Raw genomic sequence first — 72,089 nt, 5'->3', positions numbered from 1 at the left:
AAATAAATTAATTAAAAGGTAATATTGAAAATAATATAAACTATATTTTTTTGGGACAAAAATAATTTTATATATTATATGGTTCTATGTTGCTACTAAATGTTTTCTTTTAGGCTGTCACAACAACTCACAAGTGTAGAGAACAAAAACAACTCTTATGCCTTGCTTGGTTGTGAGAAAAGATAAATTTAGTAAAATAAAAAAAAATTTTAATCAATTCATAACTCATCTATAATATAAAACAAAATAGATTTAGTACTCTGGACATTACCTATTTGTGTAAGGCTGGTTTTTACATATGATCTTTTTTTCTAACCAAAGTGTTTTTCCAAAAATTAATCAAACTTCCCTTGCTTTTGAAGTACAAAGACTATCAAATCAAACTTCTTTTCAAATAGTGGTTCCTTTCAAAATCTTTTATCCTCCATCCATTCTAAACACTTCTTTTGACTTCTTCTTTTCAAGTTTATTCTTCCAACTTTTCACCACTATAGCTGTAAAGTTTCTTCTTTCATGTTTCTTTGACAACATCAATGATATGATGTGTCTTAAAAGTTTTTTTTCCAAGTTTTTTCAACTTTATAGTAGTCATTTTTACTATATATTCGCACAAATTTTTTATCAAGATTTTAGTTGATTTGTGTTTCCTACAATTAACATGGGGAGATACCATATGTTAAGATTAATGAATTATTCAATTGAGACTTTCAAAGTGATTAATCCGGTAGCTTAAATAACCATCCAAAAAAACTATTTTGGTCAACTTTTACATGTATTAGAGATTAGGTTTATTCATAACTAAGATAAGCTTATAATTAATGACCATTTTTATTTCTATAGTTTATGAGTTTGTTGCTATTTTAAATAATTTAGTTGTAACTAAGTAATTGGGTTCGAGTGGTAAACGAGTTTTTACTAAGGAGGAAGTTCGAGAAATATCGAGTTCGATTCATGGTGGAAATAATAATTGGCCAGTGTCATGACCTCTCGGCACGAACTCCTAATTATTAGGGAACCTTTCCTCTAGGAATCAGAGTGCATAAAGCAAAAGAAAAATATCAACTTATGGATCAACAGATTTTTCAAGTTGGGAGAAAGCTGATTCAATGGCGATGGCATGAACAATCAATGTCATAGATCCAAATCTTCAATGAGAGGAATCACGTTTTGCAATTGAAAAAGATAGAAGCATCAATATTGATTCAGGTTTAGCCTTTTACTCATCAAGAAACAAAAAAATCAAGGTGGCGCGATAACTAAAGATTCAAATGCTACCATTGTGGCAAGATTGGCCATATAACAGAAAAATGCTTTGAACTTGTTGGATACCCTACAAATTGGGAATTTAGAAGAACTTAGGGGTGGCAATAAAATCCATCAAATCCATCCACTAAATTATCCATCCAATCCATCCATTATAAAAAAGAATAGTTAATGGATTGAATCCAATCCATCCATTTAAAGTTATGGATGGATCCAATCCATCCAACAAAGTTTAAAAATCCATTGGATTATCTAATGTTTTATTTTAAAACTAATTGATAGTTTTTATTGTTAAATAATAAATATGTGTTTTTTAAAAATTTATAAATCTCTCTTTTTATATATATATATATATATATATATATATATATATATATATATATATATATATATATATATATATATATATATATATATATATATATATATATATAACCTCAGTTAAAATTAAAACAGTAGTAAATATATTCACTACTTTTTGTTTTGTTGGATTCCCTATAAGAAGATGAATGAGCAACAAAACCAAATCTTATTTTAAAGAGAAATGAGTTATATCATATGGTGCTGGTTCAGTATTTTAATATAATAACATCACAATTCATTTTAAAAAGAACATCATAATTTGAATATAATTACCGTATATATATGTTGAATTTTGTTACTTTTACAAAATATCTTTGATCTTAGCCACCTTATCACGTGTTTTGCAAAATATAAAATCTGAAGATATCAAATATGTATTTTTTTTTATAATTTCATGCAATAGAATTTTAAGTTTAAAATATTTAAATCAATACCAAAACACAAATCAGTGTAATTACGTTAAAACGTGGACCCCGATAAACTCAACTACAAGCAAATATTTTTAAGTTTCTTATGACAAATCTCTTTTTATTTGCAAACGAAATAAAAATATAATTAATAAAAAGCAACATTTTCAAGATATTTTAATTTAGTCAATACAGTACAATTTATAGTTTAAGTATTAAATGTGCCAGACCCTGATTCAATTTAAACTGTGAGCAGTGGGCAGTGGGGCAGAAAAAAAGATTTTATCAATCCATGTTTTAGTGATTAAAGAAGGTGCATTGTAAAATTAATAAAAAGTGTATTGAAAGATTAATTAAAAAATATGCAGTTAAAAAAAACTATTTTAAAGAAATTAAAAAAAAAAAGATTTTCTAAAATTTATAAAATAATTAAAATATTTTAATTAGCTTAGTGGATGGATGGATATCCATCCATTAAAAAGATGTTAATGGATGGATTGGATTGGGTTTTATCCTTAATGAATGGATTAGATTGGATTTTTTTAAAGGTTATGTTAGTGGATTGTTAATGGATTAATGGATTGTTTTGATCCATCCATTAACAATCCAATCCATCCATTTTGCCACCCCTAGAAGAACTCAAAAAATAGATTACAACAAGCAGGGTTCACAATAGGGCATGCTCTCCATGAAACTTGAACTAGAAATCAAGCAAATCATTTCGATAAACAAGCAAATCATACTTGGATACTTGATAGTGGTGCATCATATCACATTACTCATTTGCCATCTGTTTTGCAAATCATCAAGAAAATGGCAAAACCTTTTAAAATAATTACTCCCACTGAAACATAAACACTTGTTGACAATATGGGAAATGTTTATTTCTCCAATAATTTGATGTTGCATAGCGTGTTTCTTGTTCCTTTATTCAAGTGCAATTTGATTTTAATTCATATATTGACTTGTGATTTACATTGTAGTCTGACTTATGATGAAAATTGTTGCATAATCCAATAGCAAATATGTTAGGAGTGAATTAATGGTAAATTCATGTGTTAATATCAGTAATTTCTTTTCTAAATTAATGCAAATTGTGATAGATCCATAGGTTTTTAGTAAGAATTGAACTGAATAAGTTTAGTTCATGTGTAAAGCAAATCGAATCACTTGTGGGTACTATTGATGCAGGTTTGAAGCTGAAGAGGAGTTTTATAAGAACAAGAAGAGGAAAGAAAGCTAGAAGTCTCAAAGGCAAAGCAAAAAGAAGAAGTTTAACAAGGGCGCGCCGCGGGAATTCTAGACGGCGCCGCGAAAAAGTCTCTGTTTCTGACCGTGCCGCGCTCATCCGATGCCGCGCCGCGGCCGCGACGTTTCAGGCCCAAAACTTATAAATAAAAGCCCTAGCTTCCAAAACCAGGGGCAGATCTTTTGTGAGCGAAATTAGGAGAGCATTCTGAGTTTGAAGCCGAGAACAACAATCGAAGGTCAAATCTTTACCAATTGAAGACATTCCGTTGATGAAGATGAATCCCTCTATTCATTCTTGTGTGTTCTTCATGTCTATATAGAGCTAAATTCCCCTTGTTGATTTTAAGGTAGTAGTTAACCTATGAATATACAATACCATCGATTCTTTCCTATGAACAATTGTTTGAATTTATTATCAATAAGAAACCTTGTTTTTATTTTAAATCATTGTGGAGTCTTTGATCGAAAGAAAAGATTCTAACTTTTGCCCTAGGTTAGTATATTAATTCAATCTCAATTTGCAGAGATGGAATTGTGATTGGGTTTTCATAATTATCGTTCCTTATTACTATTATCGATATTGATATTTGGAGAGATCGAATTTCGTACCGGTAAAAGTTTATCTAATTTGATTTGCAGACATGGAATCATATTTGAGGATAAGTGAAGATAATAATTCGAATGATTGTTCAATTGTAAATTAATTAACCAATTGTATAGGAATAGATTGATGAACCCTAAAGCTCAACATATCTCTTTAATCGTTAACAAACTTTCAGCATTTGCATTTAAATTATTGTTTAGATTTGATAGCATTATAATTATAAAACAAATTCAACTACTTGTTCTCACTCAAAATAACTAACTGTAGAACGGCAGTGATATTAAACCAATCCCTGTGGATACGATATATACCGAAAATATTTACCCACAAATACTTTCAACAAAATTGCCGCCGTTGTCGGGGATTGGTGTCAATATTGCACGCATTGCAATAGTTTTATTTTGAGTTTTTGTTACTATTTTATTGAGTTGGTTGTTTCACTCGTGTGTTAGTTTTTGCAGAAATTCGTGTATGCACAGCAAAGTTCCCAGTGATCAACTTCTTTTTGATCCCGAGATCGAAAGGACCGCTAGGAGGTTAAACAACAAAACACGAAAAAGAGCAAACATAGCAAGAGCCAGAGACAACGCAACCGCGACATCGTCACAACAACTTGAAACAATTGACGAGTCGCAAGAAGGATTTTTCTTTCACGAACTATTTGCTGAAGAAGAACAGGAAGTTATTATACAACCAACTGTTGTCAACATGGCTGCTACTGGTCCATGTGCAAATAGTCCAAGACTCAACCCGCAGTTCGCTAGAACTGCCGCCAACGGGCGACCGACAGAATTGAAGACCGGTATCATACAATTGATTTGTGCAAGACCTTTCGCCGGATTGGACCACGAAGATCCGTACACGCATCTTACTCGGTTCTATGAGTTAGCGGGTACAACTGGTGTAGCTCAAGCTGATGAAGAGACACTATTCAAGAGGTTGTTCCCACATTCTTTGTTATCTAAGGCAAAGGATTGGTACTTGGATCAACCCGAAACAGTGATGACCGACTGGAACACCTTAGAAGAAAAGTTTTTAGAAAGCTTTTACTCTCAAAACCGATTCTTTGAAGCAAAAACAGCAATAGCCGTATTCTCTCAAGGAAGTAATGAATCATTGAATGAAGCATGGGAAAGGTATAAAGCTATGTTGAGAAAGTGCAAAGGACACGGTTTTGCAGAAGTCGATTAAATCCACATGTTCCGTAATGGTCTCACACCTACAAACAAGACACTCTTGGATGCCACAGCTGGTGGTTCACTTATGTCCAAGACACCTGCTGAAGCTACTCAGATAATAGAGCGAATGGTTCTGAATGATCGTCAAGGGAATCATGATCGAACTGTCAGAGAGAAGAAAGTCAGAATTTTGGAATTGAATAACAGTGATGCTCTGCTGGCCCAAAATAAGTTACTAACATCGCAAGTGGAACTTTTGACACAACAAATGTCTAAACTACCACAACAACTCAAGGAGCTGAATGGTGTATCTAATTCTTATCAAGTTGCGAAGTGTGAGTTATGCAAGGGAGAGCATCAGACGGGATTTTGCCCGCCGGTGTTGGAAGAAGAAGTGAATTACATGAACAATAATCAAGGACAAAGTCAGAATCAATATCAGAATCCTCCGTATCAACAAGGTTATCCACCAAGGAATAACAATCAAAGTTATCAACAAAGACCACATAATCAAGGATATCAACAACAATCCTTTCAACCTTACACTCAACCGTCGCCCCAACAACAAGGAGGACAATCTAAGTTGGAAGAGACCATGAATCAGTTCATACAAATGTCAATGACAAATCACAAGAATCAAGAGGCAGCTATAAAGAATTTGGAAACTCAAGTGGGCCAACTGGCTAAACAAATTGCGGCTAATCAATCAAATACAACATTCTCAGCCAACACTCAAGAGAATCCAAAAGAGCATTGCAAAGTAGTGGTGACAAGGACTGGGCAAAAAGGAAGTAACAATGAAGTTGAAAAGAATGATGTTGAAGATGAGAGGGAGGAGACAGCTGAAAAACATGATGGAGAAGATGAAGAATATGAGATTATTGATACTAATGCTGAAGAAGAAAACGTGAATAAAGAATTTAAAAAAAAAAGAAAAGCTAAAAAGAAAGAGTAGTAGAGAAAAGATGGCAAGCAACGTGATACCAAGTCAACATTTTCCATATCCCCATGCTCCATCAAAGAAGGGCAATGCGAGGCAATATGCAAGGTTTATGGAAATTTTTAAACAACTACAAATTAATATTTCATTCTCCGAAGCAATTGCTCAAATGCCAAAATATGCGAAATTCATGAAAGATATTTTGACAAAGAAGAAAAGACCGGAAGAAGAAGAAGTTGTTATACTTGATGCACAATGTAGTGCTATAATATCACGCCTTCCTTAAAAGGCAAGAGATCCTGGAAGAGTCACATTGCCGGTTACAATTGTCAATCAAAATATTGGGAATGGATTGATTGATTTAGGATCAAGCATCAATTTAATTCCTCTATCAATAGTGAAGCGGTTGGGAAATATTGAGATGAAGTCAACAAGAATGACTTTACAATTAGCAGATAAGTCAACCACTCTTCCTTATGGAGTTGCACAAGGCATGTTAGTAAAAGTTGACAAATTTTTGTTTCCGGTAGATTTCGTTGTGATTGACATGGAAGAAGATAGGGAGTCAACTATCATACTTGGAAGACCATTCATGAAAACAGCCCGGATGATGATCGATATTGATGATGGTATAATGAAGTTAAGAGTTCAAGATGAAGAGATATGCTTTAATCTCTTCGATGCCATGAAGCAACCAAAAGACAAGAATGACTGTTTTCGCATGGATGTTACTGAAGAGAGTGTAGTTGAAGTGGCAAACCAAATTCATCTATCTAGCCCTTTGGAGAGATCTCTTGTTGAATCTTTTAATGTACTTACTCAAGAAGAAGAAAAAGAAATTGAGTTGTTTTTAAAAGAACTAGAGAAAGGTGGCAACACGATCATGAAAGAGGACAAGGTAGAAGATTTGGAGCTAATAAAGGGAGTTAAAGAGTCAAAGATAGAATTAAAGCTACTCCCACCTCATTTGAAGTATGTCTTTCTAGATGAAGAGGGAAATAAACCAGTCGTTATCAGTTCTAAGTTGACTACAAATGAAGAGGCAAGACTCATTCAAATTCTCCAAAAGAATAAAGCTGCAATTGGATGGGTATTGGCGGATCTGAAAGGTATAAGTCCTGCATATTGCATGCACAAGATCATGTTAGAGGAAGGATTCAAACCGGTGGCTCAACCGCAAAGAAGACTAAATCCAACAATGAAAGAGGTAGTAAGGAAAGAGGTGATCAAACTTCTAGAAGCAGGTATGATTTACCCAATTTCGATAGTGCATGGGTCAGCCCAGTACACGTTGTACCAAAGAAGGGAGGCATGACAGTAATCCGGAATGACAAGAATGAACTTATACCAACAAGAACTGTAACCGGGTGGAGAATGTGCATCGATTATCGTAGACTCAACAAAGCTACGAGAAAAGATCACTTCCCTCTACCATTCATGGATCAAATGCTAGAGAGGTTATCGGGGCAGAATTACTATTGCTTCCTAGATGGGTATTCCGGGTACAATCAGATTGTGGTAAACCTAGAAGATCATGAGAAGACAGCTTTTACATGTCCATTTGGAATTTTCGCATATAGGAGGATGCCATTTGGATTATGTAATGCTCCATCTACTTTCCAACGTTGTATGCAAGCCATATTCTCCGACCTCATTGAAAAAAGTATTGAAGTATTCATGGATGACTTCTCAGTATTTGGTAAAACTTTTGATACATGCTTGAACAATTTGGATGTGGCACTTGGAAGATGTATCGAAACCAATTTGATTTTGAATTGGGAGAAGTGCCATTTCATGGTAACTGAAGGAATTGTACTCGGACACAAAGTATCTTCAAGAGGACTTGAAGTGGACCAAGCCAAGGTGGAGGTAATTTCAAAACTTCCACCTCCAGTAAATGTCAAAGGAGTAAGAAGCTTTTTAGGTCATGCAGGATTATATAGAAGATTCGTAAAAGATTTCTCAAAGATTGCCAAGCCCTTGAGTAATTTACTCAACCAAGGTACATGTTTTAATTTTGATAAATCTTGTGTACAAGCTTTCAATGACCTAAAAGAACGGCTAGCCACCGCACCTGTGATCGTAGCACCCGATTGGAAAAACCATTTTGAACTTATGTGTGATGCTAGCGATTATGCCATAGGTGCGGTATTAGGCCAGCGAAAAGGAAAATTTTTTCATGTCATACACTATGCAAGTAAGGTGCTAAATGATGCTCAAGTCAATTATGCCACCACAGAAAAAGAATTGTTAGCTATAGTGTATGCCCTTGAAAAATTCAGATCCTATCTCATTGGGTCAAAGGTGGTGATTTACACAGACCATGCGGCCATTATATATCTGCTTACCAAACCGGATTCGAAGCAAAGACTCATTCGTTGGGTTCTTCTTTTACAAGAATTTGACATAGAAATCCGGGATAAAAAAGGTTCGGAAAATGTGGTAGCAGATCATTTATCCCGTTTGGTCAATGTAAATGTCACCAACCAAGAAGCTGAAATAAATGATGAATTTCTGGATGAACAACTTTTTCAACTCCAAATAAGACCTTGGCTCGCCGATCTTGCTAATTATAAAGCAACCGGTATGATACCGGAGGACTTTGATTGGAACAAAAAGAAAAAGTTGTTAGCCGATGCAAAATACTATGTGTGGGACGATCCATATTTGTTCAAGATAGGTAAGGATGGCATTTTAAGAAGATGTGTTACTGAAGAAGAAGCCCAACAAATCTTGTGGCACTGTCATAATTCGCCTAGTGGTGGGCATTTCAACGGATGGAGGACGGCAACAAAAGTTCTCCAATCCGGGTTTTTCTGGCCTACTATTTTCAAAGACGCTCACCATCATGCAAAGAATTGTGACAAATGTCAAAGAGTTGGTGGGATAAGTAAACGAGATTAGATGCCACTTCAAACCATTATTGAAGTAGAAGTTTTTTATTGTTGGGGCATCGATTTCATGGGGCCATTTATTCCTTCTTTTGCTAATGAATATATTCTAGTTGCAGTGGATTATGTCTCCGAGTGGGTAGAAGCCATCGCTACACCAAAAGCGAATGCCAAAACTGTACTAAAATTTTTAAACCGAAACATATTCACACGTTTTGGCATGCCTAGAGTGATCATAAGCGATGATGGATCTCACTTTGTTAACGAACAGGTGGCGAAAGTGCTGGACAAGTATCATATCAACCACAAGATAACATCACCTTATCATCCCCAAACCAACGGGCAAGCAGAGATTTCAAATAGAGCAATCAAGAGTATTCTCGAGAAGACTGTGTCAGAATCCCGTAAAGACTGGTCGGTAAGGATTGATGATGCCTTGTGGGCATATAGGACAGCATACAAAGCACCGACTGGTGCATCTCCTTTTCAAATGGTTTATGGTAAAGCATGTCATCTACCGGTAGAGGTGGAGCACAAAGCACTATGGGCCTTACGTTTCTTCAATAGAGATGATAGTTTGGCTTATAAGAAAAGGAAGAATCAAATCCATGAGCTTGAGGAATTCAGGTACCTAGCATATGAGTCTAATAAAATGTACAAGGAAAATATGAAGAGGTACCATGATAAGAGAATCAAGAAGAAAGAGTTCAAGGTGGGAGACCTTGTATTACTATTCAATTCTAGGCTAAAGCTCTTCCCAGGAAAGTTAAAGTCTAAGTGGTCAGGACCGTTCGTAATTAAGGAAGTCAAACCATACGGTGCCATTACTATTGAGGATAGTAAGAGTAAAGAAAGTTGGACCGTTAATGGAGAACGGTTAAAAAACTACCTTGGGGGAGAGTTTGATAGAGAAGTGTGCACAATCTCACTTTTGAGCACTTAATAGAAGGAGTTCGACCGTCGAGCCATGCGACGTTAAACGAAGCGCTTGTTGGGAGGCAACCCAACAGAGTAAGTTCTTTTATTTTTCTTTTAGTTTTTATATGTATATCATCAAATCAGTGCAATGAGAGTAAGAAGGAGTATAAATCAAAAATTGAAGTGGGGAAGTTGGAGCAGTTTGAAAACTTCAAAAATTTGCGAGTCCGCGTCGCGAGCATAAGGAGCGCGCCGCGATGCCAAACAGAAACTTTTGCGCGGCGCGGTGGTAAAGGTGCGCGCCGCGGCATTGAAAAAAAATAACTTTTAATTGGAAACTGCTCACTTCCCCCTCATTCTTTGTTTTGAAAACTCTCTCCACTCCCCAGAGCGAAAATCACAAATTTGCAGTTCTCACTCACTAATCTCATTCATTCTCGTTCACTCTCACTTAATCTGCAGCAAGGTATGTATCTCCTCCCTTATTCTTGTGTTCTCACCATTTATATTCAAAGGCAACCCTAAAACCTTAGGTATTAGGAACACATAAAGGAAATTTTGAAAACCCTAGGGTAGATGACATTGATCTGGTGTTCAATTGATACTTTATTGTTTGATTAAGGGGATTGGGAGCCACAAAAAAGGGCCCATTGCAGGTTGTTGCACCCCAAAATTTGCCCATCTATTTTATTTCTAACTGGCTTATGCTTCCCAATTCATCTGCTTATCATGCATGGGTTAAACTCCTAAATTTCATTCGGTCATACTAGGTCATTTTATTTCATTTGCATATGTCTCTATACAACTATTCATTCACATCTTATACATCATGGGGTCATTGGTTTAAAGGTTCTGCAACAAAGTATCCAAATGGTTAATAGGATTGGGCCAGATGATTATTTGGAATCAAGGTCTATTTCCCAAGTTGGTGGTCATAATATCTATTCATAGGAATTGAGGTTTGCTCATGGTGTGCCTTAAGATCCTCTTGAATTACAATTATTAATTCTATCGTGGATCACATATTTTCCTTCTATTGCAAGCCATTGGATTATATTGGTGTTTCTATTACAAGCTATGAAGTTGATTGCTTGGGGAGATTAAAAGTGCAGGTGTGGATTGATTCCCGATTCGACATGGCTCATTCATATAAGTTTGGATCCACTCTTTGCTTTTGATGGAACATTGAATCCCGAAGAGAAAGATCTAAATGTTGAAAAAGGGCATTGGAGAGTATTTTTAAGTGTTTTGGTCTTCATTATATCATGTTCATCTAAAGTTTGGAAAAGGAGACCCAAATTTCAAATTTCAACAATGGATTTATATCATGATGTAGAAGGGCAACAGTACAAAGAATTCAAACTCAAGAATCCATTACATATTCAAAACTTTCATATGCATTTGAAAACCAAACCAAACAATATTTTTATCACTTCATTATTATTTTACATTAATCCTAAGGCTTATATCTTATTCTCTTCAAAGCCTCTTCATTCATCTTCATTTTGACCTCCTTGTATCAATTGAATTAAATGCATCATATAACCATTGTCATCCAAGTGTTGAATAAATGTGTTATACAAGTTGCTATGTGCTAAACCTGCACCATTAGACAAAACAGAAAAGAAAAGCTGCATTAAATAACATTGCACTAATCGACACCATCCCCATATCACACATACATAAGCATTCACCCAATATATGTCCATGTACCAAAGGTCTACACCATACAATCATCAGCCATGGTCCATGTTACTGTCACTCATGCATTCCTGAACAACCTGCACAATCCAAAACAGAGGAACATATCAAAGAGCATTAATAAAAGAGGACCACGTAAATCAGTTCAGCAGTCCTTTCTACCATAATTATTCAAGTCACCCTAACATGTATCTTACATAAAGACATTCAGTGCAAACTCCAAGTTTAAATTAACCATTTTCCTAACAGATTCACTATTTTCCTTTATCATTTGAACTGACCTGCACAATTCAAATCACGACTTTGCTGCAAATTAAAAGGACCCGCAACTCACACTCTGCACACAAAAAAAAACGGTTTGACGAACCGAATGAATCCCAAAGATCAATTTAACAGGTATATTCAGCAAATAAAAAAGGAGTTGAACCATACCATTCCAAAAGAAAAAGCCAAGGAAAACAGTTCCAAGAACATACACAGCCATACATATATCCCTTCATTCAGCATCCCATTGGATTCAAAACCCAAGCAATACATATCATATTCAGAGCCAAAATTCCACAATCAGAAGGCTATTCAAATACGGTTCAAGCAATCAATCATTGGGACTAAAAAAAAGAGAGCAGATACAAAAGGAGCAGTTATACTGCATCAGTGCATATTCAACTGGCAAAATGAGGCAGGAAATTCAATACAAAAACCAACTGCTAGAGCATATTCTAACCAACCTAACTAACTGTCATAACAGTTTGTAACTAACTTCCAGCTCATCAAAAACAGAAATAACAGAATTTCCCAACTGATTCTAACTTCCACAACTGTCCAATCCTCACCCTTAATCTCATAACTAACTTCCTCTAATCCAATGGCTCAGAATCTCAAACTCCTCTCTAACTAACTCTTTCTCCCTCTCAATCTCTATATATTCAAACCTCATCACCTTCATTCAAGGTTGACCACCCCCTCCACCATTTTTGTATACACACGCACCATTCATCTTTCATCCATTTCATCACTCTCTCTCAAATTCTCTCTCTCAATCTTCACCATTGCCTTCATCTCCCTAACCTAACTAAAGCTCAGGAATTCATAACTGTCAGAGCTTCATCAATGGAAGCTCTGAACGGTTGAGCTAAACCTTCAATCCTCAACTCTCCGCTATCTTCATCCTTCAACCCTCAAGCAACAACTTCAACACGCCTTAATCTTTCAATCTCAAGATCGCATAACATCAACAACCACCTCGCAAATCCATTCAGAATTTCAGAAAAAAAGTCGCAAAATTCAAAAAGAAGAAGAGAAGGAAAGAACGAGAAGTAGAAGTACGCAATCGAGAAATTACCTGAAGATCGCGTTTATTTCGCCAAGTAACTGGAGCCGACTCTCTGGTATTCTCTTTTTCTCAAGCGCATTCTTCATTCCAGGTAAACCATTCGAACTTCATCTTTATGCCACTTTTTGCTACTTTTCTTTATGCCACGATACAGAACGAGCATTCCTATTCATAACCCTATGGTCTCGATCTCGGATTCCTCACCATTAACATTCAATTAAGTTTATAGTTAAACCTAGGTTTTTCTATTTGCTTAGATTTAGAGGAATGGAGAAAGAATCGGAAAAATTTAAGGGTGGATTGTTGATCAGAGTGAGAAGGAGAGCGGGGATCGAGGTCTTATTGGGTGAAACCTCAAGCTCCGCCGCCTCCGGTACGGCGGAAGCGATTTCCGGCTGTCGCATGCTCGCGAAAAATGAACAGAGTCGCCACCAATATATTTATCCCATAAGGGAAAGGAATACCAGGAAACCTAACAAAGGAAGGAACAGGGTCTTGCGACCAGAGAATCAAGGTACGGGAGTCGGTTACGCAAGGGGAAGGTGTTAGCACCCCTCACGCCCATCGTACTCGATGGTATCCACCTATGTTTGTTTCTATCTAAAGGGTGTGTACTATGTCCATGTCTATATGCGAATGAATGCAAAATGTAGGGAAAATAAAGAATTATACTCGCACGGGCCCTACCCCGCTGCCTACGTATCCTTTTCAGGAATCAGAGTTACCGTAGCTCGGCTAAAGATTTTCTGTTTGTTTTTATGTTTTTTAGTTGGGCGGAGTTAACGCTCGCGCTCTTGCATAAGGGATCGACCTAGGATGCAATGGAGCGGAGATAACAATGCCCTTAAGAAAAGAGAGAAAGAGAGAGAGTTTGAGTGTTTCGAGGAAATCCCTTAAGCAAGGGAAACTCGAGTTACTCTTTGGTTTGTGTTTTTTAGAAGTTGGGAACTTACGCCTGAATGGGACCCTTAAGCAAGGGAGATCCAAGCACTCGAACATTCCCTTAAGCAAGGGATGTTTCAAGGTTCCATTCCCTTTTTAAGAATTTTCACTTTGATTATTAGTGTTTTAAGTATTTTCTTTGTATTTTTTATGGGGAATTTATTCAAGTATTTTTAGATGTTTTATGGTTGTAAAAGAAAAAGAATGCAAAAAGGGAACTAGTCCTAATTTCTACATCTATGTTATTGTCTAATGATTGTTACCTAAGGTTAGGAGTAAAAGAATATGAAAATAAAGATCACAATTAGAAGTGAAAATGAAGAGTGCTACAATGGTACAAAGTAATACACAAGCATGAAGTAGCAAGTCAAAAACATAGTACAAAATGAATTAAAAATACTACTATTTTTTATATTGATTTTTATGAGAGAAATTGAGTTACAACTCAAGTAAAAGACTAAAACAAAATAGCCTAAAACTACTATTTTTTATGTGGAAAATTATGTACTAAAGTCTAAAAATGATAGTAGAAAAATCAGTATTTTATCACCTAAAAGAAAATAGAAAAAAAGTCTAATTAAACCTAAATTCTAGTGATTAAAAGAAGAGGAAACAGGGGGGTGTAAGTTGAAAATGAAGGTGTAGATAGCAATATGGGCGCAAGGCCCAGTCAGATCAAGGTCCATGAATGTTTGTTTTTTTGTTCAGGTTTTTTACAGCCAAAAAAGAGCATGGGCCAAGGAGGAGGTGAAGATAGCAAATGGCCCAAGGCTGATCCAAGACTTTTCCAGCATTCAGATTTTTTTGACTCAATTAACACCAATTTATTCAAATCAAATGTCATTAATTTTCATTAGTCTCAGTTAATATCAGTTAATTGCAATTGATCTCCTTAATTAATAATTAATAAAATAAATAACAAAAGGGAATTAGGTTACCAATTGAGACGCATCGGCTTCCTTCTTCAAAGAGAATCCCTTCTTTATTCTCAGACGTGAAACGGCCGCATCCCCCTTTTTCCGATGAACTTCGACGACGTTACCATACAATAACCTCCGTCTCCGCCTCCTTCGGCTCTCGCTTTCTCTTAGCCATCGAAACAAACACCTACTCGCGGCCTCTCCACTCACGAATAAGTCACAGCGGCGGCCGGAGATCCTTCTCATTCCACCGTCACCATGAACAGCGACACAGACTCTCCGCTCTCCTCTCACTCGCGTTCTCATTCGATCTCCTTCTTTCCTAATTTGCAATCACATTATTCATGCTTGATTCAGCCGGAGAAGCTTCAGAGACGATGAATGACAAGCGAAATTGTTGATGACGATGCGTTGTCGAAGGCTCTCGGTTGAAGATTGATTGGATACTGATGGTGATGAATGTGACGATTATGTGGAGGTTCGTGATTGTGAGGATTGAGCGATGAAAACCGATTCCGGCGATCGACGAAGAACTCCGATGAAGATTTTGTGGTCAGTTTTCCTTGCTACAACCTTTTCCTTCATATATTTTCTTAAGAATCTCTTCTTCCGCTGAACTGTGCCTCGGTTCCTGTTTTTGAATTCTGAACGATTTGCTACCGTTGTTGTTGCTACATGATGATGATTCTGTTAAGGATTTTCTGGAGATTGGATAGGAGATTGAGGTGCTGTGAAGGTGAGGTATGAAGGTTGTTCTTGCGGTTATGAAGCTGTGTACGGAGATTGAACAGATGAAGATGGCTGCGATTTTGAGAAGGTGATGAAGATGAAGAAATTGAAGAGAGGGATGAAGGTGATGATGATGGATTATGGTGGTGGAAGTGGAGAGAGGAAGTGGAGAGAGGAAGTGAAGAAGTGAAGAAGAATGAAGATGAAGTTGATTGTGGAGAGACTCAATTGAAGACTATGGTTCTGATTTATAGAGGTGAGAACCTGATTCTCTTTTTCTGCTACCAAGTTCTGTTAGTTCTGTTAGAAGTTAGAAGAAAGTTCTGTTAGGGATTGGTTCAGTTAGTTAGAAATTCTGTTATGGATGTTAGGGAAGTTAGGATTCTGTTATGGTTGGTTACAAAGTTGGTTAGTTAAGTAGAGACTACTCTGAGGTTAATAAAAAAAGCTGAAAGTTGAAGATGGCTTGTTAAAATCTGTTAGAGAAAATAGGAAGGGTTATGCAATTCTATTACCCTGGTTAGTTTAGTAACTGATGGATATGTAACTGACTTTTTGTAAATGATTAGTTTTTTTTTGGGGTTATGGTTCCGACTGGGACAATTGAAAGATGGTTAAGGTTTAGGGATTGGATTTGTATTTGATTGCTTGAGATGCAGGGACTGATTTAAACTGAATTTTGTGCTATGAAAAGCTATTAGTTGGTACTGAGTTAGTTATATGGTTCTGTTAATGAGGGCTGTTTTTAATGTTTTCTTCTCTTGAATATGCTTCTATTGCTGCAGGATATTTACATGAATTGAAGAGGGATGCTCATGGTTTTTGTTGTGAATGAAACATGAGGTCAGAGGCTGGCGGTTTGGAGATTTGTGATGCACATGGTGATGACTTCAAGGGAGTGGAATGCAAAGGCTCTAAAGTTCAGAAGTGGAATAGGTCCAGGGTAGGAGTTGACTTTGGTCAACTGTGTGACCAAAAAGTCAACAGTTGACTAAAGTCAACTATAGGTCAAAATATGTAAATTCTTGTAATGGTGTACTGTATTTGGATTTTGCAATGTGAATTGGACTTTTGAATTTTTGTAATGGATATGGACACTTTGTGATGAATTTTGGAATTGGATATTTGAATGGTGATAGATGGACATGGCTTGGCTTTTGTAATGAAATGTAATGAAATGGTTCATTTTTTGTAACAATACTTGATATGATGTGATGGAGTAATGAAATTTTCTTCATTCTTTAAATAGCCTTTGAATATGTTCTTCCCTCCATTTTGCTTTCTTTTTGAATTCAATCGTGCATTTCCCTCCTTTCTTCAGATGAATGAATACACACCCTTTTGGCGAAGTTTCAAACGAATAGCTCGGATTCCAAGTAATCAAAATGAACCATTTTGGATTGAAGAATAAACCAGATGACCCCCTAACAATAAGATGATCATAGGAACAACCCTGAAAATCCACCAGTTGACACAAGCACAACAAAATGAACCTTACTCCACTATTAGCTGAAAGCCTCAATAGAAACAAGCCTGCATAAAGTATGAACTTCAAGCCATGTGAAACCTCAGCTCTATCTACGACCTCGATCCCTTGCCAATTTTATTGATTAATGATGCATGTCATGTTAATGCCCTAGTGAAAAGATGATGCATATGAAATGAGAAGCCTAAGCCAGTTAGAAATAAAGGAGTAGGACAAATTTGGGGTATGACAGCTGCCCCTATTTAATCGTCTTAAACCTGAAGGTGAGATTGGCGTTAGCCTTTCGAACATTCGAGGTAGAAGAAGATTAAATATCAAAGTACCAGAAATTTTGTTTTTCTGGTGGAAATATTTACAGTGAATAATGGATTTGAATGGAGATAGCTTGTAACGTAGCCAAGGTGGCAATACAAGGTTCTCAAAGGGAATGTTTATTGCATGGAAGTGGTCGGAGCAAAAGTATTTTTGGTAAGAAGGTAAGGTAGACAAATGTTTTAAGGGGGATACATACGAGTATCGAAAGAATGACACATACGAGCATCAAAAGGAGATACAGACGAGTATCGAAAGAATGACACATACGAGCATCAAAAGGAGATACAGACGAGTATCGAAGGAATGACACATACGAGCATCAAAAGGAGATACAGACGAGTATCGGAAGAATGACACATACGAGCATCAAAAGGAGATACAGACGAGTATTGAAAGAATGACACATACGAGCATCAAAAGGAGATACAGACGAGTATCGAAGGAATGACACATACGAGCATCAAAAGGAGATACAGACGAGTATCGAAAGAATGACACATACGAGCATCAAAAGGAAATACAGACGAGTATCGAAAGAATGACACATACGAGCATCAAAAGGAGATACAGACGAGTATCGAAAGAATGACACATACGAGCATCAAAAGGAGATACAGACGAGTATCGAAAGAATGACACATACGAGCATCAAAAGGAGATACAGACGAGTATCGAAAGAATGACACATACGAGCATCAAAAGAAGATACAGACGAGTATCGAAAGAATGACACATACGAGCATCAAAAGGAGAGGATACATACGAGTATCGAAAGAATGACACAGACGAGTGTTTGAATCAATACAGACGAGTATCGAAGGAAGATACAGACGAGCATCAAAAGACCAACACGGACGAGTGTTTGAATCAATACAGACGAGTATCGAAGGAAGATACAGACGAGTATCAAAAGACCAACACGGACGAGTGTTTGAATCAATACAGACGAGTATCGAAAGAGGATACAGATGAGTATCAAAAGAATAACACGGACGAGTGTCAAAAGGAGATACAGACGAGTATCTAAAGAAGATACATACGAGTATCAAAAGAAAATACAGATCGAGATGTTGGATTGCTGGACTTACAAGGGATTGAGAATCGGTTTTGAAAATGGTTTGCCAGGACGGAAGGCAAAGGATACACAACACGGGGGTTGGATCTGAAAGATTTTCCCGTACGAGGGAAGGAATCACGGAGACTAGAGACGACTAGACCTGGCAATAAGATGACAGTAATCACGGGGGATTACGGGGATATTGATGCTGACGAAGCATAAGAGTTACATTAATCCCTCAGGCCAAAGGCGGGGTGTAACTCTTCAAGAGTGGCAATCGTTCGAATCGCCACACACCAAGTATGGTTTATTCAAACGATTGAAAAATGAGATGGGTTGAATGCTCATCCTCATTCGCACTCTAATATGCTCGTAGCACACGGGAAATAACCACGACAAGACTAGAGACGACTAGACTCGACAAGAAGGCGATAGTAACCACTGGGGATTACGGGAATATCGATGCTTACGAAGCATAAGAACTACATTAATCCCTCAGGCCAAAAGGCGGGGTGTAGCTCTTCAAGAGTGGCAATCGTTCGAATTGCCACACACCAAGTATGGTTATTCAAACGGTTGAAAAATGAGATGGGTTGAATGCCCACCCTCATTCACACTCTAATATGCACGCAGCACACGGGAAATAACCTCGGAGACAACGATTCTGACGAAGAAAGACACTGTGTCCGATCCATATTGGAGATAGAAGATAAGATTTCTTTTTGGGGATTGAGAAAACCAAGTATCGGCACCGTGGATGGAGGAGATTTGTAATGGAGTAGCAGATATCAGTCAGAGTTTGTAAGGACAATATTTTTTGTGGGGGAGTATCGTCGTCTTGATTGAGGGATGATTTGTATTATCTGGCTTATGCTTTGTATGCATGTTTGGATTTTTTTATGGCGTAATGCTCCATTTTTATGGATATGCTACGCTTTTGAGGATGCAATGTTATATGCAGTGGATTCTATATGCAAAGGGTGCCAAATAAAGGCATTAGTGATGTAAACACCAGGGAGAATCCCCTTAGTGTTAAGGACCATGTGGAGGTGCCAATGGATATTGGACTTTGATTTGTAAGATGCACTTTTCTTTGACTTGAAGAATGATTTCTGACTTCTCACCATGTGCCACTGCTTGAAGGATTTTCAGCTTGAGGAAATTCCCTCGATTCACCATGTTGGGAATGAGAAATCCAGATAAGGAGCCTTGATTAGGGAAGTAGGACAACTCCTAGGAGAAATAAACTCCTATGCTTGAGGAATGGAACAAACTCTCGGGAGAAATAAACTCCATGCTTGGGGAGAGACCAAAGTCCCAGAAGAAATAAACTCCTATTATTAGGGAGAGGACAATGAAACTTAGAAGATCGTGCCCCAAGTTTCATGACCCACAAAGGAAATTGCCCCAGTGGATCCTTGGAGAGATTTTTCAAATCTCGACGTAACTGCCCCAGATTGGTTGAATTTGAGAGAGATTCCTCGACATGATTGCCCCAGATTGATCGAAGCTTGAAGAGATTCATCGACATGATTTCCCCAGATATGCTGAATTTGAGAGGTTAAACCTCGACTTAATTGCCCCTGATTAGGTACATCTTACTAGAATCCCCAAGCTTTCTTTGTTCTGAAGTCAAACAAACATGGAAACAACTTCACCACGCTCAATGGAGTCTTCAAACTCTTCCCCACAGAGTAATCAAATAACGCATCAACTATTCATGCCCAACGGATTTCTCTAGAGAACCTGCCCCTTGATGGTCAACATTTGGAATGATTAGCTTTTACTCCTCGGAGTTCTCAAGTCTCTTGAACTTTGACATAGTCAAGTTACTTACTGATTTTCATCTTGAAATTTCTTTGATGTTTAAGCAGATGTTTGTATGCAAAAGAATGTTAATTCTAATAATGATGATTCTAATGCAAAGCCTATGTTAGTCTTGAAGTTGTAAAACTTTTTTGTGAAATGAGGTTGCGACCTCTTGTGGATGGATCACTAGTTGACACAACCTCGATTTTTGCATATGGAAGATAAAGCAAGCATACGATACCAACATGGATATGAGTCTCGCTTCATTGGGAGTCACTTAAACGCTATCTCATCGGAGTGCGCTTTCAAAATAAACCCTACTTCAATTAGGACTTTTAAGGGTTGTAATTTGGTCGGGTTCACGGTTTTTAGAAAACAAAAGATTTTTAGGCTCAAAATTATTTGTACCCACCCCCTTCATGATGTTCTCCATTCCTATATTCAGTTAACTCGACACGAGTGTTCATCCCTCACAAGGAATTTGAAATGGTTGAGGAATCAATGAGGTTCTTTGGACATGGCGGTCATTCACCTTTTATTCTTCGGATTCATTGTCACACGACTTTGTTCTTGCTTGGCAATTTCATCATCTTTTTTTTTTTGCCATCTTCTTTTCATCTTTTTATTTTTATTTTTATTTTTATATTTTTTTGCCATTTCTTTTTTTGCTATGTATATTTTGAACAAGTCGTGTGACCTCGCATTATCTTTGATTCGTTGGAGGTGATTGCGACCGCCTCATTCCTTTGATTTGATGAAGGATTACCATTGTGGTATCGTCGTCTCTTGATCTCTTGATGAAATAAGGATAATCATTGCGGTTTTGACATTCCCCAACCTTTTGAAGGATAACCATTGCTGTATCCTTAGATGCATACCCCTTTGGTGAGTTTTGAACACTCGATCAAGTCAAATGAATACTACCCTGTCCCAAGGTCAAAATAAGGGTTTTAATGATTTAGAAAAGAACCTCCTACTTCAAGGCTCAAAGGGGTTAACGAGGGTCTATCTCCCTTATGTCTCCGGTGTTTGGGGATTTGAAATAATGCCTGTACATCCTCAGTAGGGTTTTATTCAAAAGCACACAATTGGAGGTTTTACATTTTTGTTTTTCATCATTCTCCCTCAGCTTTTTGCATAAGCGAGCAATTAGTGAAGTCGGTATCGTAATGCCAAAAACCTTTTAGGAGTGAAAACGAATGGATTTCTTCAAGACAAACATAAACAATGTATTATGATTTTCATTCAGAAATTAACAAGTTTTTACATGCTATAAATGCTTAAACAAACAATGAAACGTTACAAATGAGAATGCAATAAAGAAACTAAGTGAATGCCATTGTTGAGGAGACTTGACTCCGTCTGGACTTGTTGATCTTGAATACTTTTTGCAGTTCTTTCCAAACACTTCAGATTACTCCAAAAGAGAACTCCAACGAAGTCACCCATGAGTTGTAAACTTTTGCCTTACTTTAGGGATTCGAGCAATGCGAGTGATGCAATGCTCAAGATAAGAGTACGTCTTGCTTATCCATCAATCGGGAGCCCCAAGAATAGTTGCTAGAGTAGTAATCATCATCCTAAATGGAAAGAATCTTGTATGATCCTCAACTCAAGAGAGCCACTTGTGGTGAAGAAGACCCAATACTAGAATCTTGACCAATTGTGATTCCAACAAACACGGAAACGAATGAGCACAAGGCAATCACATCAATTTGTTTCTCATATTCTTCTTGTCTCTGTTAACTAGCAAGGCCATTGAGAAGGAGATCTTGAGAAAAGGCAACTGATATATGAAGTAGAACCTTGAGAATGAGAAGCATTGTGAAGAACACTCTTGATTATCACACGGAAGAAGATTCTGACGAAGTCACCCAAGAATTTGTAATGCTTTAAGGGATTCGAGCAATGCGAATGATGCAATGCTCAAGACAAGAATACGTCTTGCTTATCCCTCGATCGGGAGCCCCAAGCAACTTCCACACGTGCACAAGAGATGATTACCAACTTAGCTTCAATATCCAAACCATCTGGAGTGAGTAAATGACCCTTGCAGTTTTCTCTTGACATCAAGTATTAGGCTCAAACACACAATGTATAAGTCAATGGAGTCACGACCTTCTGTGACTTTCAACCTTTTCTCCAAGAGGTGGAACCTTTTGTCAATTCCCATACTCGGAAACTTGAATACTTCAATGATGTGAATTCTCCTTACCAAGAATAGGAATCTCAATAATACTTCAAACATTCTGATTCATAAGACCTTCTCATGGATGAGATTAACATTGACATTCGGCCTCTGAGGAACTTGTCTCAATTCTTCTTGTCAAAGAGAAAAGGCTTGAATAACCTCCGTACACTGATTCATGTCAGCCCCTATTTCCGTTCTTATCTCAGTCAAAACCCCACGAAGTTGTTCCATTGTTAACTTTCAAGCACATAGCGGTGAGAAGTCAATTTTGTTGCTGCAGTCAGAATCTGAGTAGAAAGGGCCCCATAAGCTTCTGAGAGAACCATGAAATGTATGATGATATGAATGCAATGTTTCATTTCCGAGGAATCCTAAAGTCTTTTCACACATTCTTTCTTTTATCCTTTTTTGAAACCAAAGGTTTCTTTTTTATAGAATATCTTTTCTTTTCTTTTTTCCTTCTTTTCTATTTCCTTTTTCTTTTTATTTCTTTTTTTTTGGAAATAGACTTTAGAATTCCTCACAAATGAAGTGGATAAAAAAATGATGTTATGCAATGCAAGCATGGGATCAAGGTCCATATGATCTGAGTAACCACCACACAATCCTCTGAATAACTGATGTGACGCTTCTGTACAGGCCAAGTGTCACAGGATCAAAGGTTCGACGCCTTTTTGAATACCAGAATATCAAGCACCATGAGAACGGACCAAATAAAGGTCCGACCTCAACTCTGAAGAAGCAATGGTATGTAGGAGTCAAGGTTTCCTGTCCCACCCCAATCTCACGGGTATGAAATCTAGACACGGACAAGTGGTCCCTAATGGTCACTAGGGTCTACAGTTCCCATGGGGTACAAAGTGTTTGAGGCAACAAGCGTGCCAGACACAGTGTTCCATGAAAGAACCTCGCCCAGTTGTGGTACCCCATGTCAATCTCAGCCATAGCAAGCGCTACGGGAGTTAACATGAGCATCCACGCTAATCCTATGTGTCACTTGGCCTGGGTAGTGGGCCTTTTACCTCATACAAACCCCCCACCTGCAAAACAGAACAGAAGACCCCAAGGAGCGCAAAATATAATCCATATGCATGATGTGCAAACAGAAATAAACATGGTATGCAGGCAAAGAATAAGCATGCAAACATATATACAAGGTATAGACATAAAAACAAGTAAACACCCAGTAAACAAACAAACAAACGCAGGCTAGGATCGACTCACTAAGGATGGACCAGCAACAGGTCTAGCAACATCCCCAGCAGAGTCGCCAGCTGTCGCATGCTCGCGAAAAATGAACAGAGTCGCCACCAATATATTTATCCCATAAGGGAAAGGAATACCAGGAAACCTAACAAAGGAAGGAACAGGGTCTTGCGACCAGAGAATCAAGGTACGGGAGTCGGTTACGCAAGGGGAAGGTGTTAGCACCCCTCGCGCCCATCGTACTCGATGGTATCCACCTATGTTTGTTTCTATCTAAAGGGTGTGTACTATGTCCATGTCTATATGCGAATGAATGCAAAATGTAGGGAAAATAAAGAATTATACTCGCACGGGCCCTACCCCGCTGCCTACGTATCCTTTTCAGGAATCAGAGTTACCGTAGCTCGGCTAAAGATTTTCTGTTTGTTTTTGTGTTTTTTTAGTTGGGCGGAGTTAACGCTCGCGCTCTTGCATAAGGGATCGACCTAGGATGCAATGGAGCGGAGATAACAATGCCCTTAAGAAAAGAGAGAAAGAGAGAGAGTTTGAGTGTTTCGAGGAAATCCCTTAAGCAAGGGATACTCGAGTTACTCTTTGGTTTGTGTTTTTTAGAAGTTGGGAACTTATGCCTGAATGGGACCCTTAAGCAAGGGAGATCCAAGCACTCGAACATTCCCTTAAGCAAGGGATGTTTCAAGGTTCCATTCCCTTTTTAAGAATTTTCACTTTGATTATTAGTGTTTTAAGTATTTTCTTTGTATTTTTTATGGGGAATTTATTCAAGTATTTTTAGATGTTTTATGGTTGTAAAAGAAAAAGAATGCAAAAAGGGAACTAGTCCTAATTTCTACATCTATGTTATTGTCTAATGATTGTTACCTAAGGTTAGGAGTAAAAGAATATGAAAATAAAGATCACAATTAGAAGTGAAAATGAAGAGTGCTACAATGGTACAAAGTAATACACAAGCATGAAGTAGCAAGTCAAAAACATAGTACAAAATGAATTAAAAATACTACTATTTTTTATATTGATTTTTATGAGAGAAATTGAGTTACAACTCAAGTAAAAGACTAAAACAAAATAGCCTAAAACTACTATTTTTTATGTACATTTTTTATGTGGAAAATTATGTACTAAAGTCTAAAAATGATAGTAGAAAAATCAGTATTTTATCACCTAAAAGAAAATAGAAAAAAAGTCTAATTAAACCTAAATTCTAGTGATTAAAAAAAGAGGAAACAGGGGGGTGTAAGTTGAAAATGAAGGTGTAGGTAGCAGTATGGGCGCAAGGCCTAGTCAGATCAAGGTCCATGAATGTTTGTTTTTTTGTTCAGGTTTTTTACAGCCAAAAAAGAGCATGGGCCAAGGAGGAGGTGAAGATAGCAAATGGCCCAAGGCTGATCCAAGACTTTTCCAGCATTCAGATTTTTTTGACTCAATTAACACCAATTTATTCAAATCAAATGTCATTAATTTTCATTAGTCTCAGTTAATATCAGTTAATTGCAATTGATCTCCTTAATTAATAATTAATAAAATAAATAACAAAAGGGAATTAGGTTACCAATTGAGACGCATCGGCTTCCTTCTTCAAAGAGAATCCCTTCTTTATTCTCAGACGTGAAACGGCCGCATCCCCCTTTTTCCGATGAACTTCGACGGCGTTACCATACAATAACCTCCGTCTCCGCCTCCTTCGGCTCTCGCTTTCTCTTAGCCATCGAAACAAACACCTACTCGCGGCCTCTCCACTCACGAATAAGTCACAGCGGCGGCCGGAGATCCTTCTCATTCCACCGTCACCATGAACAGCGACACAGACTCTCCGCTCTCCTCTCACTCGCGTTCTCATTCGATCTCCTTCTTTCCTAATCTGCAATCACATTATTCATGCTTGATTCAGCCGGAGAAGCTTCAGAGACGATGAATGACAAGCGAAATTGTTGATGACGATGCGTTGTCGAAGGCTCTCGGTTGAAGATTGATTGGATACTGATGGTGATGAATGTGACGATTATGTGGAGGTTCGTGATTGTGAAGATTGAGCGATGAAAACCGATTCCGGCGATCGACGAAGAACTCCGATGAAGATTTTGTGGTCAGTTTTCCTTGCTACAACCTTTTCCTTCATATATTTTCTTAAGAATCTCTTCTTCCGCTGAACTGTGCCTCGGTTCCTGTTTTTGAATTCTGAACGATTTGCTACCGTTGTTGTTGCTACATGATGATGATTCTGTTAAGGATTTTCTGGAGATTGGATAGGAGATTGAGGTGCTGTGAAGGTGAGGTATGAAGGTTGTTCTTGCGGTTATGAAGCTGTGTACGGAGATTGAACAGATGAAGATGGCTGCGATTTTGAGAAGGTGATGAAGATGAAGAAATTGAAGAGAGGGATGAAGGTGATGATGATGGATTATGGTGGTGGAAGTGGAGAGAGGAAGTGGAGAGAGGAAGTGAAGAAGTGAAGAAGAATGAAGATGAAGTTGATTGTGGAGAGACTCAATTGAAGACTATGGTTCTGATTTATAGAGGTGAGAACCTGATTCTCTTTTTCTGCTACCAAGTTCTGTTAGTTCTGTTAGAAGTTAGAAGAAAGTTCTGTTAGGGATTGGTTCAGTTAGTTAGAAATTCTGTTATGGATGTTAGGGAAGTTAGGATTCTGTTATGGTTGGTTACAAAGTTGGTTAGTTAAGTAGAGACTACTCTGAGGTTAATAAAAAAAGCTGAAAGTTGAAGATGGCTTGTTAAAATCTGTTAGAGAAAATAGGAAGGGTTATGCAATTCTATTACCCTGGTTAGTTTAGTAACTGATGGATATGTAACTGACTTTTTGTAAATGATTAGTTTTTTTTTGGGGTTATGGTTCCGACTGGGACAATTGAAAGATGGTTAAGGTTTAGGGATTGGATTTGTATTTGATTGCTTGAGATGCAGGGACTGATTTAAACTGAATTTTGTGCTATGAAAAGCTATTAGTTGGTACTGAGTTAGTTATATGGTTCTGTTAATGAGGGCTGTTTTTAATGTTTTCTTCTCTTGAATATGCTTCTATTGCTGCAGGATATTTACATGAATTGAAGAGGGATGCTCATGGTTTTTGTTGTGAATGAAACATGAGGTCAGAGGCTGGCGGTTTGGAGATTTGTGATGCACATGGTGATGACTTCAAGGGAGTGGAATGCAAAGGCTCTAAAGTTCAGAAGTGGAATAGGTCCAGGGTAGGAGTTGACTTTGGTCAACTGTGTGACCAAAAAGTCAACAGTTGACTAAAGTCAACTATAGGTCAAAATATGTAAATTCTTGTAATGGTGTACTGTATTTGGATTTTGCAATGTGAATTGGACTTTTGAATTTTTGTAATGGATATGGACACTTTGTGATGAATTTTGGAATTGGATATTTGAATGGTGATAGATGGACATGGCTTGGCTTTTGTAATGAAATGTAATGAAATGGTTCATTTTTTGTAACAATACTTGATATGATGTGATGGAGTAATGAAATTTTCTTCATTCTTTAAATAGCCTTTGAATATGTTCTTCCCTCCATTTTGCTTTCTTTTTGAATTCAATCGTGCATTTCCCTCCTTTCTTCAGATGAATGAATACACACCCTTTTGGCGAAGTTTCAAACGAATAGCTCGGATTCCAAGTAATCAAAATGAACCATTTTGGATTGAAGAATAAACCAGATGACCCCCTAACAATAAGATGATCATAGGAACAACCCTGAAAATCCACCAGTTGACACAAGCACAACAAAATGAACCTTACTCCACTATTAGCTGAAAGCCTCAATAGAAACAAGCCTGCATAAAGTATGAACTTCAAGCCATGTGAAACCTCAGCTCTATCTACGACCTCGATCCCTTGCCAATTTTATTGATTAATGATGCATGTCATGTTAATGCCCTAGTGAAAAGATGATGCATATGAAATGAGAAGCCTAAGCCAGTTAGAAATAAAGGAGTAGGACAAATTTGGGGTATGACAGCTGCCCCTATTTAATCGTCTTAAACCTGAAGGTGAGATTGGCGTTAGCCTTTCGAACATTCGAGGTAGAAGAAGATTAAATATCAAAGTACCAGAAATTTTGTTTTTCTGGTGGAAATATTTACAGTGAATAATGGATTTGAATGGAGATAGCTTGTAACGTAGCCAAGGTGGCAATACAAGGTTCTCAAAGGGAATGTTTATTGCATGGAAGTGGTCGGAGCAAAAGTATTTTTGGTAAGAAGGTAAGGTAGACAAGTGTTTTAAGGGGGATACATACGAGTATCGAAAGAATGACACATACGAGCATCAAAAGGAGATACAGACGAGTATCGAAAGAATGACACATACGAGCATCAAAAGGAGATACAGACGAGTATCGAAGGAATGACACATACGAGCATCAAAAGGAGATACAGACGAGTATCGGAAGAATGACACATACGAGCATCAAAAGGAGATACAGACGAGTATTGAAAGAATGACACATACGAGCATCAAAAGGAGATACAGACGAGTATCGAAGGAATGACACATACGAGCATCAAAAGGAGATACAGACGAGTATCGAAAGAATGACACATACGAGCATCAAAAGGAAATACAGACGAGTATCGAAAGAATGACACATACGAGCATCAAAAGGAGATACAGACGAGTATCGAAAGAATGACACATACGAGCATCAAAAGGAGATACAGACGAGTATCGAAAGAATGACACATACGAGCATCAAAAGGAGATACAGACGAGTATCGAAAGAATGACACATACGAGCATCAAAAGAAGATACAGACGAGTATCGAAAGAATGACACATACGAGCATCAAAATTGCTAGAATTTTAGGTCTTTTTACTTAGAATTTTTCACACTTTCTTTTAGGCAATAAGATGACTATTTTTCCCTTATTTTTTAGACTTTTAGCACAAGTTTTGACATATAAAAATAATCATAAAAAATATTAGTTTTAGGCTATTTGTTTTTAGTCTCTTTACTTGATTTGAAATTCAATTTCTCCCATAAAAATCAATAAAAAATAGTAGTATTTTTAATTCATTTTTGGTACTATATTTTGACTTGTTACTTCATGCTTGTGTGTAATTTTGTACCATTGTGTCATTCTCAAATTATTGCTTCTAATATGACTTTATTTCCATGTTTCCTTTAATCCTAACCTTAGGTAGAAACCATGATAACATTAGGATCTAGAAATTCCCATGATAACATTAGGCTAGTTAATTCATATTAGGCTAGTTTCCCATTTCTTTTCCTTTTCAACTTTAAAACACTTAACAAATACTTGACTTAATTTCCCTTAAAAAATACCAAGAAAACACTTAAAAAATGACTAATAAATGCTTGACTAATGAAAAAGGGAATGGAAACTCTCGTCCCTCTTGTTTAAGGGGATCACTTGAGTGGAAATTCCCAATCTTAAAAAACACCAACAAGAGTAATTCGAGTCTCCCTTGTTTAAGGGGTACACCCAAAACGCTCGACAAATCTCTCTCTTCTTTATCTCGCCTCCGAGGCATTCTTTCACTTAATCGGACACGTTATTTCCGCTCCATTCCCAGCTTAAGACTCCAGAGGTCGAGCAGCGGAGTGCGAATGTAACTGTTCAACTAAAAAACACAAACAAACAAAAACTAAAGAGCCGAACTACGACGCTCTGATTCCTGAAAAGGATACGTAGGCATTAGGTCGCGGGGCCTAAGCGAGCACAACTATTTATAAACCTTATTTTCCCCGTGTTTCTTTTCTTTCCTTTGCATGCATTCCCTGGGTAATTAAGCTTTAGATTTATGCACCCTTTAGATAGCAACAAACATAGGTGGATACCATCGAGTACGATGGGCGTGAGGGGTGCTAGTACCTTCCCCTCGCGTAACCGACTCCCGTACCCTATCTCTGGTCGAAAGGCCTCGTTCTTATTCATATTAGGTTTTCTGATATTCCTTTCCCTCTTTGGGATAAATATATTAGTGGCGAATCTGTTCACATTTCGCGAGCGTGCGACAATTGGCGACTCTGCTGGGGATGTTGATAGACCTGTGCTGGTCCATTCTTAGCGAGTCGATCCTAGCCTTTGTTTGTTTCTTTTATTGGGTGTTTATTTATTTGTTTATGTGTTTACATTTTGTATATATGTTTGTATATCATGTCTATTTCCTGTTTGCATATCATGTTTACTTTCCGCATGCATCTGGACTATATTATGGGTCCCCGTGGGGGCCACATATTTTTCCTGATTTGTTTTGCAGGTGGGGGGTTTTTGTGAGGTAAAAGGCCCACTACCCAGGCCAGTGACACATAGGATTAGTGTGGATGCTCATGTCAACTCCCGTAGCGTTTGATACGATCGAGCTTGACATGGGGTACCACAACCAGGCGAGGTTCTTTCATGGAACATTGTGTCTGGCACGTTTGTGCCTCAAACATATTGTACCCCATGGGAATCGTTAACCCTGGTGACCATTAGGAACCACTTGTCCGTGTCTAGACTACATACCCGTGAGATTAGGATGGGACAGGAAACTTGACCTTCATCATACACGGATTTCTGCTATTTAATAAAAGGCGTCGAACCTTTGATCCTGGGACATTTGACTTATACAGAAGTTCTACATCAGTTACATATCAGAATCAACGTCGAACCTCTGAATCTGGAGGATTCGAACTTATTTGACTTATGCACAAGCTATTTATCCAGAAAGCAACGTCGAACCTCTGAATCTTGAGGATTCGACCATATCTTATTGACCATGAGAAGCTGTTATCCAAGAGGCCTTGATCCTTGATCCTGATTTATGATACATTTGCATCTTCATTAACATTTTTGCATTCATGCATGTGCATCCATGGTTACCAAGACTCTTACCACTCTTCCTCTCCATCAGATCAGTCCAGACGATTCCTCAACACCGATATCTGACAAGAGCTCACAGAAGAAGAATCATGGAGAACTATGAACAAGATCAAGCTGCTATTTGAGAGGAGATGGACCAAATGAAAGGCAAGGTTGATGCTATTTTAGAAGCCCTCCAAGCTTTGAGAAATGAAAGGATTCCAGTTGCACAAGAGATTCCTGCTGGTGCTAATCAAGCTGCTGCTAGTCAACCTGATGTCATTCCACCTTCTACTAATCTACCTGAGTTCCAACCAAGGACTAATGCTACTCTTGGGATGCCATTTAGATTCATGACTGCTGATACTCTTGGAGCTTCAAACCAAGGAGGACCCATGCCCTTAACTTCTGGAGTGCCAACTATGACTGGGCCTGTTTTCCCATTTCCTGCTCCACCTCCTCATACAGAGATTCCTTATCCTGCTTTCTGTGGTCCTCAATTTGCCAATCCAGAAATGCATCCAATACCAACTACTGAAAGAGCTCAACCCGTTGAGAGATCTGCTGAGAAGTACCAAATCCTTGAGGAAAGGATTCGAGCTATTGAAGGTTTTAGTGCCTATGGAATGGACGCTGAAGAGATGTGCTTAGTTCCTAATCTGGTTATTCCTCCCAAGTTCAAGACTCCCGACTTTCAGAAGTACAAGGGTTTGAGCTGTCCAAAGAGCCATATCATCATGTATTGTCGTAAGATGGCTTCTCACATTCACAATGACTCATTGCTCATCCATTTCTTTCAAGATAGCTTGTCTGGGGCATCTTTGAACTGGTATATGAATCTGGAGCGTAATAGGATCCGATCTTGGAAGGACTTGTCGGATGCCTTTCTCAAACAATATCAATACAACATTAACATGGCACCGACTAGGTTGCAACTACATAATCAATTGCAAAGGACCAATGAGACATTCAAAGAATATGCCCAAAGGTGGAGAGAAATGGCTGCTCAGGTTAATCCACCACTTTCTGAATCCGAACTGGTTGATATGTTCATGAATACTCTTCAAGGACACTATTATGAAAGAATGGTGGGTAGTGTTTCTTCTGGTTTCTCCGATCTAGTCAGGATTGGTGAGAGAATTGAGAATGGCTTGAAAATTGGTAAGATCCAGAATCCCGCCAATGCTGCTGCTGCTAATCAATATGGGTACAAGAAGCCTCAGGGTAATTTCATCAAGAAGAAAGAAGGCGAGACTAGTGTTGTTTCTGCTCAAGATCAAGCTCCCTGCTATCAAGTGACCGCCACCGCTCCTCAAGCTTATGTGGCACCTGTTGGTCAACAACCTTGGGTCCCTTATCAACAACAAGGTTTCTAACAACAAGGTTATCAACAACGACAAGGTCAACAGAGGCAGAATAGGCCAAAAAGGGTGTATGATCGTGTACCAATGTCTTATAGCCAACTTCTTGCTCGCTTGCTCGACCTCAAACTGGTTCAATTAGTGGAAGCTAGGCCTCCTCCTGATCCTCTCCCTCCAAATTACAAAATTAATGCCAAGTGTGAATTCCACTCAGGAGGATCCGGTCACACTACTGAAGAGTACAGAGTTCTAAAAGACAAGGTTCAGGATTTGCTTGACGCAAAAGAGATTGAGTTTGCACCTGCGGCACCTAATGTGATTAATAATCCCATGCCACCTCACAATGGAGCTTCCACCAGTGGACCATGAAGACTTTATGTTTGTCAGAGAACATTTCATTTGCATTAGAATAAGGCCAAGCTGTCCATTGTATAGATTTCTTTAGTATTTTCAATTGTATTACTTTTGTTGTTATCAAGTACTTCTCATTGTAAGAAACTCATTCTGTTTGAATAAATAAAAATAATGCAATATACATGTTTTTCTCAAATCATTTCATCTTTGTCATTATGTTCATTGATATTCAACTCATTTGTCTTAAGCAACTAAAAAAGGAGAATGATGAAAATCAAAAAACACATGAACTACTAATTGTATGCTTTTGGAACAAAAATCCTGCTGACGATGTACAGGCATTGTTTCAATTCCCAAACATTGGAGTTATAAGGGAGTGAAACCCTCGTCAACCCCTTTGAGCCTAAGGAGTAGTAGTTTCTTTTCAAATATACAAAACCCTCAATCTTAACCAGGGGCAGGGTAGTCTTCAGTTAGTGCGACCGAGCACTCAACTTTCAGGTATTCCATCAGAGGATCAATCATATATCATTTCTCACAACAAAGAAGAAGAGCACAATCCACAATGGACGTCTCTCATCTACTGAGATGAAGGCAGTCACAACCTTTTCATCAAGTCAATCACAAAAGTCATACAACTTGTTCCCGAATGAGACAAAAAGAAAAGAATGAAAGAAAGTTATGAATCATGATCAAAAAAAGAAAGAGACAATAGCCCGCTAAGTCAAAGAAAAAGTCAAAAGAAAGAAAAGCTTTGAAGCAAATGACTTAGGCAAAAATTAGGGCATATCCCGCTGGACAATGAAAACAAAAATAAAAAGAAACTTTTTGTCCAGGCAAAAGTTAGGGAAAGCAAAAGAAAAGAACAAGAACAAAAATCCTCCAAGGGACAAGTTGTTGTGACCAACAACAAGAGCACTAAAGGGTGGCTGCCGCCTCCATCAAAGTCATAAAGGATCTTCATCCATCACAATGCTTCCTGAAGGGCGAATACTCGTGTCGAACTAGCTGAACGTAGGACTGGAGAACATCATGAAGAAGGGGTGGGTTAAGTAGAACTTGAGCCTTTATCCTTTGTTTCTCAAATCGTGAACCCGACCACGTTACAACCCTCGAAAGTCCTAATTGAAGCAGGGTTCGTTCTGAAAGCATACAAACTTTAAAATCATGTTAAACTGACTCCTATTGTTGCTGTGTCATTTGTGTTAGTATTAGTACAACATTTTGAAAAACAAAACTTCTCCTTTGAGATTAACATGTGCATTGCATTCTCATTATCTCTTTCAAAACAAAATTGTCTCTAATTTGAAAGCAAGTACTTGATACCAAGGAAAGTTCAACATTGAAATTCCATCGAGTAATCTTACAAGGGCAAAGGTTGAGCACCCATTGAGCAAAATATCTGAAGAATCCATTCGATGGAAGAGTTCCTTTCAATCTGGGGCATTCATTCCTTGATCTACACTGGGGCAGACCATTATAAATCTCCATGATTCAAGCATATTAGAGTTCTTTCTCAAGAGATCCTACAAGCTGGGGCAAGCTAGTAACAATTCACTTCTTCATCTTCAAACAAGTGTCAGATATCAAGATAGGTGTCAAGGAGTCACACCTCACCTTCATCAATACTTTCACAAGCTGTGACCTTTCCGCAAAGGCATTCTCCATCCATCCCTTGTACCTTGGAAACCATCATTCCATTCATGATCATACATTCATCATATATATCATTGCATTCTCATTGGCATATCTCCCTCAATGATCCAATCATCAATAAAGCAGGGGCATCCACCCCACCTTGATCCTCAAACAGAGTTTCAGAACTCTGCCTAATCTATTCCCCACAAAAGCAGAAACCATAATCAATCAGTACACTGCATATAGAATCTATAGCATTGCATCTCTAGAAGTGCACAAATAAATCAAACATTGCATATGAAGCATAAGCCAAGTTACTCATCGGGTGAGGTCCCAACAAAGCATTCAATTGATATTCCACTGGATCACTCAGAGTTACCATTGTGGTGTCATCTCCCATAGTCAATCATGTTCATCTTTCTTCAACCCAGAGATGATGTTCTTGTGTTCAACCCAGAGTTGATTTTCCTTTCACCTTTTAACCCCGAGTTAATTATCTTCTCCCACTCAACCCAGAGTTGAAGGTCATCCTTTATTGATTTCTTTTCTCCCTCTCAGCCTAGAGTTGAAGGTTATCTTTTGTCCTTTCCCACTCAACCCAGAGTTGGCGGTTATCTTTTCTCTTTCCCACTCAACCCAGAGTTGACGGCCATTTCTAGTTAATTTCTTTTTTCCACTCAACCCAGAGTTGACGGTTATCTTTTGTCTCTTCCCACTCAACCCAGAGTTGACGGTTATTTCTTATTGATGTCTTTTCCCACTCAACCCAGAGTTGACGGTTATCTTTTGTCTCTTCCCACTCAACCCAGAGTTGACGGTTATCTTTTGTCTTTTCTCACTCAACCCCGAGTTGACGGTTATCTTCTCTCATTTCCCACTCAACCCAGAGTTGACGGTTATCTCTTGTCTTTCCCACTCAACCCAGAGTTGACGGTTATTTCTAATTGTTCATCTTTCCTCTTTCAACCCATAGTTATTATCCAATCCCTTATCCAACCCAGAGTTAACTTCCCTTCATTCTTCGACCCAGAGTCGACCAAGTTTTCTTCTTCAACCCAGAGTTGAGTTCTATTTCATTTCTAACCCAGAGTTAATCTGTTCAATCCAGAGTTGATACAATCTTCCTCAGTGGATTTGACACCATTTCTTCCCCAGAGGATCTTATCTCTCATCAGGCAAATTTTCAGGTTCTTCTGGTATTTAATCTTCTTCTACCTTAAATGCTCAAAAGGCTAGCGCCAATCTCACTTTCAGGTTTAAGATGATTAAATAGGGGCAGCTGTTGCACCCCAAAATTTGCCCATCTATTTTATTTCTAACTGGCTTATGCTTCCCAATTCATCTGCTTATCATGCATGGGTTAAACTCCTAAATTTCATTCGGTCATACTAGGTCATTTTATTTCATTTGCATATGTCTCTATACAACTATTCATTCACATCTTATACATCATGGGGTCATTGGTTTAAAGGTTCTGCAACGAAGTATCCAAATGGTTAATAGGATTGGGCCAGATGATTATTTGGAATCAAGGTCTATTTCCCAAGTTGGTGGTCATAATATCTATTCATAGGAATTGAGGTTTGCTCATGGTGTGCCTTAAGATCCTCTTGAATTACAATTATTAATTCTATCGTGGATCACATATCTTCCTTCTATTGCAAGCCATTGGATTATATTGGTGTTTCTATTACAAGCTATGAAGTTGATTGCTTGGGGAGATTAAAAGTGCAGGTGTGGATTGATTCCCGATTCGACATGGCTCATTCATATAAGTTTGGATCCACTCTTTTCTTTTGATGGAACATTGAATCCCGAAGAGAAAGATCTAAATGTTGAAAAAGGGCATTGGAGAGTATTTTTAAGTGTTTTGGTCTTCATTATATCATGTTCATCTAAAGTTTGGAAAAGGAGACCCAAATTTCAAATTTCAACAATGGATTTATATCATGATGTAGAAGGGCAACAGTACAAAGAATTCAAACTCAAGAATGTAAGAACAAGCATACACTCACAAATGAGTTTTTGATTCATGGCAAACATCACAAGCAACCAAATACAAAAGCATAAATGAATGACTCAAGACAATGGAAGATTATGAAGCTCAAATCACTCAGAAAATGGTATTACATCTGTTAGGTCGACCAAGCAAAGCCCTAGGTCGACTCAAAACCAGAGCAAACTCAGCAAAACTGACAAGGTCACTGTTAGGTCGACCTACCCACACTCCCAGGTCGACCTAAACTGAAGGGATTTACACATGTCACTGTTAGGTCGACCTACCCACACTCCTAGGTCGACCTAAACTGAAGAAAAGTCACAAAAATGCATTTCAACTGACTTTAGGTCGACCTAAACCTTCAACAGGTCGACCTAACTGGAAATAACTGACTTTAGGTCGACCTAAACCTTCAACAGGTCAACCTAACTGACTTTAGGTCGACCTAAACCTTCAGCAGGTCAACCTAACAGATTTTAGGCCAACCTAACAGGTCAACCTAACTGGGACAATTTCAACTCTGCTTCTGTTAGGTCGACCTAAGCACTAAAGTAGGTCAACCTATTTGCTGAAAACTTCCCAAATTATGTGTTTTCTCTGCTCCAACATACCAGCAACTATATATATTGTCCAAGGTTCATTATTGCTTCACAACACCAAAGACTGAAAGATACACAAAGGCTTCTCATCTTCGTTCTTCGTCATCTCCAACACAATTACACATAATCATTCTTGCGTTGAGGGTTAGTGATCGAGTTCGATAACATCCATGGAACGGAATTGAAGATTCCTAGTGGGTGAAGATTTGTGGGGTTTTTGGTGAATAAAATCCGAGGGTTTTGTCCTCCAAGATAGGTGTTTCTTGGGGGTTTTTATCAAGAGGTTTCATCGAGGATCCATCTGAGTGTGAAGATTCAAGAACAAGGGTTCAAGGCAATTCAAGACACTGCAGAAAAGGGATCAAGTGAAGCTCTTGGATCACCTTGATCTGACTCAAGATTAAGGGGGAAGAAGATTCAAAGGATCGACATAATTGGTTTATGGTTTATCGCTTTGTTATCTTCTTTGTATAAACTGCTTTCAACATTAATGAAAGATTTCCCAATTTCGGTTTGGAATTGGGGGCAGACGTAGTCGTAGCGAGGACGATCGACGAACTGCCTAAACAAATATCGTGTTCTTGTCGCCTTTACCTTTTCATTTACGTTCTGTTCATATTTGGTTATAATAGCAAATTGATCAACGATTCAAGTGTTAAGATTGTGAATTAAGAACTTATATAAACATCACAATCCATCACACATTGAATCACCATCAATTTGATCATTATCACCAAGTGTTTGTGTTTTTGCTTCTCTCACTATTACTGCATTGCAAACGTCGTTCATCATATAAGAAGTTAATTGATTTTCAATAGAGCGACGTATTGATTCTATAGTGTATTCTCTTATCGTTTATCTCAAGCTGGTTAGTGGTTTTAACACATATACAATCGTTTCAATAGTGGTTCGGAATAGACGCGAGTCGATTCAGAATTACTTCCGCTTAAAGTTCAATTAATTCCGCAAAACTGTGAAAGATCTATTCACCCCCCCTCTAGATCCTAAGGCCAGCGTCTAACAAAGAATCCATTACATATTCAAAACTTTCATATGCATTTGAAAACCAAACCAAACAATATTTTTATCACTTCATTATTATTTTACATTAATCCTAAGGCTTATATCTTATTCTCTTCAAAGCCTCTTCATTCATCTTCATTTTGACCTCCTTGTATCAATTGAATTAAATGCATCATATAACCATTGTCATCCAAGTGTTGAATAAATGTGTTATACAAGTTGCTATGTGCTAAACCTGCACCATTAGACAAAACAGAAAAGAAAAGCTGCATTAAATAACATTGCACTAATCGACACCATCCCCATATCACACATACATAAGCATTCACCCAATATATGTCCATGTACCAAAGGTCTACACCATACAATCATCAGCCATGGTCCATGTTACTGTCACTCATGCATTCCTGAACAACCTACACAATCCAAAACAGAGGAACATATCAAAGAGCATTAATAAAAGAGGACCACGTAAATCAGTTCAGCAGTCCTTTCTACCATAATTATTCAAGTCACCCTAACATGTATCTTGCATAAAGACATTCATTGCAAACTCCAAGTTTAAATTAACCATTTTCCTAACAGATTCACTATTTTCCTTTATCATTTGAACTGACCTGCACAATTCAAATCACGACTTTGCTGCAAATTAAAAGGACCCGCAGCTCACACTCTGCACAAAAAAAAAAACGGTTTGACGAACCGAATGAATCCCAAAGATCAATTTAACAGGTATATTCAGCAAATAAAAAAGGAGTTGAACCATACCATTCCAAAAGAAAAAGCCAAGGAAAACAGTTCCAAGAACATACACAGCCATACATATATCCCTTCATTCAGCATCCCATTGGATTCAAAACCCAAGCAATACATATCATATTCAGAGCCAAAATTCCACAATCAGAAGGCTATTCAAATACGGTTCAAGCAATCAATCATTGGGACTAAAAAAAAGAGAGCAGATACAAAAGGAGCAGTTATACTGCATCAGTGCATATTCAACTGGCAAAATGAGGCAGAAAATTCAATACAAAAACCAACTGCTAGAGCATATTCTAACCAACCTAACTAACTGTCATAACAGTTTGTAACTAACTTCCAGCTCATCAAAAACAGAAACAACAGAATTTCCCAACTGATTCTAACTTCCACAACTGTCCAATCCTCACCCTTAATCTCATAACTAACTTCCTCTAATCCAATGGCTCAGAATCTTAAACTCCTCTCTAACTAACTCTTTCTCCCTCTCAATCTCTATATATTCAAACCTCATCACCTTCATTCAAGGTTGACCACCCCCTCCACCATTTTTGTATACACACGCACCATTCATCTTTCATCCATTTCATCACTCTCTCTCAAATTCTCTCTCTCAATCTTCACCATTGCCTTCATCTCCCTAACCTAACTAAAGCTCAGGAATTCATAACTGTCAGAGCTTCATCAATGGAAGCTCTGAACGGTTGAGCTAAACCTTCAATCCTCAACTCTCCGCTATCTTCATCCTTCAACCCTCTAGCAACAACTTCAACACGTCTTAATCTTTCAATCTCAAGCTCGCAGAACATCAACAACCACCTCGCAAATCCATTCAGAATTTCAGAAAAAAAGTCGCAAAATTCAAAAAGAAGAAGAGAAGGAAAGAACGAGAAGTAGAAGTACGCAATCGAGAAATTACCTGAAGATCGTGTTTATTTCGCCAAGTAACTGGAGCCGCCTCTCTGGTATTCTCTTTTTCTCAAGCGCATTCTTCATACCAGGTAAACCATTCGAACTTCATCTTTATGCCACTTTTTGCTACTTTTCTTTATGCCACGATACAGAACGAGCATTACTATTCATAACCCTATGGTCTCGATCTCGGATTCCTCACCATTAACATTCAATTAAGTTTTTAGTTAAACCTAGGTTTTTCTATTTGCTTAGATTTAGAGGAATGGAGAAAGAATCGGACAAATTTAAGGGTGGATTGTTGATCAGAGTGAGAAGGAGAGCGGGGATCGAGGTCTTATTGGGTGAAACCTCAAGCTCCGCCGCCTCCGGTACGGCGGAAGCGATTTCCGGCGACTGTTTTGAGTGAGAGATACGAATAGAGAATGTTTAGTCTGAGAATGTGAAACGGCGCAAACAAACCCTATTCCCCTTTCAATTTTTCCTTTTTAATTAATCTTTAATTTTCTTTTAACTTATTTTTTGGATGATTAAAAAAAATGAGATAAAACAAATTGGATCATAAAATCTGAACAAAACGATTCTTGGGCCTCGCTATTCACCCCATGTGGCCCATGCCAATCCTGAAACTCAGCAACAAAGACAATCCATTCTGGGCCTGTTCGCTATCTACACACCTCCTGAGGGCCCATGTTCTTTTTTATGAATAAAAAAACTGACAATAATTTCTGCCGGGCCTAACTCCCACGGGCCCTGCGCCCATTGCTATTCACCATAATAAAATCAACATACACCCCATGACTCTATTCAAAATTGCTAGAATTTTAGGTCTTTTTACTTAGAATTTTTCACACTTTCTTTTAGGCAATAAGATGACTATTTTTCCCTTATTTTTTAGACTTTTAGCACAAGTTTTGACATATAAAAATAATCATAAAAAATATTAGTTTTAGGCTATTTGTTTTTAGTCTCTTTACTTGATTTGAAATTCAATTTCTCCCATAAAAATCAATAAAAAATAGTAGTATTTTTAATTCATTTTTGGTACTATATTTTGACTTGTTACTTCATGCTTGTGTGTAATTTTGTACCATTGTGTCATTCTCAAATTATTGCTTCTAATATGACTTTATTTCCATGTTTCCTTTTTAATCCTAACCTTAGGTAGAAACCATGATAACATTAGGATCTAGAAATTCCCATGATAACATTAGGCTAGTTAATTCATATTAGGCTAGTTTCTCATTTCTTTTCCTTTTCAACTTTAAAACACTTAACAAATACTTGACTTAATTTCCCTTAAAAAATACCAAGAAAACACTTAAAAAATGACTAATAAATGCTTGACTAATGAAAAAGGGAATGGAAACTCTCGTCCCTCTTGTTTAAGGGGATCACTTGAGTGGAAATTCCCAATCTTAAAAAGCACCAACAAGAGTAATTCGAGTATCCCTTGTTTAAGGGGTACACCCAAAACGCTCGACAAATCTCTCTCTTCTTTATCTCGCCTCCGAGGCATTCTTTCACTTAATCGGACACGTTATTTCCGCTCCATTCCCAGCTTAAGACTCCAGAGGTCGAGCAGCGGAGTGCGAATGTAACTGTTCAACTAAAAAACACAAACAAACAAAAACTAAAGAGCCGAACTACGGCGCTCTGATTCCTGAAAAGGATACGTAGGCATTAGGTCGCGGGGCCTAAGCGAGCACAACTATTTATAAACCTTATTTTCCCCGTGTTTCTTTTCTTTCCTTTGCATGCATTCCCTCAGTAATTAAGCTTTAGATTTATGCACCCTTTAGATAGCAACAAACATAGGTGGATACCATCGAGTACGATGGGCGTGAGGGGTGCTAGTACCTTCCCCTCGCGTAACCGACTCCCGTACCCTATCTCTGGTCGAAAGGCCTCGTTCTTATTCATATTAGGTTTTCTGATATTCCTTTCCCTCTTTGGGATAAATATATTAGTGGCGACTCTGTTCACATTTCGCGAGCGTGCGACAGCTGGCGACTCTGCTGGGGATGTTGATAGACCTGTGCTGGTCCATTCTTAGCGAGTCGATCCTAGCCTTTGTTTGTTTCTTTTATTGGGTGTTTATTTATTTGTTTATGTGTTTACATTTTGTATATATGTTTGTATATCATGTCTATTTCCTGTTTGCATATCATGTTTACTTTCCGCATGCATCTGGACTATATTATGGGTCCCCGTGGGGCCACATATTTTTCCTGATTTGTTTTGCAGGTGGGGGGTTTTTTTGAGGTAAAAGGCCCACTTCCCAGGCCAGTGACACATAGGATTAGTGTGGATGCTCATGTCAACTCCCGTAGCGTTTGATACGATCGAGCTTGACATGGGGTACCACAACCAGGCGAGGTTCTTTCATGGAACATTGTGTCTGGCACGTTTGTGCCTCAAACATATTGTACCCCATGGGAATCGTTAACCCTGGTGACCATTAGGAACCACTTGTCCGTGTCTAGACTACATACCCGTGAGATTAGGATGGGACAGGAAACTTGACCTTCATCATACACGGATTTCTGCTATTTAATAAAAGGCGTCGAACCTTTGATCCTGGGACATTTGACTTATACAAAAGTTCTACATCAGTTACATATCAGAATCAACGTCGAACCTCTGAATCTGGAGGATTCGAACTTATTTGACTTATGCACAAGCTATTTATCCAGAAAGCAACGTCGAACCTCTGAATCTGGAGGATTCGACCATATCTTATTGACCATGAGAAGCTGTTATCCAAGAGGCCTTGATCCTTGATCCTGATTTATGATACATTTGCATCTTCATTAACATTTTTGCATTCATGCATGTGCATCCATGGTTACCAAGACTCTTACCACTCTTCCTCTCCATCAGATCAGTCAAGACGATTCCTCCACACCGATATCTGACAAGAGCTCACAGAAGAAGAATCATGGAGAACTATGAACAAGATCAAGCTGCTATTCGAGAGGAGATGGACCAAATGAAAGGCAAGGTTGGTGCTATTTTAGAAGCCCTCCAAGCTTTGAGAAATGAAAGGATTCCAGTTGCACAAGAGATTCCTGCTGGTGCTAATCAAGCTGCTGCTAGTCAACCTGATGTCATTCCACCTTCTACTAATCCACCTGAGTTCCAATCAAGGACTAATGCTACTCTTGGGATGCCATTTAGCTTCATGACTGCTGATACTCTTGGAGCTTCAAACCAAGGAGGACCCATGCCCTTAACTTCTGGAGTGCCAACTATGACTGGGCCTGTTTTCCCATTTCCTGCTCCACCTCCTCATACAGAGATTCCTTATCCTGCTTTCTGTGGTCCTCAATTTGCCAATCCAGAAATGCATCCAATACCAACTACTGAAAGAGCTCAACCCGTTGAGAGATCTGCTGAGAAGTACCAAATCCTTGAGGAAAGGATTCAAGCCATTGAAGGTTTTAGTGCCTATGGAATGGACGCTGAAGAGATGTGCTTAGTTCCTAATCTGGTTATTCCTCCCAAGTTCAAGACTCCCGACTTTCAGAAGTACAAGGGTTTGAGCTGTCCAAAGAGCCATATCATCATGTATTGTCGTAAGATGGCTTCTCACATTCACAATGACTCATTGCTCATCCATTGCTTTCAAGATAGCTTGTCTGGGGCATCTTTGAACTGGTATATGAATCTGGAGCGTAATAGGATCCGATCTTGGAAGGACTTGTCAGATGCCTTTCTCAAACAATATCAATACAACATTAACATGGCACCGACTAGGTTGCAACTACATAATCAATTGCAAAGGACCAATGAGACATTCAAAGAATATGCCCAAAGGTGGAGAGAAATGGCTGCTCAGGTTAATCCACCACTTTCTGAATCCGAACTGGTTGATATGTTCATGAATACTCTTCAAGGACACTATTATGAAAGAATGGTGGGTAGTGTTTCTTCTGGTTTCTCCGATCTAGTCAGGATTGGTGAGAGAATTGAGAATGGCTTGAAAATTGGTAAGATCCAGAATCCCGCCAATGCTGCTGCTAATCAATATGGGTACAAGAAGCCTCAAGGTAATTTCATCAAGAAGAAAGAAGGCGAGACTAGTGTTGTTTCTGCTCAAGATCAAGCTCCCTGCTATCAAGTGACCGCCACCGCTCCTCAAGCTTATGTGGCACCTGTTGGTCAACAACCTTGGGTCCCTTATCAACAACAAGGTTTCCAACAACAAGGTTATCAACAAAGACAAGGTCAACAGAGGCAGAATAGGCCAAAAAGGGTGTATGATCGTGTACCAATGTCTTATAGCCAACTTCTTGCTCGCTTGCTCGACCTCAAACTGGTTCAATTAGTGGAAGCTAGGCCTCCTCCTGATCCTCTCCCTCCAAATTACAAAATTAGTGCCAAGTGTGAATTCCACTCAGGAGGATCCGATCACACTACTGAAGAGTACAGAGTTCTAAAAGACAAGGTTCAGGATTTGCTTGACGCAAAAGAGATTGAGTTTGCACCTGCGGCACCTAATGTGATTAATAATCCCATGCCACCTCACAATGGAGCTTCCACCAGTGGACCATGAAGACTTTATGTTTGTCAGAGAATATTTCATTTGCATTAGAATAAGGCCAAGCTGTCCATTGTATAGATTTCTTTAGTATTTTCAATTGTATTACTTTTGTTGTTATCAAGTACTTCTCATTGTAAGAAACTCATTCTGTTTGAATAAATAAAAATAATGCAATATACATGTTTTTCTCAAATCATTTCATCTTTGTCATTATGTTCATTGATATTCAACTCATTTGTCTTAAGCAACTAAAAAAAGGAGAATGATGAAAATCAAAAAACACATGAACTACTAATTGTATGCTTTTGGAACAAAAATCCTGCTGACGATGTACAGGCATTGTTTCAATTCCCAAACATTGGAGTTATAAGGGAGTGAAACCCTCGTCAACCCCTTTGAGCCTAAGGAGTAGTAGTTTCTTTTCAAATATACAAAACCCTCAATCTTAACCAGGGGCAGGGTAGTCTTCAGTTAATGCGACCGAGCACTCAACTTTCAGGTATTCCATCAGAGGATCAATCATATATCATTTCTCACAACAAAGAAGAAGAGCACAATCCACAATGGACGTCTCTCATCTACTGAGAAGAAGGCAGTCACAACCTTTTCATCAAGTCAATCACAAAAGTCATACAACTTGTTCCCGAATGAGACAAAAAGAAAAGAATGAAAGAAAGTTATGAATCATGATCAAAAAAAGAAAGAGACAATAGCCCGCTAAGTCAAAGAAAAAGTCAAAAGAAAGAAAAGCTTTGAAGCAAATGACTTAGGCAAAAATTAGGGCATATCCCGCTGGACAATGAAAACAAAAATAAAAAGAAACTTTTTGTCCAGGCAAAAGTTAGGGAAAGCAAAAGAAAAGAACAAGAACAAAAATCCTCCAAGGGACAAGTTGTTGTTACCAACAACAAGAGCACTAAAGGGTGGATGCCGCCTCCATCAAAGTCATAAAGGATCTTCATCCATCACAATGCTTCCTGAAGGGCGAATACTCGTGTCGAACTAGCTGAACGTAGGACTGGAGAACATCATGAAGAAGGGGTGGGTTAAGTAGAACTTGAGCCTTTATCCTTTGTTTCTCAAATCGTGAACCCGACCACGTTACAACCCTCGAAAGTCCTAATTGAAGCAGGGTTCGTTCTGAAAGCATACAAACTTTAAAATCATGTTAAACTGACTCCTATTGTTGCTGTGTCATTTGTGTTAGTATTAGTACAACATTTTGAAAAACAAAACTTCTCCTTTGAGATTAACATGTGCATTGCATTCTCATTATCTCTTTCAAAACAGAATTGTCTCTAATTTGAAAGCAAGTACTTGATACCAAGGAAAGTTCAACATTGAAATTCCATCGAGTAATCTTACAAGGGCAAAGGTTGAGCACCCATTGAGCAAACTATCTGAAGAATCCATTCGATGGAAGAGTTCCTTTCAATCTGGGGCATTCATTCCTTGATCTACACTGGGGCAGACCATTACAAATCTCCATGATTCAAGCATATCAGAGTTCTTTCTCAAGAGAGCCTACAAGCTGGGGCAAGCTAGTAACAATTCACTTCTTCATCTTCAAACAAGTGTCAGATATCAAGATAGGTGTCAAGGAGTCACACCTCACCTTCATCAATACTTTCACAAGCTGTGACCTTTCCGCAAAGGCATTCTCCATCCATCCCTTGTACCTTGGAAACCATCATTCCATTCATGATCATACATTCATCATATATATCATTGCATTCTCATTGGCATATCTCCCTCAATGATCCAATCATCAATAAAGCAGGGGCATCCACCCCACCTTGATCCTCAAACAGAGTTTCAGAACTCTGCCTAATCTATTCCCCACAGAAGCAGAAACCATAATCAATCAGTACACTGCATATAGAATCTATAGCATTGCATCTCTAGAAGTGCACAAATAAATCAAACATTGCATATGAAGCATAAGCCAAGTTACTCATCGGATGAGGTCCCAACAAAGCATTCAATTGATATTCCACTGGATCACGCAGAGTTACCATTGTGGTGTCATCTCCCATAGTCAATCATGTTCATCTTTCTTCAACCCAGAGATGATGTTCTTGTGTTCAACCCAGAGTTGATTTTCCTTTCACCTTTTAACCCCGAGTTAATTATCTTCTCCCACTCAACCCAGAGTTGAAGGTCATCCTTTATTGATTTCTTTTCTCCCTCTCAGCCTAGAGTTGAAGGTTATCTTTTGTCCTTTCCCACTCAACCCAGAGTTGGCGGTTATCTTTTCTCTTTCCCACTCAACCCAGAGTTGACGGCCATTTCTAGTTAATTTCTTTTTTCCACTCAACCCAGAGTTGACGGTTATCTTTTGTCTCTTCCCACTCAACCCAGAGTTGACGGTTATTTCTTATTGATGTCTTTTCCCACTCAACCCAGAGTTGACGGTTATCTTTTGTCTCTTCCCACTCAACCCAGAGTTGACGGTTATCTTTTGTCTTTTCTCACTCAACCCCGAGTTGACGGTTATCTTCTCTCATTTCCCACTCAACCCAGAGTTGACGGTTATCTCTTGTCTTTCCCACTCAACCCAGAGTTGACGGTTATTTCTAATTGTTCATCTTTCCTCTTTCAACCCATAGTTATTATCCAATCCCTTATCCAACCCAGAGTTAACTTCCCTTCATTCTTCGACCCAGAGTCGACCAAGTTTTCTTCTTCAACCCAGAGTTGAGTTCTATTTCATTTCTAACCCAGAGTTAATCTGTTCAATCCAGAGTTGATACAATCTTCCTCAGTGGATTTGACACCATTTCTTCCCCAGAGGATCTTATCTCTCATCAGGCAAATTTTCAGGTTCTTCTGGTATTTAATCTTCTTCTACCTTAAATGCTCAAAAGGCTAGCGCCAATCTCACTTTCAGGTTTAAGATGATTAAATAGGGGCAGCTGTTGCACCCCAGAATTTGCCCATCTATTTTATTTCTAACTGGCTTATGCTTCCCAATTCATCTGCTTATCATGCATGGGTTAAACTCCTAAATTTCATTCGGTCATACTAGGTCATTTTATTTCATTTGCATATGTCTCTATACAACTATTCATTCACATCTTATACATCATGGGGTCATTGGTTTAAAGGTTCTGCAACGAAGTATCCAAATGGTTAATAGGATTGGGCCAGATGATTATTTGGAATCAAGGTCTATTTCCCAAGTTGGTGGTCATAATATCTATTCATAGGAATTGAGGTTTGCTCATGGTGTGCCTTAAGATCCTCTTGAATTACAATTATTAATTCTATCGTGGATCACATATCTTCCTTCTATTGCAAGCCATTGGATTATATTGGTGTTTCTATTACAAGCTATAAAGTTGATTGCTTGGGGAGATTAAAAGTGCAGGTGTGGATTGATTCCCGATTCGACATGGCTCATTCATATAAGTTTGGATCCACTCTTTGCTTTTGATGGAACATTGAATCCCGAAGAGAAAGATCTAAATGTTGAAAAAGGGCATTGGAGAGTATTTTTAAGTGTTTTGGTCTTCATTATATCATGTTCATCTAAAGTTTGGAAAAGGAGACCCAAATTTCAAATTTCAACAATGGATTTATATCATGATGTAGAAGGGCAACAGTACAAAGAATTCAAACTCAAGAATCCATTACATATTCAAAACTTTCATATGCATTTGAAAACCAAACCAAACAATATTTTTATCACTTCATTATTATTTTACATTAATCCTAAGGCTTATATCTTATTCTCTTCAAAGCCTCTTCATTCATCTTCATTTTGACCTCCTTGTATCAATTGAATTAAATGCATCATATAACCATTGTCATCCAAGTGTTGAATAAATGTGTTATACAAGTTGCTATGTGCTAAACCTGCACCATTAGACAAAACAGAAAAGAAAAGCTGCATTAAATAACATTGCACTAATCGACACCATCCCCATATCACACATACATAAGCATTCACCCAATATATGTCCATGTACCAAAGGTCTACACCATACAATCATCAGCCATGGTCCATGTTACTGTCACTCATGCATTCCTGAACAACCTGCACAATCCAAAACAGAGGAACATATCAAAGAGCATTAATAAAAGAGGACCACGTAAATCAGTTCAGCAGTCCTTTCTACCATAATTATTCAAGTCACCCTAACATGTATCTTGCATAAAGACATTCATTGCAAACTCCAAGTTTAAATTAACCATTTTCCTAACAGATTCACTATTTTCCTTTATCATTTGAACTGACCTGCACAATTCAAATCACGACTTTGCTGCAAATTAAAAGGACCCGCAGCTCACACTCTGCACAAAAAAAAAACGGTTTGACGAACCGAATGAATCCCAAAGATCAATTTAACAGGTATATTCAGCAAATAAAAAAGGAGTTGAACCATACCATTCCAAAAGAAAAAGCCAAGGAAAACAGTTCCAAGAACATACACAGCCATACATATATCCCTTCATTCAGCATCCCATTGGATTCAAAACCCAAGCAATACATATCATATTCAGAGCCAAAATTCCACAATCAGAAGGCTATTCAAATACGGTTCAAGCAATCAATCATTGGGACTAAAAAAAAGAGAGCAGATACAAAAGGAGCAGTTATACTGCATCAGTGCATATTCAACTGGCAAAATGAGGCAGAAAATTCAATACAAAAACCAACTGCTAGAGCATATTCTAACCAACCTAACTAACTGTCATAACAGTTTGTAACTAACTTCCAGCTCATCAAAAACAGAAATAACAGAATTTCCCAACTGATTCTAACTTCCACAACTGTCCAATCCTCACCCTTAATCTCATAACTAACTTCCTCTAATCCAATGGCTCAGAATCTCAAACTCCTCTCTAACTAACTCTTTCTCCCTCTCAATCTCTATATATTCAAACCTCATCACCTTCATTCAAGGTTGACCACCCCCTCCACCATTTTTGTATACACACGCACCATTCATCTTTCATCCATTTCATCACTCTCTCTCAAATTCTCTCTCTCAATCTTCACCATTGCCTTCATCTCCCTAACCTAACTAAAGCTCAGGAATTCATAACTGTCAGAGCTTCATCAATGGAAGCTCTGAATGGTTGAGCTAAACCTTCAATCCTCAACTCTCCGCTATCTTCATCCTTCAACCCTCAAGCAACAACTTCAACACGCCTTAATCTTTCAATCTCAAGCTCGCAGAACATCAACAACCACCTCGCAAATCCATTCAGAATTTCAGAAAAAAAGTCGCAAAATTCAAAAAGAAGAAGAGAAGGAAAGAACGAGAAGTAGAAGTACGCAATCGAGAAATTACCTGAAGATCGTGTTTATTTCGCCAAGTAACTGGAGCCGCCTCTCTGGTATTCTCTTTTTCTCAAGCGCATTCTTCATACCAGGTAAACCATTCGAACTTCATCTTTATGCCACTTTTTGCTACTTTTCTTTATGCCACGATACAGAACGAGCATTCCTATTCATAACCCTATGGTCTCGATCTCGGATTCCTCACCATTAACATTCAATTAAGTTTTTAGTTAAACCTAGGATTTTCTATTTGCTTAGATTTAGAGGAATGGAGAAAGAATCGGACAAATTTAAGGGTGGATTGTTGATCAGAGTGAGAAGGAGAGCGGGGATCGAGGTCTTATTGGGTGAAACCTCAAGCTCCGCCGCCTCCGGTACGGCGGAAGCGATTTCCGGCGACTGTTTTGAGTGAGAGATACGAATAGAGAATGTTTAGTCTGAGAATGTGAAACGGCGCAAACAAACCCTATTCCCCTTTCAATTTTTCCTTTTTAATTAATCTTTAATTTTCTTTTAACTTATTTTTTGGATGATTAAAAAAAATGAGATAAAACAAATTGGATCATAAAATCTGAACAAAACGATTCTTGGGCCTCGCTATTCACCCCATGTGGCCCATGCCAATCCTGAAACTCAGCAACAAAGACAATCCATTCTGGGCCTGTTCGCTATCTACACACCTCCTGAGGGCCCATGTTCTTTTTTATGAATAAAAAAACTGACAATAATTTCTGCCGGGCCTAACTCCCACGGGCCCTGCGCCCATTGCTATTCACCATAATAAAATCAACATACACCCCCTGACTCTATTCAAAATTGCTAGAATTTTAGGTCTTTTTACTTAGAATTTTTCACACTTTCTTTTAGGCAATAAGATGACTATTTTTCCCTTATTTTTTAGACTTTTAGCACAAGTTTTGACATATAAAAATAATCATAAAAAATATTAGTTTTAGGCTATTTGTTTTTAGTCTCTTTACTTGATTTGAAATTCAATTTCTCCCATAAAAATCAATAAAAAATAGTAGTATTTTTAATTCATTTTTGGTACTATATTTTGACTTGTTACTTCATGCTTGTGTGTAATTTTGTACCATTGTGTCATTCTCAAATTATTGCTTCTAATATGACTTTATTTCCATGTTTCCTTTTTAATCCTAACCTTAGGTAGAAACCATGATAACATTAGGATCTAGAAATTCCCATGATAACATTAGGCTAGTTAATTCATATTAGGCTAGTTTCCCATTTCTTTTCCTTTTCAACTTTAAAACACTTAACAAATACTTGACTTAATTTCCCTTAAAAAATACCAAGAAAACACTTAAAAAATGACTAATAAATGCTTGACTAATGAAAAAGGGAATGGAAACTCTCGTCCCTCTTGTTTAAGGGGATCACTTGAGTGGAAATTCCCAATCTTAAAAAGCACCATCAAGAGTAATTCGAGTCTCCCTTGTTTAAGGGGTACACCCAAAACGCTCGACAAATCTCTCTCTTCTTTATCTCGCCTCCGAGGCATTCTTTCACTTAATCGGACACGTTATTTCCGCTCCATTCCCAGCTTAAGACTCCAGAGGTCGAGCAGCGGAGTGCGAATGTAACTGTTCAACTAAAAAACACAAACAAGCAAAAACTAAAGAGCCGAACTACGGCGCTCTGATTCCTGAAAAGGATACGTAGGCATTAGGTCGCGGGGCCTAAGCGAGCACAACTATTTATAAACCTTATTTTCCCCGTGTTTCTTTTCTTTCCTTTGCATGCATTCCCTCAGTAATTAAGCTTTAGATTTATGCACCCTTTAGATAGCAACAAACATAGGTGGATACCATCGAGTACGATGGGCGTGAGGGGTGCTAGTACCTTCCCCTCGCGTAACCGACTCCCGTACCCTATCTCTGGTCGAAAGGCCTCGTTCTTATTCATATTAGGTTTTCTGATATTCCTTTCCCTCTTTGGGATAAATATATTAGTGGCGACTCTGTTCACATTTCGCGAGCGTGCGACAGCTGGCGACTCTGCTGGGGATGTTGATAGACCTGTGCTGGTCCATTCTTAGCGAGTCGATCCTAGCCTTTGTTTGTTTCTTTTATTGGGTGTTTATTTATTTGTTTATGTGTTTACATTTTGTATATATGTTTGTATATCATGTCTATTTCCTGTTTGCATATCATGTTTACTTTCCGCATGCATCTGGACTATATTATGGGTCCCCGTGGGGCCACATATTTTTCCTGATTTGTTTTGCAGGTGGGGGGTTTTTTTGAGGTAAAAGGCCCACTTCCCAGGCCAGTGACACATAGGATTAGTGTGGATGCTCATGTCAACTCCCGTAGCGTTTGATACGATCGAGCTTGACATGGGGTACCACAACCAGGCGAGGTTCTTTCATGGAACATTGTGTCTGGCACGTTTGTGCCTCAAACATATTGTACCCCATGGGAATCGTTAACCCTGGTGACCATTAGGAACCACTTGTCCGTGTCTAGACTACATACCCGTGAGATTAGGATGGGACAGGAAACTTGACCTTCATCATACACGGATTTCTGCTATTTAATAAAAGGCGTCGAACCTTTGATCCTGGGACATTTGACTTATACAAAAGTTCTACATCAGTTACATATCAGAATCAACGTCGAACCTCTGAATCTGGAGGATTCGAACTTATTTGACTTATGCACAAGCTATTTATCCAGAAAGCAACGTCGAACCTCTGAATCTGAAGGATTCGACCATATCTTATTGACCATGAGAAGCTGTTATCCAAGAGGCCTTGATCCTTGATCCTGATTTATGATACATTTGCATCTTCATTAACATTTTTGCATTCATGCATGTGCATCCATGGTTACCAAGACTCTTACCACTCTTCCTCTCCATCAGATCAGTCAAGACGATTCCTCCACACCGATATCTGACAAGAGCTCACAGAAGAAGAATCATGGAGAACTATGAACAAGATCAAGCTGCTATTCGAGAGGGAGATGGACCAAATGAAAGGCAAGGTTGATGCTAGGGGGGATTTTATTTTGACTTTATGGTCCTAACACACTATCTGTTGCATTCTTATTTATTGTGGTAATTGCAGATGAACCCTTCCAAGAGAGTACGCACCAAGTCAACAAGTTCTGGTCCTAGAGAAGCACGTGCTTCGATCGACCAGGCTAATCGATTCTTGGGCCAGGCTCAAGCAGACAGGTTCAAAGAATTGGGTTCCCGAACCATCTTAACTGAGAAGTTGGTTGCTACCTTAGGACAAGGAGGAGGGCCCTTTGCTATTATGTGGGATTACCTTGAGCATAGGAACTGGCAACGTGTGTTTGAACCACACACGGTCATTGATTATGATATAGTGAAGGAATTCTACGCGAATGCTATCAAAACCACGGATGAATCAGTGGCCTACACATGTCAGTCATTTGTGAGAGGGAAAACTGTGGCATTTGATAGAGATTCAATCAATGAATTTTTAGGAGAACCACTCTAATTGACAGAGCATGAGAGGTGTTTCTACAGGCAACATGTGTCTAACTGTGCTAACCTTGTGGACCAGATGTCTGAAACAATATGCATTCCAGGAAGAGGACCAGAACTTAGTCGGCAAGGAAATCCAACCAACTACAACAGGAAGGATCTGAACATCCATGCGAGGGGCATTCTGTCTGTGATCTTGTACAATATCAGGCCCAGGACGCATGTGACCAAGGTTCCCCTAGATGTGGATTTCTTAATAAGCGTCATCATGTCTGAGAATACTGTTGATGTCGCATTCATTCTTTCAAATGAATTGCGCCGAGCAGCATTGAGTGACACACCGCATGGCATTAATGCCAAATGTGTGCTGCCCCTACCCGGTCTAATTATGGGATTATGCAAAGAGGCAGGGGTGGAATACTCGGGACAAGGGCACCATGTGATTAACACTTTTATTGATGATGTTTTTATTGACAGGTTTTGTGCAAAGCCGTACTATAGGGATCAATCAGCTGCCGCTTCTCAGGCTGGACCATCTGCCTCCGCAGCACCACCTAATAGTGGTGCAACTACTTTTGACCCTCTAGTGGCCCATCACTACTATTCAGCAATGTTTGAGGCGAACAAGAGGTCCCAGATCTTCTTGCATGATGCTATGCAACAGTAGTACAGGAACCTTTCTGTTGCCCCTGAGGAGAGAACTTTCCCAACCCAGGAAAGCTATTTCACATACTGTGGTTGGCCGGAGACCAACCCTTTTCCTGTTGGGGGGGATGCAGGTACAAGTGGTGCTGGGAATAATAACCCAGAGCAAGAGAATGATGACATTGATGCCGATATTGATTCGATGTTTGTATGAGGTGATGTGAGAGAGGGGTGAGAATAGTTTATTTCTGATAACTGATGAGATGATGATACTTGCTGCTGTTTTATTTGTTTTATGAGTATCTGACCTGTACTCTGGTGAACCTTAGGGTCACTATGACTTGTTTATTTCTTTGAAATTTATGTTAAGCATTGCAATTAGTTTGGTTTCTTTTCTGTTTATCTCGATTTAGAGTGAGTAGTCCCACAACAGAATGAAAATCTCAAGCAAAGTACCAACAATGGAGCAACATGCGTGAAAGCGGTAGTGAGTGAAGTAATTTTTTTGAAAAAATTTTAGTTCACTTCCTTTTTCAATAAAGTGACAAAGCAGGTATGAATTTTTGAACTCAAACTCCTAATGTGTGCATGAAATTTAGGTTGTTAGTAAATACTTAACAGAAGTTCTTTATGGTACACTATTTTATTGGATCGGTTTAGCCTTAACCATTGTGAGGAAAGCCTTCCATTGTTTACTATATGCAGGAGACCATCAATTGTTTTGACTTGCTTGTATCATGCTAAACCGTTTGTCGCATCGTTTGTGGAAATCTGTGAAAGTGATTTAGGCACTTGTTTGAATCTGAGAGTTTCTTTAAGCCAATTCCAACGGAAAACTTATTTTCTTCTGTGATAGTGTGATCCTTTGCTAACCACTCTTTGAGCCTGAGGTCAAGATAAGCATCATAATATGCACCAAGGAAAATACCTGGTGAGTTTTGATCTCAATAAAAAGTTTTGTTTCGAACCATCAACCAAAAAAATTTGGTGATGTGTTTTCTCTTTGACCTTTCTTATAAAGTAGGGGAGCATTCACATAATCTAAGTACAGGTTGATCTCCAAGTTGGGGAGAATCACAATCCAAAGAAAAGTAAGTACAAGTGGTAATCGGTGAAGGACAAAAGAAATTCGTAGCTCGAAAAAAAATATATAGATGAAAAAAAAAGAAAGAAGAACAACGTTTGAATCTAACAGTTGTTGAAAAAAGAGAAAAAGAAAAACCGAGCTACGAATGAGAAAATATGACCAGGTGAGAAAGCGAAAGTTATAGAGAAGGAGGAATGAGTTATGATTCGGATGCTTCCCTAGATTAGGAACAACCCTTGATTATCTTCTTTTCTTTGAATCTAAACCACATTACAACCCTAGAAAGACCTTCTGATTCTCAGATTCCACAAGACTTGATGCTAACAATTTGGTGAACGTATGATATGGATCCTTGTTGATTTAATTATTTGGATGAGTGTTGAACCCCTCTATTATTCATCATACTTTTTGATGAGAGTGATTAGTGCTGATTCAATTACAATTGTGTAATGTTTTGAACTTCTGGAGGTAATTTGCTTTCAAAATTTGTTTCATGTGTATGTTCTGAGTTTGCAGGAAGAGGAGGAGTATTTGACTTGGTTAATGAATTGAACCACTTGAAAAAAACCTTTTTGAAAAACTTGTTGCATGACTGTCGGTATGTTTTGTTAGAGGTAAGTAATTTTGTTTAGGGACAAACAAAACTCTAAGTTGGGGAGAGTTTGTTAGGAGTGAATTAATGGTAAATTCATGTGTTAATATAAGTAATTTCTTTTCTAAATTAATGCAAATTGTGATAGATCCATAGGTTTTTAGTAAGAATTGAACTGAATAAGTTTAGTTCATGTGTAAAGCAAATCGAATCACTTGTGGGTACTATTGATGCAGGTTTGGAGCTGAAGAGGAGTTTTATAAGAACAAGAAGAGGAAAGAAAGCTAGAAGTCTCAAAGGCAAAGCAAAAAGAAGAAGTTTAACAAGGGCGCGCCGCGGGAATTCTAGCCGGCGCCGCGAAAAAGTCTCTGTTTCTGACCGCGCCGCGCTCATCCGATGCCGCACCGCAGCCGCGACGTTTCAGGCCCAAAACTTATAAATAAAAGCCCTAGCTTCCAAAACCAGGGGCAGATCTTTCGTGAGCGAAATTAGGAGAGCATTCTGAGTTTGAAGCCGAGAACAACAATCGAAGGTCAAATCTTTACCAATTGAAGACATTCCGTTGATGAAGATGAATCCCTCTATTCATTCTTGTGTGTTCTTCATGTCTATATAGAGCTAAATTCCCCTTGTTGAGTTTAAGGTAGTAGTTAACCTATGAATATACAATACCATTGATTCTTTCCTATGAACAATTGTTTGAATTTATTATCAATAAGAAACCTTGTTTTTATTTTAAATCATTGTGGAGTCTTTGATCGAAAGAAAAGATTCTAACTTTTGCCCTAGGTTACTATATTGATTCAATCTCAATTTGTAGAGATGGAATTGTGATTGGGTTTTCATAATTATCGTTCCTTATTACTATTATCGATATTGATATTTGGAGAGATCGAATCTCGTACCGGTAAAAGTTTATCTAATTTGATTTGCAGACATGGAATCATATTTGAGGATAAGTGAAGATAATAATTCGAATGATTGTTCAATTGTGAATTAATTAACCAATTGTATAGGAATAGGTTGATGAACCCTAAAACTCAACATATCTCTTTAATCGTTAACAAACTTTCAGCATTTGTATTTAAATTATTGTTTAGATTTGATAGCATTATAATTATAAAACAAATTCAACTACTTGTTCTCACTCAAAATAACTAACTGTAGAACGGCAGTGATATTAAACCAATCCCTGTGGATACGATATATACCGAAAATATTTACCCACAAATACTTTCAACAAAATAACGAAGAAGAAGATTGGATTCGATAGCATGAGTGAAGAAGTCTTTATGTTTACAAAGTAATCTCAAAGAGGATTGTTAGGGCTAGCTAAAAAGGATATGATAACTTTGTGGCACACTAGAATAAGGTACCCTTCTACTCAAGCTCTACAAGAAATTTCTCACAATCTCAAATGTAGTTTTGACTTAAATAAATCTATTTCCGTGATTTTTCCATAAAGAAAAAGCAATGTAGAAATTCTTTTCATTCGAGTAGTAATAAAGTCGATGCATCATTCGATTTGATCCATTATGATCTTTGGGGAAAATATAACACTGTTGCACATAATGGAGCATAATATTTTCTCACCATTATAGATTATTATACTATAGGCACTTTGGGTGTATTTAATACAAAGTAAAATGGAAACATTGCACAACTTGATCACCTTTTGGTATATGATCAAGAGACAGTTCAACAAAATTGTTAAAAGAATAAGGAGTGACAATGGTACAAAATTTGTCAACTACAAATTCTTGCCATTTACTCAACAAAAAGGAATCATTCATGAAACCTCTTGTGTATCCAAACCTCAATAAAATGGAAGAGTAGAGCGTAAGCATAGACAAATATTGAATATAAAAAGGGTGTTACGCTTTCAAGCAAACCTTCCACTACGTTATTGGGGGAATGTGCTTTAATTGCAGCATATTTAATCAATAGAACACCAACTATAGCTAATAAAGGTGTCACTCCATATGAGCATCTCTTCGAAAGGGCACCCAACTATGATCATTTCGGAAACTTTTTATGCTTATGCCACATAAAAAATGTGTCTAAATCACTTAACAAATTTGAATTAAGAGCTGACAAATGCATATTCATTGAATATCCTCAAGGACAAAAAGGATGGAAAGTTTAGAATCTTTAAACCAATTTATTCCATACATCAAGAGACATATCCTTCTATGAATAAACTTATCCTTTCAATCAATAACCAAACTTACCTTCCATCAACATTTACAAAACACTGTAACACAATTCTTTGATGATGAAGAATTGAATTGTCCTTAAAGTGAAACAATTCCACCACTTGAAGACATCACTCATAACAATGCACTAGACCCTATTAGTGAAAATTTAACCTTATGCTGAAGATACCAACAGTACACCAAACCATGGTCATGGATGCACTTAAACAAAATTTCTCACCAATGCTTCCAAACCCGATGAACCTAATACGACAGACAAAATTAGAGTTCAAAATATTCCATGTGGCCAACAAGATGATGCAATTAAGTGGGAGCACAATGTTACCAATGATGAAGAAAATAATAATGCAGAAAAAGAGTTTACACCAAGAGAAAGAAAACCACCAAAATTCCTCAAAGACTTATATTGCTACAATGTACATTCTAACCCCACTCATAATATTTGGGACATGGCATCTCAACCAAACATTAAGTACCCTATCTCAAGTTTATTAGTTGTGATAGTTTCTCACACAACCACAAAGCCTACCTTGCATCCATTAACAACAATGAAGAGCCTAAGTCATATAATCAAGTTGTTAAATTAAAAGTTTGGCAAGATGCCATGGCTCAAGAACTTAAAGTTTTGGAGGACAATAAAACTTGGGAACTAAGTAGCCTACCTCTGAGCAAAAAATTAATAGGGTACAAATAGGTGTACAAAATTAAACACAATGCCACAGGAGAAATTTAGAGACATAAAAGCTTGATTAGTTGCAAAAGGATTCACCTAAGTAAAAGGAGAGGATTTTCATGAAAGTGTTGCTCTTGTTGAAAAAATGACAATAATTTGATGCTTATTAACTATTGTAGTAACAAATGGATTGATACTACATCAAATGGATGTTAGCAATGCCTTCCTTCATGGGGATTTGAATGAAGATGTATATATGAGACTTCCACAAGGTTACAAACATGCTCATAAATAAGTCTTTGTATGGGTTACGCCAAGCTACTCAAAACTGGTATTCAAAATTATCAAAATCATTGATAGACTATGGTTTCAAAGACACCAAGTTGACCATAGTCTTTTCACATATTCAAAATGATCTATCTGTTTAGCAATCTTAATTTACGTTGATGAATTAATTATCGTTGGAAATAACAAAGAAGTTTGTGCCAAATTCAAACAATAATTGAGTCAATGCTTTCATAGGAAAGACCTTGGAAAACTGAAACATTTTCTCGGTATTGAACTAGCACAAGGACGAGAAAGCTTGTTTATTTGTCAAAGAAAATACAAATTAGACATTCTAAATGAACGTGGCATGCTTGGTTCCAAACCTTCTTTGTTCCCAATGGATCAAAATCACAAACTTGCTTGGGAAAATGGACCTCCATATTTTGATCCATTAAAATACAAAAGATTAGTTGGCCGCCTTATTTACCTCACTATCGCAAGGCCAGAACTAATGTACTTTATTCATGTGTTGAGCCAGTTCATGTATTTGTCATCATCAAAAAGGTGAAGATTGTTGGAACAAAATTGGTTTTTACCGTAAAATTAGTTTCTCTAACTCTGCTAAAAAAAGGTTATATTCTTACTTTATTCTAGTTGTTGACAAAGCAATGGTTCTAAAACAGTCAGAACCAAAGACTGTAGAGTCTAAGCTTTTGAACACTTCAAAACCTAGTACTTCAAAGTCAAAGGTGCTGAAGAAACCAAAACCAATGACTCCAAAGTAAAAAAGTTTTGAATAGACCAGAACTTAAGACACCACAGTCTAGGTTCTGAAAGGTTCACAACCAAAGGCTAAGATTGGTTCAAGACCCAAAACTTTTAAACCAAAAGTATTGAATGATCCCAAGCCTTACTACACAAAAGCTATGTTACAAAATAAGAAAAAGCCCTTCAGAACTAGCCTCAAAGGACTTGTAACATCCCATAATTTCAGTTTATTAATTTAATTTGGATTTAAATTAAATAATTGGAATTTTAGTATTTTATTTGGATTTAATTGGAAAATGATGGAGTAAGAGCTATTGGGCTTATGGTGTGATGTTAGTAAAAGAGGGGTGCTAATTGGTTAGGCCTTTTACTAAGTTGTGGTTAATTTATTTTATTTTTCATAAAATAAGAAAAAGGAACCATTTGGGGAAAAAGGAAGAACACGTGAAAAGGGCAAGAGAAGAGAAAGAGGCAAGAACGTGGAACCGGAAGGAGAGCATTCAAGAGATTCATCGAGGTAAGGGGGGACTCTTCCTTTTAGTATCTCTTATGTGATCTTAGGTAATAGGTCGATTGATGTATGGTTTGATTCAATTAGACATTGGGGTCGTTAGGTTAGGTTGTTATAATTGGATTGAATTGATGATAATTGTGTGAACTATTTGGTTAATAATGTGTTAAATGATGTTTTGTGGTGTATAATTGAATATATGATGATTGTATGCCTGTATGTGATGTCTGGAATCGTTTTTGAGTGGAAAGGGTGTGAAATCGCAGGGTCTGTCGCAGACTTGGGGTTTGCTGAAATCGCAGGTCCGCTGAGCGGAGGTCCCAACGTAGGTTGCTTCTGTTGGACGTCGCTAGAGGTCCGCTGAGCGGAGGTCTGAAGGATTCGCTTCTGCCTTGCTTCGCTGAGCGAACCTTGCTGTGTGTGAATTGTTCTAAAACTTTAAAATGACGTATCTTTTTATCCGTGAACCATTTCTTAGTGTCGTTTTGGGCGTTGTGCAAGTAATTAAATGTTTTATATGATGAATGATGAATATGGGCGGTGGCCGACTTTATTTCTTTAAAACTCGATTTAATTACTTGATGAGGATTGAACATTGTGTGCATATGAGATAGGTGTGACAATGTGTTTGATGTGATGATGAATTGGTTGTGATTAATATTGTGATTGTGATGAATGCATGGCTATTTGAATGATGTTGAAAACATGTACATACTTATTCGGTGATGTGGTGTTGAGGTGAGTTGTTCATCGTGATTCGGTGATGTTTTAAGTATGTTATGTGTGTTTCATTCATTCATATGCATTTGATGATGGATTCCGTTGATGAGTGGATCGTTGGTGGCTAATTCCCATTGTGAGGAGATTAGTAAGCAGTCACCGTGTGCCCATGGGGGTGTGAGCGATGAGGTTAATCGTGTGCCCATGTGGGGTGTGAGCGATTAAAGGGAAGTATCGAGGAGAGAAGTCCTGTGAATGTGATTCACGAATTTTGGTACCACATGCATAGTGTCAGTTGTGCATATGCATTTTGTCATAGCATGATTGTGTGGATTTCTGTGTTTTGTATCGTAATCTATTATTGTGTGATTTGATGAATAATAGATGTGAATCTGAATGTGTATAATTGGGTGAACGGTATATTATGATGCTTGTTGCTTATGAATTGCATAATATTTACTAATTGAGAATGAGACTCACCCTTACATGTTGTCATTTTCAGATTGAGGAGTAGCGGTATTAGTGCTTGGTGAGGATGACTCGTAGAGTTTATCCGTTTATGTTGGGTCGTGTCGGTCATGCTCTGATCTTGTAACACTGGGGAACGATAGTTATAGAGATTTATGAGAATTCTCTATTTTATTTGGTGTTGGATTATATTTCCATTTGATTACGTTGATGATATTTCTTATTCCGCTGTGATAAACATAATTGTGTTTTGTTAAATCGTTTCCTAATGAAGCATGACTTTGACCATGATTGGTTTAATTATTTTAAATAATTGTGGCACCCTTGTGTTTATGTTCTTACTCTGATTATTTATTTAAATTGCCGCGGGGTTTAGAAGGGTGTTAGAATAGTGGTATCAGAGCATAGTCGGTCGTTGTGACCAGAGTCTTAGTGTCAGTCTTTCCCTTGTATGTGACGAGTGCGAGTTACCACTATCGATACTTTTGGTTCTAATGGGATTGTTTTGTGGATTAGCAGAACAATGGCTGGAAGGGGTGGAAGAAACGACGATGCTATCGCTGAGGCTTTGGGCATGATTGCTGGTGTAGTGGGAGGGAATGCAAATGGAGCTGTGATTGCTGCTGACAGGCAGCTGAACAGTTTTTAGAGGAACAATCCTCCGTTGTTCAAGGGTACGCATGATCCTGAAGGTGCTCAGAAGTGGCTTAAGGAGATCGAGAGGATTTTCAGAGTCATCGATTGTGCTGAGAACCTGAAAGTGAGGTATGGTACTCATATGTTGTCCGAAGAGGCTGATGACTGGTGGATGGCTACTAGGGATGAATTGGATGCTAATGGTGTAGCTATTTCCTGGGCTGTGTTTAAGAGAGAGTTTATAAGGAGGTATTTTCCTAAAGACGTTCGAGGCCGGAAAGAAATCAAATTTTTGGAGCTGACTCAGGGTAATATGACGGTACCAGAGTATGCTTCGAAATTTTTTGAGTTGGCGAAGTATTATGTTCACTACAACAATGATGAAGCTAGTGAATTCTCGAAGTGCATCAAGTTTGAGAATGGTCTTCGTGATGAGATTAAGCAAGGAATCAGGTATCAGAGGATTCGACGCTTTGTCGATTTGGTGGACTATAATAGGATCTTTGAAGAGGATAACCTCAAACTGAAGTCATCTCACTCTCGCGAGTTGGTTGACAAGAAAGGTAAGAAGCCTATGGATAGAGGTAAGCCATATGGTAGAGGAAATCCTAGAGCTGGGAATTGGAAGAGGCCTAGTGGGGGAGATTCTGGTGCTCCCGTTAGGTGCTACAACTGTGGTGAGACTGGGCATAGAAGGAATGAGTGCAAAACTGGAGATAAGAAATGCTTCAAGTGTGGTAAGGCGGGTCATCTTGCGTCTGATTGTAGGATGAATATCGTGACTTGCTACAATTGCGGCGAAGAGGGTCACATCAGTCCACACTCCACTAAACCGAAGAAGGATCAGACTAGTGGGAAGGTCTTTGCTTTGTCTGGGTCAGAGACTACTCCGGAAGATCGTCTGATTAAAGGTACGTGTTTTATCCATGACACACCTTTAGTTGCCATTATTGATACTGGAGCGACTCATTCGTTCATTTCATTGGATTGTGCTAAACGATTGGGATTAGAAATATCTGTTATTCATGGAAGTATGGTTATTGACACTCTTGCGTCGGGTTCAGTAACTACTTCATCCGCATGTTTGAACTGTCCTATTGACATATTTGGTAGAAAGTTTGGAATGGACTTAGTGTGCCTTTCTCTTGAGCAACTTGACGTCATCTTGGGGATGAACTGGTTGCAATTTAATCGAGTTCATATCAATTGTTTTACGAAGACGGTTATCTTTCCTGAAGAGGTTAGTGTTGAGGATTTGACTGTGTCAGTCAAACAGATGAATTTAGTTGTCAATGATGGAGCGGTGGATCCTATGAAAGTAGAAGCAGTATCTCAGTGGGAGACGCCAAAGAATGCTTTAGAGATTCGTAGTTTTCTTGGTCTGGCAGGTTACTATAGAAAGTTCATTGAGGGATTTTCGAAGTTGGCGTTACCAATGACTAAGTTAACAAGAAAAGGACAAGTATTTGTATGGGATTCAGAATGTGAGAAAGGCTTTCAAGAATTGAAGAAAAGATTGACAAGTGCTCCGATCTTAATTTTGCCTAATCCCGCGAAGTCTTTCAATGTGTACTGTGATGCTTCACTGATGGGTTTAGGTGGTGTGTTGATGCAAGATAAGCAGGTAGTAGCTTATGCTTCAAGACAGTTGAAAATTCATGAAAGGAATTATCCGACTCATGATTTGGAATTGGCGGCTGTGGTGTTTGTGTTGAAATTGTGGAGACATTATCTTTATGGTTCTCGATTTGAGGTATTCAGCGATCATAAGAGTCTGAAGTATCTCTTCGATCAGAAGGAACTTAATATGAGGCAGAGGAGATGGTTAGAATTTCTGAAAGATTATGATTTCGGTTTGAATTACCATCCTGGTAAAGCTAATGTTGTTGCTGATGCATTGAGTAGGAAGTCATTACATATGTCTATGCTAATGGTGCGAGAATTGGATTTAATTGAGCAATTCCGAGATTTGAGTTTAGTATGCGAAAGTACTTCTAATAGTGTTATGTTGGGAATGTTGAAGTTGACTAATAGTATCCTTGAGGAAATTAGAAACGGACAGAAATCTGACGTTAGCTTGGTGGATAAGTTGACATTGATTAACCAAGGTCAAGGAGGTGAATTCCGAATTGACGAGAATGGTGTTATAAGGTTTGGAGACCGAGTGTGTGTACCCGATGTTGCTGAGATCAGAAAGAGTATTCTGGAAGAAGGACACCGAAGTGGATTGAGTATTCATCCTGGTGCTACCTGTAACGCCCGGAAATTCGATTATTCGCTTAATCTAGACGTTCGGAGTGTTTAGTGAAGTTTTCGTATTTTGAGACGATTTAGTCTGTATTAGTTCGGGATAGCGGATTGGTATTTAATCAAGAATTTTGATATTTTCAGTATTAGAAATATTATTGGAATAATATTTGAAGTTTTGGGAATTTTCTGAGTAATTATGATTAGACCCGAAATATGATATATTGGTCAAATTTGGATTGTCGGTGTTATTTTAAGAAGCGTATTTGAGTTTATTAAGTTAAAAATCAGATTTTAGTCGGACGGTCGAAAAATAATATTAAGAATAATATTATTTACAAGTAGGAATTTATTATATTGTTGGAATATTAATAAAAGTGATATTTTAATTTAATTGGTGTTATTTATCTTATTGGGCCTAAAATTGGTTGTGAAGAGGAAGTGTTAACTAAGCCAAATTGGAAATGATAAATTAGGGTTTTAGAGATATGAATAGGAGTTTTTCATTTTGGAGAGAACAAAGTTTGAAGAGAAGGAGGCAAGCCAAGAGGAACAAGTTTGGAGATGCAATTGGAGACCCATTGAATTGCTTCATTTGATAAGGTAAGGGTGAGGTTCTATTTCTATAATGGGGCTCATGAACAATTGTATGTGGGGAATTGGGTGTGTAGATTTATTGCATTATCTTGTGTTGATTGTTGCTGGAAATTAGAAATCCATGAAATGTTGTTTCTGTAAATCGCTATTGCTATTGTTATTGATTATGTGATGTTGTGCGAAGGAAGAGATAAGGAAAATAAGGAATGTAGTAGATGTATCTGTAAATAGCTTTTGACGAGTTGAATGACTTCCCACGTGAGCCTTGTGACGGCTGGCCCAATCCATGACGGCAACATCCCTCTGTTCCTTTTTGTTTTGTTTTTCTTGTTTTGCTGTTTGTTGTTTTGTTTTTCATTGTGGTTCTGTTGTTTTCTTATGTGCCCTTTCCATGTTTGCTTTAATGAACCATGATTTTAGAAGTGAGATATATCCATGAATTGAATCAAAATTGAAAAGAAAAAAAACAGTAGGAACAATAATTATGAACAATAAGTGTTAGAATGTTAGAACAAAACGGTATACAATGAACAGTAGGTGTTAGAGTGTTAGAATGTTAGAAATGGAACCATTGGTTAGTAATAAAATGCAAATAGTCCTGTTTGATCGAAATAGCCGAATTAAGCGGTATAATTAATTGCCCGGAATTTGATGAAAATTTACGTGGTAGCTAAGTTTAATTAGTACATTAACGTGGTGGTGTTATTTTGTCAAATTTGTGATATTAATCGGTCGCTTAAATTAATAGTTGAATTAATTTTTAATAAGCCTATTTAATTGGAATAAACTTGAACTTAGATTAACTATTCGGTTATCGGTAAATTACGATATCTTGAGTATTTAACCGAACGAATCGAATAACCGGTAAAGAATAAAATTGTATCCGAACTAACCGCTTGAGCTATGTTTTTGTGACTTGGGAGTATAACCCGAAAATTCGTAAAGTCGTGAATATTAAGGATTTAACTGGAAATTAGATAACCGATAGTGACGTAGGATATATCTGATTAATTAGAGATTATTAGGTGAATAATTTTGGTCAATTGATAGTGGATTAGTGAATTAATAAATCGACTAATTTATAGAGAGTTATAAGACGAATTTGACTTGGCTTAATGTGTCGATTTGTTGTGATGATTTTGTTAATATGTGAAGTTATATGATTTGTGATGATGTGTCGAAACATGACGATGTTTGTGACGATGTGTAATACGTGATGTTCTATATATTTGTGGTGATAATTTTGTGACTAAGTGAAGATGAATGAGTAATTGTGACGTTGAATTACCTCTAATAATTGGTAATTATAAGTGACGTGGGCATATGCCTAGTGATGATGTGTGATTGTGATGAGTATGTTGTGTTGTCTTGTTTGTCGAGTCACATTCCATATGCATACTCTGTGACGGCATGAAAACTATGGCAAACATGACGGCCTCAAAACTATGGCAAACATGACGGGCCAAATGGCAATTGGTGACGGGGGCTGAAGCTCCGATTGGTACCACATGCATATACATGAGTCATGTCCCATGTGTCTTATGTGATTCATAGTTGTGACGTTTTGTGAATATATTGTGATTGTATTTGGTGACTTGTTAAATGATGGAAGTATGTGAAAATGTGAATTGATGAGTTTATGAATAGTATGATGACATCAATACCTGTGAGTGCAATTAACTGAATATGTCTTGGTGACTTATATGTGATGTTTTTATGACTAGATGTATGACTTATATGCGGTGATGTTTTAGGATTAGAATTGTGATTTATACTTATGATGAATTGTGACTTGGCTTGCAAAGTAAATGAAGTATATATATAATTGATGTGAATATGAAGTGTTGTGAGTATTTGTGAGATGTACAGCATGTGAGATTTCTGAATTAGTGAAAGCATGAAGTGTATAGCAATATTAATACTTGCGATGTGATGACTATATATGTCTGGATCCTAATATACAATTTATCATGCGCTCACTTATATGATTTGATATCTCACCCTTTTCTCTTGTTCGTCGTTGCCTTTATATTGGTAACGTGCAGGTGTTCGAGTATGAAGATTTAGTTGTCGTTAATCGAGTCGGTTGTCGCTCTGATACGTAGCACTCGGGGGGTCGATTTATGATATTGTTGTTTATTGTTTTATCTTAGCTGAATAAGATGTTTTTGATTTAAAGATTGAGAGCTATGATTCCGCCATGTTCTAATGAAAGAAGTTGTTCTGTTTTGAGAAGTATTATGTATTGAGTATTTGTTGATTGATTAAAGAAAGTGCTATGTATCCGCTAAATTCGATGATGTGATTTATTGTTGAAGTGAATATGTGACGCCTCATTTGTTTGTCGAGAAATTTTTAAAAACTCTGATATTTTCAGCATTATAATTGTCTGGTAGAAATGGGGTGTTACATTAGTGGTATCAGAGCAGGTCGGTCTGTCTGGCCAATGTTGTCTAATTGTTGTCTATCCCTTGGTACGCGACGAGTGTGTGAACACTGTCGGTACTTGTTTGTTTTGATTTCAGGAATTGGTTTGACGATAAGTGGGGGAGAAGCCTTGCTTATCGAAGAGGTTTCTATTGTAAGAGATAGTTTGGTATGCTGTCAACAAGCGACGGTGCAAGCGGTGTTGAGAGTTTTGGATGTTATCTGGATTCGAAGGTGACGTGAAGTTAACAATGATTTTGAGAAGCATAAGTTAGAGAGTTACGATGTTCAGTACTGCTGAGGATTGTGAATTTGTCGGTGCGAGTAACCTTTACGTGAGATACCGATGTTTGAAAAGTGATTGAGAGGATGATTTTGCGATAGACTTTATGTTGGAACTTGAAGATGCGCGTAGCTTGAGTTTAGGATGTCCGATTTAAACTCCGATGGAAGCGTCAAAACAATGACGAGACGAATTTTGTTATAAGGACAGTTATTACCGCCAATGTCCGAAGCGAGTTTGAGCAGAGCTTGTTGTTGATGATTAAGACGAGATTGCGAGATGTTCGGTATTAGGGGTGATTTGAGCGCCAATGACTTTTGAGGAAGAGTGAAGCAGTAGTGCAAGAGACTCAGACTTTGGGGCGATTGAAGTTACATTTGAGATACCGAGGTGGCGGCGGATATAAAAGAAAAATTGTAGATGATTTTATCACCAATTTGACGCGAGTAGGATCTCCGTAAGCAGGTCGCAGAAAATTTAGAATCATTGTGAAACTTTAAAAATTCATAAGTTGAGTTCCGGATATCCGATTTGAGCTCCGTTTGAAACGTCAGAAAGATAACGAGATGAATTGTATCATAAGAAGGATTGTGGGAATATTTTATCACCAATTTGACGCGAGGAGGACTTTGGTTGAGACGAGGTGAATTGCGAGGTACGAGTATATAAGTAATTTTGAAGATGGAAAAACGTTGACGATTGTGTGATGCTAAGTGACTATGAAGCGGATTTAGTAATATGTTTAGATGTCGGTGTCTCATCGACGAGATATAATGAGTAGGAATTTTTGGGAGTGGTAAAAACCCAAAGTGAATTATTGGATTATGACGTGTTAATGGATTGGAGTTAAATTCGGAAATGACACTATTACGAAGTAACGGCGGTTTATACTTCGCTATGGTTGTCGAATACTAATTGACAAATTGGGGAACTGATCACCCTCAATCCATTGTTAATGGTAGATGACAATCGTACTAAATGTTAAAGATCTGTCTTGCTATCTTAATAGTAGAGAAAGAGTATTGATGTTACATCGCAAAGGTAGTCGCTCACCAGTTTGTGTAACTTGATAAGAGGACTGGTTGAGTAAGAGTTTGAAGAAATGAACAATTCGAAGTAGTGAGTATTGTACAAGTAAGTGTCGCAAGGCAAAGATTTGGAAGTAACAGTGAAACAACGATGTGAAAATGAGTATTAAGGAAAGTTTGCGTTGGATTGAAAAATTTGTGAACCATACAGTTGACGGAGTTTTAACAAGGCAGTGACTTAAAGAAGAATTATCAGAGTTACGCAGCGGAAGCATTGCGTTGCACTATTGTTATACGACTTGTAAGAAGTGAAAGACGATATGTCAGAAGACTGTGAAGTGGAGTTATCTTGATGTTTGGATTGATAGACTGTTGGAATAAGTGCGATAAGCCAGGATGCTGCATTGGGTCGTAGATTATTGTGAATCTGGTAAGAATAGTGATGTGTTTGTGTTATTGTGCAATCGTTGTTGTGCCGAAGAAGTAGTGATTGAAGTGTTACAAAACGTGATTTGGATATTTGAGAATTGGATACGAGATTTGGTTGCGATGGTGTTGTCAAGTAGGTTTTCGAGGACGAAAATATTCTAAGTGGGGGAGAGTTGTAACGCCCGGAAATTTGATTATTCGCTTAATCTAGACGTTCGGAGTGTTTAGTGAAGTTTTCGTATTTTGAGACGATTTAGTCTGTATTAGTTCGGGATAGCGGATTGATATTTAATCAAGAATTTTGATATTTTCAGTATTAGAAATATTATTGGAATAATATTTGAAGTTTTGGGAATTTTCTGAGTAATTAAGATTAGACCCGAAATATGATATATTGGTCGAATTTGGATTGTCGGTGTTATTTTAAGAAGCGTATTTAAATTTATTAAGTTAAAAATCAGATTTTAGTCAGACAGTCGAAAAATAATATTAAGAATAATATTATTTACAAGTCGGAATTTATTATATTGTTGGAATATTAATAAAAGTGATATTTTAATTTAATTGGTGTTATTTATCTTATTGGGCCTAAAATTGGTTGTGAAGAGGAAGTGTTAACTAAGCCAAATTGGAAATGATAAATTAGGGTTTTAGAGATATGAAGAGGAGTTTTTCATTTTGGAGAGAACAAAGTTTGAAGAGAAGGAGGCAAGCCAAGAGGAACAAGTTTGGAGATGCAATTGGAGACCCATTGAATTGCTTCATTTGATAAGGTAAGGGTGAGGTTCTCTTTCTATAATGGGGCTCATGAACAATTGTATGTGGGGAATTGGGTGTGTAGATTTATTGCATTATCTTGTGTTGATTGTTGCTGGAAATTAGAAATCCATGAAATGTTGTTTCTGTAAATCGCTATTGCTATTGTTATTGATTATGTGATGTTGTGCGAAGGAAGAGATAAGGAAAATAAGGAATGTAGTAGATGTATCTGTAAATAGCTTTTGACGAGTTGAATGACTTCCCACGTGAGCCTTGTGACGGCTGGCCCAATCCATGACGGCAGCATCCCTCTGTTCCTTTTTGTTTTGTTTTTCTTGTTTTGCTGTTTGTTGTTTTGTTTTTCATTGTGGTTCTGTTGTTTTCTTATGTGCCCTTTCCATGTTTGCTTTAATGAACCATGATTTTAGAAGTGAGATATATCCATGAATTGAATCAAAATTGAAAAGAAAAAAAAAACAGTAGGAACAATAATTATGAACAATAAGTGTTAGAATGTTAGAACAAAACGATATACAATGAACAGTAGGTGTTAGAGTGTTAGAATGTTAGAAATGGAACCATTGGTTAGTAATAAAATGCAAATAGTCCTGTTTGATCGAAATAGCCGAATTAAGCGGTATAATTAGTTGCCCGGAATTTGATGAAAATTTACGTGGTAGCTAAGTTTAATTAGTACATTAACGTGGTGGTGTTATTTTGTCGAATTTGTGATATTAATCGGTCGCTTAAATTAATAGTTGAATTAATTTTTAATAAGCCTATTTAATTGGAATAAACTTGAACTTAGATTAACTATTCGGTTATCGGTAAATTACGATATCTTGAGTATTTAACCGAACGAATCGAATAACCGGTAAAGAATAAAATTGTATCCGAACTAACCGCTTGAGCTATGTTTTTGTGACTTGGGAGTATAACCCGAAAATTCGTAAAGTCGTGAATATTAAGGATTTAACCGGAAATTAGATAACCGATAGTGACGTAGGATATATCTGATTAATTAGAGATTATTAGGTGAATAATTTTGGTCAATTGATAGTGGATTAGTGAGTTAATAAATCGACTAATTTATAGAGAGTTATAAGACGAATTTGACTTGGCTTAATGTGTCGATTTGTTGTGATGATTTTGTTAATATGTGAAGTTATATGATTTGCGATGATGGGTCGAAACATGACGATGTTTGTGACGATTGGTAATACGTGATGTTCTATATATTTGTGGTGATAATTTTGTGACTAAGTGAAGATGAATGAGTAATTGTGACGTTGAATTACCTCTAATAATTGGTAATTATAAGTGACGTGGGCGTATGCCTAGTGATGATGTGTGATTGTGATGAGTATGTTGTGCTGTCTTGTTTGTCGAGTCACATTCCATATGCATACTCTGTGACGGCCTGAAAACTATGGCAAACATGACGGCCTTAAAACTATGGCAAACATGATGGGCCAAATGGCAATTGGTGACGGGGGCTGAAGCTCCGATTGGTACCACATGCATATACATGAGTCATGTCCCATGTGTCCTATGTGATTCATAGTTGTGACGTTTTGTGAATATATTGTGATTGTATTTGGTGACTTGTTAAATGATGGAAGTATGTGAAAATGTGAATTTATGAGTTTATGAATAGTATGATGACATCAATACCTGTGAGTGCAATTAACTGAATATGTCTTGGTGACTTATATGTGATGTTTTTATGACTAGATGTATGACTTATATGCGGTGATGTTTTAGGATTAGAATTGTGATTTATACTTATGATGAATTGTGACTTGGCTTGCAAAGTAAATGAAGTATATATATAATTGATGTGAATATGAAGTGTTGTGAGTAGTTGTGAGATGTACAACATGTGAGATTTCTGAATTAGTGAAAGCATGAAGTGTATAGCAATATTAATACTTGCGATGTGATGTCTATATATGTCCGGATCCTAATATACAATTTATCACACGCTCACTTATATGATTTGATATCTCACCCTTTTCTCTTGTTCGCCGTTGCCTTTATATTGGTAACGTGCAGGTGTTCGAGTATGAAGATTTAGTTGCTGTTAATCGAGTCGGTTGTCGCTCTGATACGTAGCACTCGGGGGGTCGATTTATGATGTTGTTGTTTATTGTTTTATCTTAGCTGAATAAGATGTTTTTGATTTAAAGATTGAGAGCTATGATTCCGCCATGTTCTAATGAAAGAAGTTGTTCTGTTTTGAGAAGTATTATGTATTGAGTATTTGTTGATTGATTAAAGAAAGTGCTATGTATCCGCTAAATACGATGATGTGATTTATTGTTGAAGTGAATATGTGACGCCTCATTTGTTTGTCGAGAAATTTTTAAATACTCTGATATTTTCCGCATTATAATTGTCGGGTAGAAATGGGGTGTTACACTACCAAGATGTATCATGATTTGAAGAAGTTGTTTTGGTGGCCCGGAATGAAGAAGGAAATTGATGAGTTTGTTTATGCTTGTTTAATTTGTCAGAAGTCGAAAATTGAGCATCAGAAGCCGTCTGGATTGATGGTGCCGTTGTTTGTTCCGGATTGGAAGTGGGATGGAATTTCTATGGACTTTGTATCTGGTTTACCTAGAACGGTCAAGAATTGTGATTCTATCTGGGTTATTGTGGACAGGTTAACGAAATCTGCTCACTTTATTCCAATAAGAATGGATTATCCGATGGAGAAGTTGGCTCAGTTATATGTTGAGAAGATAGTGAGTTTGCATGGTGTTCCGGCTAGTATTGTGTCAGATAGAGACCCGAGGTTTACTTCTAAGTTCTGGACTGGATTGCAAGAAGCCTTAGGTACTAAGTTGAGGTTGAGTTCTGCTTATCATCCGCAGACAGATGGTCAGACAGAGAGAACGATTCAATCGTTAGAGGATTTGTTGCGAGCATGTGTATTGGAAAAAGGTGGTGCTTGGGATAGTTATTTACCTTTGATTGAGTTTACCTACAACAATAGTTATCATTCGAGTATTGGTATGTCTCCGTTTGAAGCATTGTATGGTAGGAGATGTAGAACTCCATTGTGCAACAAACTACAGAAAAGATCAAGATGATTCAGGAGAAGATGAGAGCTTCTCAGAGTCGTCAGAAAAGTTACCATGACAAAAGAAGGAAGGATATTGAATTTAAGGAGGGAGATCATGTGTTCATGCGAGTTACTCCAATGACTGGCATTGGAAGAGCCTTGAAGTCAAAGAAGTTAACTCCGCGTTTCATTGGTCCATTTCAGATTACTAAGAAGATTGGGAAGGTTGCTTATCAGATTGCTTTACCGCCTGCACTCGCTAATTTGCATAATGTGTTCCATGTATCTCAGTTGAGGAAATACATTGCGGATCCGTCTCATGAGATTCAGGTAGATGATATACAGGTGCGAGATAATCTGACT

The 72,089-nt window shown here is 37.8% G+C and overlaps 3 long non-coding RNA genes across 7 annotated transcripts; all 3 read right to left on the bottom strand.

Annotated features, from left to right (window-relative positions):
- Positions 1-11,134: 11,134 nt before the first annotated feature.
- On the bottom strand, positions 11,135-12,786 carry LOC131606803 (uncharacterized). The gene is made up of 3 exons (XR_009285050.1): positions 11,949-12,786; positions 11,798-11,853; positions 11,135-11,596 (listed from the first exon to the last, which is right to left on the bottom strand). It is a non-coding gene; the product is annotated as an uncharacterized LOC131606803 (long non-coding RNA).
- Positions 12,787-37,338: 24,552 nt separating this feature from the next.
- LOC131606802 (uncharacterized) lies at positions 37,339-39,471 on the bottom strand. 3 transcript variants are annotated; one of them, XR_009285048.1, is made up of 4 exons: positions 39,001-39,471; positions 38,091-38,230; positions 37,940-37,995; positions 37,339-37,738 (listed from the first exon to the last, which is right to left on the bottom strand). It is a non-coding gene; the product is annotated as an uncharacterized LOC131606802 (long non-coding RNA). The 3 variants fall into 3 exon arrangements; XR_009285049.1 differs by having other exon boundaries at positions 38,091-38,152; XR_009285047.1 differs by having other exon boundaries at positions 38,091-39,471.
- Positions 39,472-47,116: 7,645 nt separating this feature from the next.
- Positions 47,117-49,310, bottom strand: LOC131606800 (uncharacterized). 3 transcript variants are annotated; one of them, XR_009285045.1, is made up of 4 exons: positions 48,840-49,310; positions 47,930-48,105; positions 47,780-47,835; positions 47,117-47,578 (listed from the first exon to the last, which is right to left on the bottom strand). It is a non-coding gene; the product is annotated as an uncharacterized LOC131606800 (long non-coding RNA). The 3 variants fall into 3 exon arrangements; XR_009285044.1 differs by having other exon boundaries at positions 47,930-48,069; XR_009285046.1 differs by having other exon boundaries at positions 47,930-47,991.
- Between the last annotated feature and the right edge of the window lie 22,779 nt (positions 49,311-72,089).

The sequence above is a fragment of the Vicia villosa genome, linkage group LG5 (assembly GCF_029867415.1).
Source record: "Vicia villosa cultivar HV-30 ecotype Madison, WI linkage group LG5, Vvil1.0, whole genome shotgun sequence".
NCBI lineage: Eukaryota > Viridiplantae > Streptophyta > Magnoliopsida > Fabales > Fabaceae > Vicia > Vicia villosa.
This window is presented reverse-complemented; position numbering and strand designations above follow the sequence as displayed.